The sequence below is a fragment of the Mustelus asterias genome, chromosome 3 (genome assembly GCF_964213995.1).
Source record: "Mustelus asterias chromosome 3, sMusAst1.hap1.1, whole genome shotgun sequence".
Lineage (NCBI taxonomy): Eukaryota > Metazoa > Chordata > Chondrichthyes > Carcharhiniformes > Triakidae > Mustelus > Mustelus asterias.
Genome location: NC_135803.1, coordinates 103937152 through 104009240, shown reverse-complemented (window position 1 = coordinate 104009240; position 72089 = coordinate 103937152). Strand labels below are relative to the sequence as shown.

Below are 72089 nucleotides of genomic sequence, written 5' to 3'. Positions count from 1 at the left end.
GTCTGTGGAGGAACAGCTGGACATCGCCTTGGGGAGAACGCCACCGCAAGTGCCCACTCCGGTGTCACCGCCGGTATTGAGGAGGTCGCAACGATGGTGCGGTCCCCCTGACCGTCTGAACTTATAGACTGATGACAAATTATTCTGTTTTTGTACCCCGCCGGCCTTTGTTTTCAAAGGAGGGGTGAATGTGGTGAACCATCGTTGGTTCCCACTAGATAGTACTGAGCCAGGGTCTGGCCAGTACTACAAGTATGTACATATGTTGCTGTTGGGTTAGGGATGGGTTGTTCTACTTGTTGCTGTTGGGGTTAGGGTGGGGTTGTTACACCTTTGTATTGTAGTATTGTGGTACATCCCAATCGGGCTCTGCCTCCTGGGAGAGGTATAAAGGTCCCTGCTCTGGCTGGGACCCCTCAGTCTGGGATCGTGTATATAATTGGCAGCTGCTTTGTTACAGCAAATAAAAGCCTTTATTTCCTGAGCATCAAGCCTCGTGTATGATAACACGCATCACTACTAACGCATCTGCTATTACCTCAGCCATTTCTTTCAGTACCTTGGGATGCATTCCATCCGGGCCCGGGGACTTGTCTACCTTCAGTCCTATTAGTCTACCAAGCACCACCTCCTTAGTAACAGTAATTGTATTAAGGACCTCCCCTCCCACCAACTCTCGATCTCTAATATTCGGCAAACTATTTGTGTCTTCCACCGTGAAGACCGACACAAATAACTTATTTAAAGTCTCAGCCATTTCCTCGTTTTCCACTATTAAATCCCCCCTCTCATCTTCCAAGGGTCCAACATTCACTCTAGCCACTCTATTCCTTTTTATATACTTGTAAAAACTTTTACTATCATTTTTTATATTTTGAGCTAGTTTAGTTTCATAACCTATCTTTCCTTTCTTAATCTCTTTCTTAGTCGTTCTTTGTTTTTCTTTAAAGCTTTCCCAATCCACTAATTCTCCACTATTTTTGGCCACTCTGTACGCATCTGATTTTATTTTAATACTCTCCTTTATTTCCTTCGTTATCCACGTCCGGTTATCCTTTTTCTTACAGTCCTTTTTTATCACCGGAATATATTTTTGCTGAGTTCTTAAAAAAATCTCCTTAAAAATCCTCCACTGTTCCTCAGCTGTCCTACCTACCAGTCTGCTCGCCCAGTCTACATTAGCCAATTCCACCCTCATCCTATCGTACTCCCCTCTGTTCAAGCAGAGGACACTGGTTTGGGACCCTACTTTCTCACCCTCCATCTGTATCAGAAATTCCACCATATTATGATCACTCATCCCAAGAGGATCCTTCACAAGAAGATCCTTAATCCTACCTGTCTCATTGCACAGAACCAGATCCAAGATAGCTCGCTCTCTCGTAGGTTCTGTAACATACTGTTCAATGAAACAATCCCGACAGCATTCCAAGAACTCTTCCTCAAGCCCTCCACGTCCAATTTGAGTCGACCAATCAATATGTAGGTTAAAATCCCCCATGATTATTGCCGTTCCACTTTTGCATGCATCCATTATTTGCTTGTTTATAGCCCTCCCCACCTCTAAGTTATTATTTGGGGGCCTATAGACCACGCCTACCAGTGTCTTTCTCCCCCTACTATTCCTTATCTCCACCCACAACGATTCCACGTTTTGCTCCTTAGAGCCTATGTCGTCTCTCACTACCGTCCTGATATTATCCTTTATTAACAAAGCTACCCCACCTCCTTTTTCTACCTGTCTATCCTTCCTAAATGCCTGATAACCCTGTATATTCAGTTCCCAGTCCCGGTCACCCTGCAACCACGTTTCTGTGATGGACACTAGATCATATTCATTTGTATGGATTTGTGCCATCAACTCATTTACTTTGTTTCGAATGCTTCGTGCATTCAGGCAAAGTGTCTTTATGCCAGCCTTTATCTGGACCCGGTTTGTTGAAGCACTACTAACATCTCCCAAGCCCTCTCCTCCTTTAGCTAGTTGTTTATTCACTATACTCCTGGCATTAGTGTAGACACATCTCAATCCTATGGTCTGACCTCTCCCCTTCTCTGTTCCCAGTCTACCTGCCCTCTTGCACTGCCTATAACCCTTCTCTGTTTGCGAGCTACCTTCCTCACTCTCAGTCACGTCACTTTGATCCCCTCCCCCCAACCTATCTAGTTTAAACTCTCCCCAGTAGCCTTAGCCAACCTTCCTGCCAGGATATTGGTCCCCCTGAGATTCAAGTGCCACCCGTTTTTAGTATACAGGTCACACCTGCCCCTAAAGAGGTCCCAATGGTCCAGGAATCTGAATCCCTGCCCCCTGCACCATTCCCTCAGCCACACATTCATCCTCCACCTCACTCCATTCCTTTCCTCACCTTCCCGTGGCACAGGCAGCAATCCCAAGATTACTACCTTTGCTTTCCTCCTTCTCAGCTGTCTCCCTAATTCCCTATACTCTTTTTTCATGTTCCCTTCCCCCTTCTTACCCACATCAGCGGTACCAATATGTACCGCTACCTCCGGCTCCTCTCCCTCCCACCTCAGGATTTCTGGGACTCGCCCAGCGACATCCTGGATCCCAGCCCCAGGGAGGCAGACCACCATGCGAGACTCCCGCCTGCCTCCGCAAAATTGCCTGTCCGTCCCCCTGACTGTCGAGTCCCCGATTAATACCGCCTTCCTCCTCCTTTCCTTAGCCCTCTGAGTTACAGGGCCGGACTCCACTCCGGAGACACGGCCACTGCTGCTTCCCCCAGATGGGCTGTCCCCCCCAACAGTACTCAGACAGGAGTACTTGTTATGTAGGGGCACTTCCACCGGGGTGCTCTCAATCACCCGTGTTTTACCCTTCCTGACTGTCACCCACTTGGCCTCCTCCCGTGGCCCTGGTGTGACCACCTGATGATAGCTCTTGTCTATCACCTCCTCATTCTCCCTCACCCGCCTAAGATCGTCAAGCTGCAGTTCCAGCTCCCTAACACGGGCCCTCAGGAACCGCAGCTCGACACACCCCTCACAGATGTGGATGTCCGGGAGGCCAGGTGCCTCCAGGACCTCCCACATACTGCACTGCGAGCAACACACTGGCTTAACACTCATATTTCACCCTTTCTTCCAAGGTACACAGAGAAAACTAAATTATAAATTAAAAAAAAAGAAACTCACCCCTGCTCGCCCTTTCTGCCTAAGCCCGATGAGCCAAAGCTCCTCAGTTCTCACTCAGCTCCCTCTCACCCCGCTCCCAACGCTGCCCGTTAGATAGTGGGGCCTGCCTTTTAAACCTCCCGTGCACTAAAAAAAACCTCAAAAGACCCTTCCCAGTAAACCCTGCTGCCACTCCCGGTTTCGCGCCAAAATTTAAAAATAATTAAATAAATAAATAACACCCGCGAAAAAGTACTTTAAATTAAATCTTACCCCAAAAATCCTGTCACCAGTCACACCTCTGCCTTTCTCCAAAGCAACAAAGAGGGTATTCCAGAGTATCTCCTTCAACATATCTGGGAGGTGGAATATTTGGCTGATCAGCTGTGGGTTGATACAAGCTTTGTTTTGACAACATTCAAGGAGAGGTCTAGCTTCTTGTATGCAGAATTGAAAAAAACTGGAGAGTGGCTTGCAAATCTGGTGTAGAGTGTATGTCTATGGTGGTCAGTTTAGTTCGGCACAGAAGCAACTGGTAGACCATATATATCAATGGTGGTCAGTTTAGTTTTGGCACAGAAGTGAGTGAGGTTAGAGTTTGCCATCTCGGTGGTATTTAAAACTGTCATCAGAAGGCAGTTGATCTTTGGGGTGAATATCCATTGTCAGGTAGATTGTAAACAGTATGGGGGCTATCACACAGCCTTGCTTGACATCGGTCTGGATTTTGAAGCCACCCATTTCAGATCTCCTACTCAAGACAATTGTGGTCATATCATGAAGCAAATGCAAGATTATGATGAAATTTCTTGGACCTCCAAACCTTTGGGGCACAATCCACAAAGCCTCACAACTTACTGAGTCAAATGTTTTATTCAGATTGCTGAATGCAATAAGGAGTTCCTTATTTGAGTGTTGTACTCAAATATTGCTTTCCCAGTACAGGATGTTGGACAAGCAAAATGACAAATTAGTGACAGTGGAGAGGTGTGGCGAGATAATAATGGTGTTATGAGTGTACATGTGGAATGCGATGTTGTGTTTTAGCATGATGTCACTGAGGGAGTATTATGAGATTAAAAAAAGGGAGGTTTTAAAAATATGGACACCGGAGGTAATGGTGCATGAGTCAGATGAGAAGCTACTACAAGTGATTCACTGGTTACAACTGGGTACAAAGGAACAGAGTCAAGTGAGACAACAATGGAGAGGAATTGGAGAGCATGGCGTGGTTGACCATGTCAAAAGCTGAGGACGAGATGTGATAGTTTACTATGATCACAGTTATGTAGTATTTCATGTGCCTCTTCAACAGGAGGCTGCTTCAGTTCTGTGGCTATTTCATCTGAGGTTTGGGGTCTACCTGATCAGGGTTCAGGGGTGGAAACGCATTCCTGAAAGCCTCATCATACTGCTCATCAGCAATTTCATTATCCTTCTATCTGACCTTCAGCAGCCTTTCTGCTCAGTAATGATGACTCCTGGTGCTTTATCACACACAGGGGTTCCACAATTTCATTATCCTTGTATCTTAATCTTGCCAAGTGTTGGAACCCTGGAAAACTTATAGCACAAAAAGAAGCCATTCAGCCCATCGTGCCCTCACCAGCTGAAAAATAATAAATAAGTAAACCAATCGTCTATTCTAATCCCACTTTCCAACATCTGGTTCATAACCCTACAGGTTACAGCACTTCAGATACAGATCCAGCTATCTTTTAAATGAGTTGCAAGTTTCTGCCTCCACCACCAAATCAGGCAGCGAATTCCAGACACTCACTATCCTCTGGGTGAAGAATTATTCCTGATGTCCCCTCTAGTCCTCCTACCAATCACCTTAAATCTGTGACACCTGGTAATTAAGCTCTCCACTAGAAGAAACATGTATTTCCTGCCTATTCTATTTCAGTCCCTTATAATCTTGTGCACCTCAGTTAAGTCACCTGTTCTAAGGAAAACAACTTAGCCTATCCAATTTTCAAGCACTGGCAACATTCTTATAAATCTCCTCTGCACTCTCCCCAGGGTAATTATGTCTTTCCTGTAATGTGGTGACCAGAACTGTACACAAAACTTCAACTGTGGCCTAACCAGCATTTTATACAGTTCCATAATTACATTCCTGCTTTTGTATTCAGTACCTTGCCCATATGCTTTCTTTACCATCTTGTCCACCTGTCCTATCACCTTCAGGGGCCTGTGGACATGCATTTTAAGGTCTCTCACTTCCTCAACTCCTTTCAATATCCTCTCATTTATTGTCTATGCACATGCATTGTTTGCCCTTCTCAAATGCATTATCTCATACTTCTCTAAATTGAATTCCATTTGCCACTTTTCTAATCACTCAACCACACCATTGATGTGATTATGGAGTCAACTGCAATCCTCTTCACTATCAACTACACAGCCAATTTTTGTATCATCTGCAAATTTCCCAATCATGCCTCCCACATTTAAGTCCCAATCATTAATATACACGACAAATAGCAATGGCCTCAATACTAAGCCCTGTGGAACACCACTGGAAACCATTTTCCATTCACAAAACATCTATTGACATTCGTTTCCTGTTGCAGAGCCAATTTTAGATGCAACTTCCCACATTTCTCTGCTTCCCATGAGATCTTGCTTTTATGACCTGACTGCCATGTGGGATCTTGTCAAATGTCTTATTAAAATCCATGCAGACAACATCCATTGCACTACCCTCAGTCTTTCTTGTTACTGCCTCAAAAGATTTGATTAAATTAGCAAGACACAACCTTCCCCTAACAAAGCCAAGTGGATTATTCCTGGTTAATCCATTCTTTTCAAAGTGACAGTTTATCTTGTCTTTCGGAATCAATTTTTAATAGTTTTGCCACCACCAAAGTCAGACTGACCAGTCTGTTTAGCATAGCCAAAATTATTTGGCCTATGCTAAACACCCTTTTAAATAACAGTATAAAGCTCGCAATCCTCCAATCCTCTGCTACCTCGCCTTTATCAAATGAGGATTGAAAATCGATGCTCAGAGCATCCGCTATTTCCACTCAGGCTTCCTTTAACAGCCTGGGATACAATCCATCTGACCTTGAAAATTTTCAAGGATGTCAGTCCCTCCACTATGTTTATTATATCTAATATTTCACACTTATTTTTAACTAGAATGTCTACATCCTCTCTCTCCTTAGTGAAGACAGATACAAAGTACTCATTAAGAATATTGCCCTCATCTTCTGAATCCACATATAAGTTATCATGCACATCTCTGATCGGCCTTACCTTTTCCTTTGTTAGTTTCTTGTTCTTAAAGTACTGATAAACGATTATTGAGTATTCTATGATTTTACCTGCCAATATTTTTCATATTTTTTCTTTGCTTCCTTAAATTCCTTTTTGACTTTACCTCCGAACTTTCTATGCTCCTCTACAGTATTATGTTATTTGTGACTGTCATAACCTTTCCTCTTCTGCTTTATCTTGCTTCTCCTAGGAAATTTCTTTATATTTTCTGTGGCTCTTCCACATCATAGAATCACAGAACCCCTACAGTGCAGAAGGAGGCCATTCGGACCATCAAGTCTGCACTGACAACAATTCCACCCAGGCCCTATCCCCATAGCCCCACATATTTACCCTGCTAACCCCTCATCACTAACGGTCAATTTAGCATGGCCAATCACCTAACCCGCACATCTTTGAAGCATGGGAGGGAACTGGAGCATCCAGAGGAAATCCACACAGACTTGAGGAGAGCGTGCAAACTCCACACAGACAGTGACCCGAGGCCGGAATTGAACCCGGATCCCTGGCACTGTGAGGCAGCAATGCTAACCACTGTGCCTCCCCAAAGGTAAGGTTGACAAGGCGGAACCTTCATAAATAACCTCAAAAGGTACGGGAGTTGAACCCACACTGTTGCCGTTGCTCTGCATCACTCACCAGCTGTCTAGCCAACTGAGCTAAACCAACCCCCATCTTGGATTTTACTTGGTTTTCTTGTTATTGCTTTCCTCCTATGAGCTATAGGATCTGCAGACTATTTTAAAATGTCTTAACATCCCACAGTTGAGGCACTCAGATCCACTTGCAGGGCATTCTTCCCACTTGCAAGGTTTTTTCGCCACTAAGAGACCATCTCAACATGGTGATTAGCATGTTTTCCCTAATTTTGCGAGCTTTTGTTGCACTGCATTTTATCTTTTTTTGTTTGACATATTGAATGCTTCACTCATTTTTTTTTCTAAGAGACACCACTTTCCCCATGAACAACTGCTCTGTTTAGCTTCCTAAGCTCAGTCAGTCACACTATTCATACTGCTTTTGTGAGAGTTAAATTTTCCCTTATTTAAAAAAGTCTTCAACCACTATACAGTCGCATATTAATTCACCTCTGAGGATTTCATAATCACAATTCTCCATCAGTCTTATCAGGTCATTTATAATGAGTCCGTGGATTTACCCAGTTTTTGCTTTCTCTTATTAAATTTCACTAGCTCAATGATCATGTTCCTTCAAACACTGAAGTACAAATCAAATGCCTGGAGAACGTCCTAAAATGAGCTTGACACCCTGTCTTTCAATAAAATTGTCTGCTATGGCCTCTACTGTGTTGAATAAAGTACTGACCTGATCCTTTTGTCCTTCTTATGCAAATCTGAAGATGCTCTGTATCTAGAGAATCTCTTCCCCAATTCTCCCAGTGTTGAATCCTTTGTGAACCTTCTGCAGTTCAGAGCAGTTCTGGGAGTGGCAATGTAGGCTCCTTGCTTACCCTGAGCTCAGAATCTGTTGCTACTTCAGTAGTTTGGCTTGTAGATTGTACTTACTGCATTCTGGACTCCAGGTCTGCATGTCGGCTTGCACCTGTAGTGCCCACAGTGAGTCTTCCATCCTTTTACAAATGATTTGTAGGTCTTTCAGGTCTGTAGTCTTCTCTTGGAGATTTCCTGGGTCTTTACACTCTGTCTGTTGCCACCTTGGTTTGTCTTGGGTTGGGGATCTAGATGGGGTTTCTTTAGGGTTTGTCTATTACCCTAAGAATGCTACCCAAACTTGTTTATTTACAGAATTACATTACACAAGGTTGTACTGCTTCCCACCAGATCTCAGTCTCTTAGCCACTGAATCATAGATACATCATTGGCTACATCAGTATCAGGTGCTCCTGATGTTAACCGTGTGCTCTACATTGGCAGGGACAGAATGCTAACTAGAGGGATTCAAACATGGAGGTGCTGGAAAGGTGAGCGCGCATTTTGAAGGCAACAAAATCTTCAAGGACTTTGTTCAGGAAAGAGAGATTGGAAATGGGACAATAATTTGAAAGGATAGAGGATTCAAGAGTGAGAGAGGGCAATAGTTTTAACCAACAGTGAAAACACTAGTGCAATTCAGCAGATTGTAGTTTGCAGAAATGTTGTGATGAAAAGAGGCCAAAGGCTAGACATGGGAAATTGAAAGTGCTAAAGAGCCAAGGCAAATTTTCCCAACATTTCTCTGAAGTTGGAAGTGAATTGCGGGAGAGACACAAGAGGAAGTTGAGTTGCGAGCGTACATGTTGGAAAGTGATACAAGGAAGTGATCAGAATTGGCCTTTTCTGTGATTGAGACATTGATATTGAGAGGTCACTGAAATGACAAGGTCAAGGGGGTGGCCATGAATATGGATAGGTTCAATGGCATTGTTGGGGCAAGTACGTGTAAATCTGCATCTCCAGTTCAAACGGAATGAAATTATTTCTCTTTTATTTTACTATCTTTGGTAATGAACATTGGCAGATGCTCATTGGGCACAGGACATTTATGGAAAGTTGGGGTTGCTCAAATTTCCCAGTGATTTGAAGAACTGATTGTAGCCCTTCGAGTCCTTGGAATATTGCAAACCTTTAATTTACTACATTTCATGCAAAATGGATGTTGGTAAATTAAGCAAGGAGATAAATATTTGTACATCACAAAACACAGACGATTGTTCAGAAGGGGAGGCTAACTTTTGAGTGTCTGGAAAGGGCTCAGTATCAAACAGAAGGTTTGATTCACACATCAATGTGTGAAAACACTAGCTTGTTTTGACATTTCTCACGCTTGAATATTCCTTAACTGCAGTGCACTGCCTCGTAGTGGAATTGGAAGATGATCTCTTTCAGAGAAATGTTGGGAAAATTTGCCTTGGCTCTTTAGCAGATGTAACATTAAGTCTGTCACTTAATGTTTTTGCTATATTGACTATGTTGTTATTGACTCGGGGTACCAGGAACTTGCAACTCAATCCAGGCTAGTACATGAAGAGCAGAGTTTCCAGCTGGTTAGGTAAGAACCAACGTACGTAGAAAACCGGAATATTATTGCATTTTGTCTGATGGCCATTTTGAAATGTTTGTAATGTTCTTCAGATATTTTACAAATTGTGGTGAACCATCGTTGGTTCCCACTGGATAGTGCTGAGCCAGGGGCTGGCCAGTACTACAAGGATGTACATATGTTACTGTTGGGTTGTGCTGTTGTTGCTGTTGGGGTTAGGGTGGGGTTGTTACACCTTTGTACTGTAGTGTTGTGGCACATCCCAGTCGGGCTCCGCCTCCTGGGAGAGGTATAAGAGTCCCTGCTCTGGCCGGGACCCCTTCAGTCTGGGATAGTGTATATAAGTTCTGGTAGCTTCCGTTAACAGTAAATAAAAGCCTTTCATTTACTGAGCTTCAAGCCTCGTGTCTGAATAGCGCATCACAAATGAAGTATATTTTTGCAAAAAATCAAGAACTAAGAAAGGTGCCTGCATCCCCCTTGTTACTGTGAAGGTAATGAGCTCCCAGTTTATCTTTCTTAAAAATATTATACAGCATTACTATTCAAAAACAAAAAAAGATGCACATTGTATCAGCCATTCAGGAGTGGAGTGGAGAACAGTAGAGAATCTTTTCCTCATTCATTCACAGAAAGTCACTGGCAAGGCCAGCATTTGTTGCCCATCCCTAATTGTGGTTTGCTGGTCTATTTCAGAGCCCAGTTAAGAATCAAGCGCAATGCTGAGGGCCTGGAGTCACATGTAGGCAAGACCAGGTGAAAGACAGCAGATTTCCTTCCCTAACAGACATTAGCGAACCAGATGGGTTTTTACAACAATCATAGAACCGTGGAGTCCCTACTGTGCAGAAGGAGGCCTGTCAGCCCATCGAGTCTGTACTGACCCTCACCAAGGCCCTTAGCTAGCCTTTAAACAGTGAGTGTACTGCATAGAAACAACCTTAGCAAATACAAAATATGTTCTTTCATCTGCTTCCACATCATTACCAAGTTCCAAAACACACTTCTCACTTGAAGTAGCAACTTACAAGTATTTGCTACAATCTAATCTATTTGCTGCTCTCAGTTGTTTTTTTTCCAAATTGGGAAATTAAACATACATTGTTAATCAGTTTTGCAGAAACTTCAGTTCCACCCACAATGATCATTCCAACCACCCTGCGGCACACCACCCGAACTGCTCCCCTCATCCACACTGCTCCCACCCTGGGTCTCTCCAATGCTTTATAATGCTACTTCATTTTGTTTATTTATTATCGATGATGGTTGTTTTAGTGACCATTAGCAAGATTAGCTTTATATTCCAGACTGCTGAGCCTAAATTTAAATTCTATCAGCTGCTGTGGCAGGATTTGAACCCACAGCAATAAACTGGGCCTCTGGATAGCCAGCTCAGCAGCACTACCTCTAGCTCCCTCTGCCATTATATTCCTCATGAAATTGAAACAACACATCTCTCATTCAAACATACAAAATATAACAAAAATATATTTTTAAAAATATATAAAATCTGGTAAATTCTCTTACCTTGTTGAATTATTGTGCTTTTGGCTGGAAACCAAGAATTACACTACAATTTCCGGCAGGCCACTAGTGCAGTACAGGATGGCATGGTGACACAGTGGTACTGTGGTTAGCACTGCTGTCTCATAGCACCAGGGACCTGGGTTCAATTCCAGCCTCAGGACACTGTCTGTGTAAAGATTGCACATTCTCCCTGTGTCTGTGTGACTTTCCTCCTTGTGCAGCGGTTTCTTTCCACAGTCCAAAGATGTGCAGGTTAGGTGGATTGGCTATGCTAAATTGCCCCTTAGTATTAGCAGGGTAAATACATGGGGTTACAGGCCTGGATGGGATTGTTGTTAGTGCAGGCTCAATGGGCCAAATGGCCTCATTCTACACTGTAGGGATTCTGTGATTCTATGATTACCCACCAGGGGGAGAATAGGACCTTGCAATGGGGATCCTACCATGAAGGGGTTGGAAGGGAGCAGACTTCCAGACTGCCTGTAATCATTTGTGGCCTTAAGATGCCTACATTTCACCTCCATATGGAGTGTGAGAGGTGAAGAGGGTGGCACAGTGGTCAGGGCGGCATGGTGGCACAGTGGTTAGCACCAGGGACCCGGGTTCAATTCCTGGCTTGGGTCACTGCCGGTGTGGAGTTTGCACATTCTCCCCATGTCTGCGCGTGTTTCCTCCAGGGGCACCTAATGTGCATATTAGGTGGATTGGCCATGCTAAATTGCTCCTTAGCGTCAGGGGGTCTAGCTAGGGTAAATACATGGGGTTATGGGGATAGGGCCTGCCTGGGATTGTGGTTGGTGCAGACTCCATGAGCCGAATGACGTTCTTCTGCACCGTAGGACTCTATTTTCTATGTAAGCTCCTCTTCCTCTACTTGAAGAGCTTCTCTTCAATTGCTGGCTGCACTTCAGTCCACATTCCTTGTGCAGAAGTGGGTACTTTGAAACTCCCCCTCATGGGATCTGGGCCTGGCTTAACAGGTTTAGGCAGATGCAGTTGAGGGGACTATTCTGTCTGACCGCCTGCCTCTCCTCCGCATTTATGTATGTGCTCAGGCAGCTTTGGAGAGGGAGAAGCAGTAACTGCACTTGATATCAAAGCAGCAACTGCACTTGACATCAAAGCAGCAGTATTTGACAAAGTGTAGCATCAAGGAGAAAACACTCAATTGGCTGGAGTCATCACCAGCATAAAGGAAGAAGGTTGTGATTGCTGGAGGCCAATCATCGTAGTCCCTGGACATCGTCACACAGATTCCTGAGTTAATTATGCTTAATTGAGGCCTTCCAATTTTTAGTCTCAACTACCTTCTGTGTTGTTTACTCTACCACACTTTAGGAAGGATGTAATGGCATTATAACAAATGCAGAAAATATTTATGAGAATGATTCCAGTGAAGAGGTGCTTCAGTGGACAGGTTGGAGAAGCTGGGGTTGTTCTCTTTAGTGAAGATGCAATTTGAGAGAGATATTCAAAATGGTGGCATGGTGGCACAGTGGTTAGCACTGCTGCCTCATAGTGCCAGGAACCTGGGTTGTATTCCAGTCTCTGGTCACTGTCAGTGTGGAGTTTGCACATTCTTCCTGTGTCTGCGTTTGTTTCCTCCCACACTCCAAAGATGTGCAGGTTAGGTTGTTTGGTCATGCTAAATTGACACTTAGTGTCAGGGGGACTAGCAGGGTAAATACATGGGATTATGGAGATAGGGCCTGGATGGGATTGTTGTCCGTGCAGGTTCAATAGGTTGAATAGCCTCCTTTTGTACGGTAGGGATTCTTTGACATTCTAAAGTCATGAAGGGTCTGGGGATGGTTGAGATAGAGTATCAGAAGAATCGAGAACCAAAAGTGTTTGAGTTAAGGCGAATAACAAAAGAACCAGTGGCAACATGAAGAAAAACCTTCTTATGCTGTGAATTGTTAGAATCTGGAAGTTGCTGCCGGAGAGTGTAGCAGTGACAGGTCAATAATGGCATTCTAAAAGAAATTAGACATTTATCTGAAGACAACAATGGTAGCAAAAGCCATCTACGGGAAAAGGCAGATAAATGGGATTAAATAAATTTATTTCCAAAGAGCTGGCATATACATACATGATGGTACAACACCAGGTTTTTGTTTTGTCAAATATCAATTTTAAAATGTTTTATTTTCCATCTTGGTCAATATATTTTAAAGTTAAGATCTTGGTCTCTCCTTCTTGCCTTTGTACAGGGCCAATAGAGATACGTTGGCTACTTTCACCACCTTGAAATGGACGCCAGGAATATCACCAACAGCATGACCCTTACGACCAAAACCAGCGACTAAAACTTCATCGTTTTCCTCAATGAAATTCAAGCAACCATCATTTGGAACAAAAGCTGTGATTTTCTTGCCATTCTTAATAGGCTGGACTCGAACACACTTTCTGATGGCAGAATTGGGCTGCTTAGCCCCAACACCAACTTTTTCCAAGACTACTCCTTTGGCATGGGAGGCACCACCAAATGGGTTGGCCTTTAGGGCAGTCCCCAAGTGGGCCTTCTTGTATTGCTTATCATGCCATTTCTGATCACGATGTGGAGATGCCGGCGTTGGACTGGGGTAAACACAGTAAGAAGTTTAACAACACCAGGTTAAAGTCCAACAGGTTTATTTGGTAGCAAAATTTTGCTACCAAATAAACCTGTTGGACTTTAACCTGGTGTTGTTAAACTTCTTACTATTTCTGATCACGCCAAAGGTTTCACAACTTTCTGGCTGTATGAAGACCACGGCATTTACCCATGGTCGCACACTCGGCCTCGGCAGCAAAAAGTTAGAGTTCAACAGGTTTATTTGGTAGCAAAAGCCACGTGCTTTTGACATACATGATGGGCCAAATGGGCACCCTCCATGACTGGGCTTTGGAGGGACGAGAATGTCCAGTGTCACCGCAGCAATGTTTTTATTTTTAATTTGATAAAATCCCTTTTTATTTATAACGTTCATGTTATCCCTTTGCGCCTCCTCAAGGTGCAATCCCTCGACTGCCCACATAGGAGCAGTCCAGCTGCTGTTTCGCGCTCTAAACGCTAGAGTGTGCTGCATCCGCCACTCCCCCCCAGTTCTGTGACAGTCCGCGGATGGTTCATCCAGTTTCCCGGCCTGCCCCACTGTCCATTCCTACAATATCCGGGCATCCAGCTGGGTCTCCGCTCAGTCAACGGGCTTCCAGTACTCGGTCCTCCTGATTCCCAGGATCCTCCGGGGTCCGCTTCACCAGTCTCCCAGGATCCTCCGGGCTACATTCTGCCAGTATCCCAGGATCCTCTGGGCACCATTCCTCCAGTATCCCAGGGTGTCGCCGCTCCCAGTCACCTGACGGGTTGCTCTTTCCAGTGCTGTGTGAGGAGCTGCCTCTCCCTCACCCCCCTCCCCTGGTGTCACTGGCCCAGCGCAAACCTCCGGCTTCACGGCAGCGGCCTTTTCTCACCCGGCACCGATCCTCCGCCCACACTCACTCAGGATGCTGGCGCTTTTCAACCGGCTGCTGGACTGGATCAAGTCGCTGTTCTGGAAGGAGGAGATGGAGCTGACTCTAGTCGGTCTGCAGTATTCCGGCAAGACCACCTTCGTCAACGTTATCGCGGTGAGTGAGCCTGCGGTCGACCCAGACCACCTTCCCCAGACACCCAATCCTCCCACGCCCCCCCCCCCTCCTCCCACCACCCCCCCTCCATCCTCCCACCTCCCCCCCCCCCCCCCTCCATCCTCCCACCTCCCCCCCCCCCCCCTCCATCCTCCCACCTCCCCCCCCCCCCCCCCTCCATCCTCCCACCTCCCCCCCCCCCCCCCCTCCATCCTCCCACCTCCCCCCCCCCCCCCTCCATCCTCCCACCTCCCCCCCCCCCTCCATCCTCCCACCTCCCCCCCCCCCATCCTCCCACCTCCCCCCCCCCCATCCTCCCACCTCCCCCCCCATCCTCCCACCTCCCCCCCCCTCCATCCTCCCACCTCCCACCTCCCCCCCCCCCCCCCATCCTCCCACCTCCCCCCCCCTCCATCCTCCCACCTCCCCCCCCCCTCCATCCTCCCACCTCCCCCCCCCCTCCATCCTCCCACCTCCCCCCCCCTCCATCCTCCCACCTCCCCCCCCTCCATCCTCCCACCTCCCCCCCCCTCCATCCTCCCACCTCCCCCCCCTCCATCCTCCCACCTCCCCCCCCCCCCCCTCCATCCTCCCACCTCCCCCCCCCTCCATCCTCCCACCTCCCCCCCCCCTCCATCCTCCCACCTCCCCCCCCCCCCTCCATCCTCCCACCTCCCCCCCCCCCCCAGTAGCTGGCATCACAGTACTGCCAGCCAATATGTGATAGCTTGCTGACATTTGGCTGGCATACTACTGCCATTTGGACGAGATATTACAAGGTTGTTCGCACCAGTGAAACTGTACCACACCAGGAGGGATGAATTGCAATGGAAGGTGACCACTGTATTCAAACTAGAAACATAGAAAAACTACAGCACAATACAAGCCCTTCAGTCCACAAAGTTGTGCCAAACATGTCCCTACCTTCGTGATTACTAGGCTTACCTATAACCCTCTATCTCACTAAGTTAAATAATTGGTCATCGCTTCCTTAAACAGATGAGAATGTTCTGATTTGAAACGTTGACACTATTCCCTCTCCACAGATGCTGTCAACCTGCTGAGAATTTCCAGGATTTTCTGTGTTCTCTGGTTAATTAGGGCTTGTAATCCTGAAAATTAACACAATTTGCCCAGAGCTCAGTCACCATTCTTTACTACGTGACTTAGCTGTCTTGCTGATGTCACAAAATCTGTTCACTTGAGGACAAGGCTCTTGTCATTCATGAGCTCAGTGTGGATGATTCCATCAATATTTTGGCCTCCGAGACCTGGGTAAGGGTTTGTGACACTTTACTCCCTAAATGAAGCCACCCCCTCTCTCTACCATTTGACCTGCCAAGACTGTCACAATGATGGTGTGGCTCTGAAAACATTCTGTAATATCTTCACTGCTTCCCTCCCTGTATTTCTGCACTGAACAACTTCTCATCCTTGGTGATTTAACCTCCGTCTCAACTTGTACTATCTCCTGTCATGAGTTAACTTACCACTTATCATCCTCTGATTCTTGCTTTTCCTGTGAAATTACCCTTCCCTCTACGCCCTTATGAAACAGTGGATAATTAAACCTATTCTGCCATTCGGGGAGATCATAGCTGAATTTCTGAATTAACTTCACTTCTCTGTTCTTTGCATTTCCTTTAATTCATTACTCGATCTGGCTGGATCAAATAAAGCACATGTCCTGCTCTCTCCTGCTGAAACTAACTATTCTGTAAAAGTAACCCCCGGGAGCTTTTCTGTAATGCAAACTGACTTAACCCACTCTTCTCTATCGCCTTACCTGTGATGAAGTTATGGGTGATTGAGATCTTTAGATTAGTTTCCTCCACTGTCTCAATTTTTCAGATGCATATCCACTAATTGAATTTGGTAAGACCAATGTCACTGTCTTTGGTGCCACTCTGCTGCCTTGCCATTGTTTCTGTCCCTTTCCCTGGCGACACGGTTATCAGTCCAGACTGTAATCTTGGTGTCATGTTTGACATTAAGGTAAGCGTCTGACCACATCATGTGCTATCACTGCGAGCCTATATCGTCCTCCAACATTGACTGACTCTGTCCCCTCGGCTCATAGCTACAACCCTCATTCATGTCTCTCTTATCTCTAGACTGTTCCAACACACATCTGCCCAGCCTCCCAGTGAACCATGTTATCCAAAGCTTTGCTGTATGTGATCTTGAGTTAAGTCAGCATCCCCGTGTTCATTGACTTATGGTACCTTGGCTCCCAGCTATTTTAAATTCTCATCCTTACTTTTAAATCCCTCCATGACCTTTCCCCTCCTGATCTCTAACTTCAACCTCTCAACCCTCAGGATATCTGTGCTCTGATCTTGCCTTTGTGCATTCCTGATTTTAATTGTTCCATTATTGGGGACTGTCTTTTTCTGCCTAGGCCCCAAGCTCTGGAATTTCTTCCTTGAATCTCTTCTCTCCACCATTCTTTTTTCTCCTTTTGAGATGCTTTTGGTCAACTGATCTAATATTTCCATGACAAATTTAGCTCCGTAATGCTCCTGTGAAGCAGTGGGACATTTTGTTAAAGGCACTATATAATGGGAAGTTACGGATGGAAGTCTAGAAATTGGATTTTTTTTTCCTCCTCCTGTTCTCTTTTCATTATCCACTTCCATGGACTGTTGTTGAAAAGGCTAAGTAGTAGGAGCAGGATATAGGTCATTCAGCCATTTGAACCTATTCTGCTATTCGGGGAGATCATAGCTGAAGTTCTGAATTAACTTCACTTCTCTATTCTTTGCATTTCTTTTAATACACAAAAAAAATCTCTCCATCAGACTTGACTATACTCAATGACTGAGCATCTGGAGTAGAGATTTCCAATGATTCTCAACCATCTGAGTGAAGATTTATTTTCCCTATCTCAGTTCTAAATAGCCCAAACCTTTCGTCAAATTCTGACTGATTGATTGTATAATATTCAGTCAGGAGAAACGACCTCTTAGTTTCTACCTGTCAAGTCCTCTCGGAAGTTGTTTCCAGTGAATGTTACTTGTGTAGAGATCCAATCAATTTAGCAGCACAAACTGAGAGTGAATTTACTTCTTGGGATGACAAACTTTTATAGGCTGAGGTTCGGGGGTTCTAAGTTCCTCCATGATATCTCAAAATTAGGATTGAGTGGAGTTAAATTTTGCTCCCCCCCCCCCCCCCCAAAAAAAATTTTTTTTAAAGTAATATTAAGGACCAATTCTGGCTATTTAATTTCCTTATTGAATTTAATCTTTGCTCTGCACCATCCTGCAGCAGTTTGGCTGTCGGATGCAGACGAGGCATATGCTGTTATACAGTGTGATGGGAATTAAATGCAATTTAATGCTGCAAATCCAGCCTATTTACAGCAGATGAATGCTATTTTTCAACAGTGTAATATAAAGGTATGCAAAGGTATTCTGTTTACCTGGATGTTGCTTTCTGTTTTGGCTTTCCAAATATTTTAACTAAACCTGCATTTCAGCTGGTGATTAACGACTTTGAGCATTATTGATTTCGGCAGAATATCCAGCATTGTGCAGTTTTAATGTGGAGATTGTAGCTGGGTGTGGTCTTCCTCTTGGTCATGTAATGAATGTCTAATTTCTGGTGGTGTAGATTGAGTGCAGAATTATTGCAATGGGGGTAATTTGGCTTGAATTTGTGCTTCAGGTTAGTGTTTGGCATTTTCTTATAGATGTATCTTTAACTTTGTCACTTGGGGATTCTAGCACAGTTTAGCTGTTTTAGTTAATGTGAGCAGTATTTCAGAGATCTTTGATTTTCTCTCCACAAGCTTGTATTAAATTGGTATTGTGCAATAAATCTCTATTGAAATGAGGTTCTTCAACATCACTGCCGCTACCTAGACTTATGATCTTGCATATTTGAGCTGCAAGTAAGACTCCAGAATCAAAAGATGGGAAATGGTGCTATATTTATTTAGTGTGAACTGTGTTCAGTCTGTATTTTGGAGCAAACATCTAAATTTGCTGGCTGCAGGTACTGAGATCCAGTGGCAAATAACCAGGCAGCAATGTCCTGTATAAATTTTAGGTTATTCAACTGGTCAAATTAGGCAGCTTGGGTTTATCCACATAACAAAAGAGGTTATACATTGAGATAATGTGATTTGTTTTGAATGTATCATCGAGTGTCAGTCATTAACAGATAGCACTGAGATTTTTTAATAGAAGCTAGAGCAATATGAATGTAGCCGAATTGAGATCAGTTGTTGTACTTAAACTGGAGCTGCAAAATTTGGTAGTAAGATACTTTGTGTAAAGGAAATTTGAACCCTGAGCCGCATTAATTGCATTGAATTTGTATTGTCTGAACTTGACCTGGCTGCCTGCTGCTGCCGCAAAATGACTTGCTTAACAGGACCTGGTGCAATCCCAGACTCTGAGCCTCCTGATGGATGCTGTGTAATTTATCTGATGTTGAATCCCTCATCCAGGCTGCTGTTACTTTAGGTTCAGCGATTCCAGTACTCTTCCAGTCAGTCTCCATCTTCACCCTTCAGGAATCTGACCTCATGCAGAACTCTGCTTTATGTCCCAACTTTCACCGAGTGCAGTTCACCCATCACTCCTGTGCTTACTGAATATGTTGGTGTCTGCTCTGGCAGTGCCTTGATTTTATAATTCCCATCCTTGTTTTCAAATCCCTCCATCCCCATCCCCCACTGTGGCCTCATCCTTCCCTATCTCAGTACCCACTAGATCATCCCTGAGGTCTCTGTAACTGTACTGCTGATCTCTTGGGTGTCCCCAGTTTTAATTGCTCCACCATTGGCTGGATCCCTCCCATCCTTTTGATGGTAAATATAATCTAATCTGACAAGTGTGTATTTTGGTTTTGTTTTCTTATTCGTAAACTTGACTTGTTTTCCCTTGAACATTGAAAATTGAGAGGTGATCAGGTTGACGTTTTTAAAATGTTCAAAGGATTCGATAGGTTAGGTACAGAGAAACAATTTCTTCTGATAAGTTGAGGGGGGTGATCAAGTGGAGATGGTGTCAAAGGTGGGGCCAGGCCATTTGAGAGTTCAATTGGCAAGCACTTTTTCACCTAAAGGGTAGTGGAAATCAGAGCACCTCAAGGCTGACGGCGCAGCACAGTTGGTGTTTTTAAGATTCAAAGCAGTATATATTTGTTAGGATATGATATTGAGAGATATGGAACTAAGGGTGTAAATAATGTTGAGGCTCAACATAAGATCCACTTGAATGGCTGCATGGCCTACTCCCCTGGCTGATGAAGTGATATTGATTCCAGTCACAGTTTGTGCTATAAAGTATTTTGGTTTTTTGCTGATGCTTCATAAATTTGTCAGAATATCTTTTCTTTCGGTGTGCTGTCTTTTGCAGTCATTGGTGAAGCCTGGGCACCGAGATTGGAACCCAGAATTAGAAGTAGAAAGACAAAACCTGTGATTTCAGAATGGTGTGTGAAGAAATAAACCTTGCGAGTAAATGCAGGTAGCTGCTTATGGTTCAGTGGTTAATGTGCCATAAAGGTTGGATTTACTCCGTACATTTTGCTGATTTGAATAATCTTGGCTGAGGGTTTCGAAAATGCCAAGATTCCTGTTGATTTGGTGTCTAGCTGCTCTGGTTGGAAGATGTTCAATTTTCTAAATTTTCAGTTTTCTAGGTTGACTTGGGGATCATCATTTTAATGAGGGATTGGAAACTTCTAACTCCTATAGAACTGTACCCCAGTGTGAGTTACCATTTTGGGATCAGGGAAGGAAGAAATATCTTTGAGGGTTTTTTGCAAGTTGTGGCAGAAGTCAACTCCATATCTGAGGTGGAGAGTAAGCGGAGTGCTCGCTGAGCCTCTGCTTAATACACAATACAGGTCTTGGTTCACTTTTCCTTTCCATGACTGCTTTATTGCTTGCTTTACAGTTTGGCTAAAATCAGAATCTGAAGTGCAGCTGGATGTGTACATGTAATGAACATAGAACAGAACAGCACAGAACAGGCCCTTCGGCCCACGATGTTGTGCCGAGCTTTATCTGAAACCAAGATCAAGCTATCCCACTCCCTATCACCCTGGTGTGCTCCATGTGCCTATCCAATAACCGCTTAAATGTTCCTAAAGTGTCTGACTCCACTATCACTGCAGGCAGTCCATTCCACACCCCAACCACTCTCTGCGTAAAGAACCTACCTCTGATATCCTTCCTATATCTCCCACCACAAGTTATGCCCCCTTGTAATAGCTCCATCCACCCGAGGAAATAGTCTTTGAACGTTCACTCTATCTATCCCCTTCATCATTTTATAAACCTCTATTAAGTCTCCCCTCAGCCTCCTCCGCTCCAGAGAGAACAGCCCTAGCTCCCTCAACCTTTCCTCATAAGACCTCCCCTCCAAACCAGGCAGCATCCTGGTAAATCTCCTCTGCACTCCTTCCAGCGCTTCCACATCCTTCTTGTAGTGAGGTGACCAGAACTGCACACAATATTCCAAATGTGGTCTCACCAAGGTCCTGTACAGTTGCAGCATAACCCCACGGCTCTTAAACTCCAACCCCCTGTTAATAAAAGCTAGCACACTATAGGCCTTCTTCACAGCTCTATCCACTTGAGTGGCAACCTTTAGAGATCTGTGGATATGGACCCCAAGATCTCTCTGTTCCTCCACAGTCTTCAGAACCCTACCTTTGACCCTGTAATCCACATTTAAATTAGTCCTACCAAAATGAATCACCTCACATTTATCAGGGTTAAACTCCATTTGCCATTTTTCAGCCCAGCTTTGCATCCTACCTATGTCTCTTTGCAGCCTACAACAGCCCTCCACCTCATCCACTACTCCACCAATCTTGGTGTCCTCAGCAAATTTACTGATCCACCCTTCAGCCCCCTCCTCTAAGTCGTTAATAAAAATCACAAAGAGCAGAGGACCAAGCACTGACCCCTGTGGCACTCTGCTAGCAACCTGCCTCCAATCCGAAAATTTTTCCATCCACCACCACCCTCTGTCTTCGATCAGACAGCCAGTTACCTATCCAATCGGCCAACTTTCCCTCTATCCCACACCTCCTCACTTTCATCATAAGCCGACCATGGGGAACCTTATCAAACGCCTTACTAAAATCCATGTATATGACATCAACTGCCCTACCTTCATCAACACACTTAGTTACCTCCTCAAAAAATTCTATCAAATTTGTGAGGCACGACTTGCCCTTCACGAATCCGTGCTGACTATCCCGGATTAATCCGCATCTTTCTAAATGGTCGTAAATCCCATCCCTAAGGACCTTTTCCATCAATTTACCAATTTACGAAGTAAGACTAACCAGTCTATAATTACCAGGGTCATTTCTATTCCCTTTCTTAAACAGAGGAACAACATTCGCCATTCTCCAGTCCTCTGGCACTATCCCCGTGGACAGAGAGGACCCAAAGATCAAAGCCAAAGGCTCTGCAATCTCATCCCTTGCCTCCCAAAGAATCCTAGGATATATTTCATCAGGCCCAGGGGACTTATCGACCTTCAGTTTATTCAAAACTGCTAGGACATCCTCCCTCTGTTGCCTCCCTCTAATGCCTGTTGGATTCAACAATTTGCGTTTATATAGTGCTCTTGACATTTTGGTTTCAACGTGCATGCTGTACAATTAGGTTTGCAATTCTGATTGTCAACTTAGAGTGCATGTTTGTGTATGTTAGGCTGTTTGGGGCGCCATTAAAACTTGACATGTCCTGGTGCTCACTTTTGAAGATTCTGGTGCGTTTGGAGATGCAGGTGAATATAGTTATTGTATCTTTTCGATTGGTGATTGGAAGGTGACCTCTTGCAGTTTGTTTCCTTGGTAGATGGCAGTTTATAGGACACGTATGCTTGCAGATTTACTGCTGCTGTTATATACTGCATCTGGAACCACGAGTTGAGAAATGGCTTGCCTAACACAGATAACCATTATTATGAAATGTTACTTCAGCAATATTATTGTGGCCTGATTAAATTATCAAGTGAATTGAAGGATACGAGTTAATACTCTGCAAAATTTTCAGTATCTGACGCAGGCCAGGACTGCGTTGAGATGATCACCGTTTCCATGTTCCCTAGTGACCTTTTTATTTGACTCATCGGTCTAGACGCTGGTCATGTTCTAAAATATTGTCAGAGTAAATGGCAGTTTGGTGATTTACGTACCATTTTGAATAAAAATGCAGGTGCTGTTTCTCTTGCAGTTTTTTTTTGCAGCATTTCTTTTTCTTCCCACTTCATGGGTTGGTCATTGCAAATCTGAAGTAAAATTTGAAAGAACCGGATTTGTGTAGGATTTGTATTTTAAAACTACTGTGTGAAATCAAAAAGAGGTCAGTGTAGGCAAACAAGGATCTTTAACTCTGAGCAGAACTATCAGGTTGTAAAAGTCAATCTGCACTGTTAAGCCACAAAGGGGAAGCTGTGTTTTGGACAAGTTGGAAATGCCAGTTTGAAGCTGTCTATAAACTGCAACAGGTGGTGTTGATTGAGCCAGGAATGTCAACTGAGAGAGGACAACATGTTCCTCTTCCAAACAAAACAGAGTCTCCTACTTTATGAAATGAGGCAAATGACACCTTCATTCAACATCTCTGAAGGCAGACCACTAAATGAGCATATTTCTTTTCTGAGGAATTCTAATGGAGGCTTTTTAAAAATTGTACCTTGTGCAGGAAGCTCTTGTAGGTTAATTATGGCATTTACTAATTGCTGAATAAACCCCCATTTGCTCGGAGTTCAGATGTTGAATAAAGGTGTCATTTGCTGTTCAGAAAATAGTGATTTGTTTAGTTTGGAAGTGGAACATTGTGCTGTCAACCAAGCCAGGACACTGTGATCAGCACTGCTGCCTCACAGCTCCAGGGACTTGGGTTTGATTCCTGGCTTGGGTCAATATCTGCGTGTTCTCCCCCTGTCTGCGTGGGTTTCCTCCGGGTACTCTGGTGGTTTCCTCCCACAGTCCGAAAGATGTGCTGGTTTAGGTACATTGGCCATGCTAAATTCTTCCAGGCACCGCAGTGTGGTGACTAGGGGCTTTTCAGTAACTTCATTGCTGTGTTAATATAACCACTTGTGCCACTAATTAATAAACTTTAAATTCTTGGCTCAATCAGCATCATTTGCTGTAATTTATGGACTGCTTCAAACTGGCATTTCCAACTTGTCCAAAATACAGCTTCCCCTATTTCTGTACTGCATTAAGCCCCTTCCTGCCCCTCAATCCTGCACATCAAATTTATCAACCATTTTTTTGAAGTTTTTACTTCGGGGTAACGATGCATTCTGCTTTCCCAACGACACTGGATGTTCTTGCAATGGTTCAAGAAGACAGCTCATCACCACCTTCTTGAGGACAGTTAGGGATGGGCAATAAATGTTGGCCCAGCCAGTGATGCTAACGTTCCATAAATTAATTTTAAAATTCCTGCAACTCCATGTCCCTCCACTGTTTGCCAAGATTTAAGTTCCTTTGTCCCGCTCCCTGCCTAAACCGCTCTACCACTTGACCTGAGTTTGAAAACCTTCTGAAAACTGAACTGTTCACTCAAGCTTTCAGCCATTTCCTTTAAACTTTATCCTGGCTCTGTTGAATGCCTTGTAATGTTACTCCATGACCACTGTACAATGGTTTATTTCACCAATAAATATGCTATATAATTGCTATTTGTTTGCAAGTTGCTGGCCTTTCAACAAAGGAAGCCTTGAAGCAAAGAGGCTGGCATCAATGATCAGGTCAAAATGTTTTACCACAATAGGGCTGTTACTGATGGTAAAGTTTGGGACTGGGTTCTGCAGTATTGCTGATGTGGCATTCTAGATAATAGTCGATATGATCAATTTTAAAAAATAATCCCTACAGTCAGAAGGAGGCCATTCAGCTCATCAAATCTGCATTGACTCTGACAGAGCATTTTAGCCAGGCCCCCTCCCCTGCCTTATCCCTGTAATCCCACACGTTTACCATGGCTAATTCATTTAACCTACACATCTTTGGGCACTAGGGGGAAATTTATCATGGTCAATCCAATTTACTCAACCTATCTACGAATAGCATGCAAGAGTAACTCTAAAAGGAAGGAAAGCTTTTGCACAAAGCCTTTGAAGCAGTACTTGAAAGTTTCTTGGTGCAAATGAGCTTGAGAAAAGTTAGATTATATACAGTGCTTTGAGGTTCGGGCCATCATCCACGAGATAAGTGACTTGTATTCATAGAATTATACAAACTTGTGGTATGGAAGGAGGTTATTCAGCCTTTTATGGCTCTCCTGGCTCAGAATGGTTGTGCTTAGCCCCATACCTCTGTCAGTCCTGCAAATTCCTTATCTTCAAGCATATGTCCCACTTTCTTTTGAGAAGTATATATGAAATCAACTTCCCCCAATGTTCTGAATCCTGGCAACTGAATGGAAAGAAATTTTCATCTCCCTGTTAGATTTTTTGCCAGAGTTTAAATCCATGACTGTTGGTTGTCGACCCACTTGCCAAGGTGTAGTTTTCCTCTACACACTATCAAAACCTCTGCATCTTGACAACGTCTAATTGACCGTTCAACCTTCTCTGTTCCAAGTAGAATGGTCCTACCATTTTCAACCTTTCCCCATAACTGAAGCCGCTCATCTTGTTAATCTCTTGTATTGTTTCTAAGGCCTTTACATCTCCCTTTCTTTGCTTATGGGGTGTGTTGCTGACTAGGCCAGCATTTAATTCCCAACCCTAATTGCTGGTGGTGTTGAGCCATCTTCTTGAACTGCTGCAGTGCGTGTGCTGTCAGAACATCCTCAGTGCTGTTTGGGAGGAATTTCCAGATTATGACCCATTGACAGTGAAGGAACAGCAGTTTAGTGTAACTTTGATTTCTGTTCGGGCTGTTCCCCCTCCTTTTTGGGGAGCTGCCCCTTTTACTTTGTCCTGATTTAATCTGAGTTTGTTTACTTGTTTTGGTTTGACCTAAAAAGAGAGCAGGGAACTTGCAGGTGATGGTGTCCCCATGTATCTGCTGTCCTTGTCCTAGTGGCACCTGTGTGGTGTGAACGTTAATTGCCATTTATCAGCTCAACTCACGATGTCCAGATTCTGCTGAATATGAGCATGGTCTGCTTCAGTATCTGAGGAGTCACGAATGGTGCGAAACACTGTGCATTCATCAAAAATGTCCCAATTCTGATCTTGTGATTGAGGGAAAGCCATTGTTGAAGGAGTTGAAGGTGGTTGGGCCCAGGACCCTACCTGGAGAAACTGCTGCAGTGATGTCTGGGACTGTAATGATTGACCTCTAACCATCTTCGTTTGTGTTAGGTATGACTCTAACCAACAGGAGAGTTTTCCCCTTATTCCCATTGACTCCAGTTTTGCTAGGGCTCCTTGATGCCATACAGTCAAATGCTCCCTTGATGTCAAGAGCATTCACCCTCGCCTCACCTCTGGCATTCAACCCTTTTGTCCACATTTGAACCATGGCTATAATAAACTCAAGCTGACTAGCCCTGGTGGAATCCAAACTGAGCATCAGAGAGTGGTTAATTGCTGAGTGTGTGTCGCTTGGTAGCACTTGTCAATGATCTTTTCCATCACTTAGTTGATGATCAACAGTAGACTGATGGGATGATAATTGGCCAAGTTTTATGAGCAGGACATACCTGGTTGGTTTTCCACATTGCTGGGTAGATGCCAGTGTTGTACTGTGTTGGAACAGCTTTCCTAGAATGAGTGCCCAGAATCATCCACAATACACCAGCTGAGGTGTAACCAATGATTTATAATGTTTTGGCAATGATCTTTGATTTAAATTCTGTTCTTATATCATATTTGAATTTTTCCATTTGGATTCCATCCGCCATGCCTCTGCCCATTCTGGTATCATCGATATTGACTTTGCCAAGTTTTGTGACATCTGCCAACTTTATAATGCTGCCCCTCACTCCTGAGGCTAGGCCATTTCAGAACACTTAAAGGATATACCCAAAACTGTAAACCCCTTTGCTGTTTGGAGAAAGATTGGACCACCGCCCTTTGCTTGCTGTCACTGAGCTAGTTTCACATCCATACAGCTATTTTCCTTAATTCTGTGAGTTTCCATCTCCTCAAACTTCCCACAGTTTCTCATGCCTTCTGACAGCCCATTTAGACAACATTTGCATTAAGACAATCAACATTCTTACTGCATCCATTAATAGAATCTAGTTAGTACGATAGGGTTTATCTTTAACAAATCAATAGTGATGCTTCTTGTAAAACCTTCACTTAGAACAACATTATCAATTCTATCCCTGATGATTTCCAGTAGCTTTAGCACTTCTAACTTGTGGTCATCTGCCATTTTTTTTTTTGCTGCTTCTCTCGCATCACCCCACTTTATCTGCCATTAGTTATTATGATTTTGACTTCCCCACCCACATTTTGGTATAGTTGTAAAGAGTTCAGCCATTTGCTTCGATTGAATAGAAATGGAATCAACCCAACTTTATGAAGTGAAATATGGTTTGTAAAGCTTGCAGTAAGTAATCCAGCAAGGTCCTTGAACGTCAAGATCTGCACTCTTTATTCGAACACAGTGATGACTCGATTTGATCAGTGGTTTGTATTTCATCAATTTTAGAGATACCTATTAATGCTTGTACCGAGTATATTACTATCCAGGGCAAAGTTAGGCTGCTTGATTTATTAACATCAAAAAAATTGGACTGTCATTTTAATAAAGCTTCCATCTTGGCTCATAGTTGGTATTTCTAAAGTTTATGTGCACTCTACCTTGTGCTTTTCTGCATTTCCTTGACTTGCAGTGGATTTTTATCTCGCTTGTCAAATTTTTCTGATTATAATTTCCTACATCTCCATTTAGAATGGAAAATGCCTACATAAATTTCACTGCACAATCTGGGAGAGGCTGGCATGGCTCTATATGATCCAAGTACATGGCTCTATATGATCCGAGTACATGGCTCTATATGATCCGAGTACATGGCTCTATATGATCCGAGTACATGGCTCTATATGATCCGAGTACATGGCTCTATATGATCCGAGTACATGGCTCTATATGATCCGAGTACATGGCTCTATATGATCCGAGTACATGGCTCTATATGATCCGAGTACGTGGCTCTATATGATCCGAGTACATGGCTCTATATGATCCGAGTACATGGCTCTATATGATCCGAGTACATGGCTCTATATGATCCGAGTACATGGCTCTATATGATCCGAGTACATGGCTCTATATGATCCGAGTACATGGCTCTATATGATCCGAGTACATGGCTCTATATGATCCGAAAAGGTTACAAGATGTTTGATTACGGTGTTCAAAATCTTGAAAGATTTAAATGGACCGAGTGAGAAACCGTTTTCAGTGACAGAATTATGGTTACTAAAGGATGTGGATTTCAGGTATTTGCGAAGAACCAGGGGCGTCATGTCTGACAGGATTCAATAATTGTTAAAGAAAACTGGATTACTACGAATTGGAAGAATGTGAACAGATCAGATGTTTGCATAATGAGGTGGTTGGTGTCTTGCTGTATCATGTGATTCCAACCTCTTTGGTTGAGAGTTTCACCTTCATAATGTAGAGAAAAGATCAGATAATAGTTTGGATGTTGCTGATTCCTCAGTTTAATCTGTCTCTTTACACAGTTTTGTTGAAAGCCAGCTTGATGTCACACCAGTTTTGTAAAGCTATGATAAACAAGGAAGTGTTACTTCCTCTTTTATCTTTTAATGTACAGTATTTTGTAACTTGCAGTTTTCTGATTGCTGTTTGGTCTTTGGTTGAAGTATCTAAGTTGACTTAAGCCAGTAAATTACTTGTTTCAGTATTGGACGTTTGTGAGCCATGTTTAAAGGGCACCTGCGTTACTTTCAGTTGAAAGTTTGCAGTGAGATGTGCTGCTCTCGTGTGGAGCAAGGGTTCGGCTTCCTTGAAATATTCTGTATTGTGTGTACTGCGTAGTTTGTTTGAAAATGAGACACCCTCGCTTAGTATTTTCTGAGGAGCTTCCCACAATATGTGAAGGTGCTTGCTATAATTATATGCTACTGAGTGGAATGCAGTCCTAATATTTCTTTTAGATCATGGCCATTCAAGTTTAGTTTTGCACAGCCACATCATCATTATAACCTTTATCATTGCTGTCATGGTGTCCACTTATTGCAATGAAGTTGATGCAATGCGAGTTTGTGGCTTATCAGAAGTGAAGGAAAATCATTACAATACTGTGCATATTGTTGGGTTTCACACTATGGAAGAATGTTTATGCTGTAGAGAGTAAACAACTATTTCTTGGATGTTACAATGAATTATAAATGTAAAAGACCAGAAAAACTGGGGGTTTTCTTTAAAACGGTGCAAATAACAGGATGATAAGGTTGATTGAAAATATGAAGCAATACAGTGAGATAGATGAACTGTAGGTATACTGCTTCTGGTCACTGACTACTTCAGAATGAGGGCTGTATTTGAGAGATTCAGTGCAAAAGAACAGCAGCCGAAGGTGACTTCAGCGTTATGAAGCTGTGGGATTCACTCCCAGGATTAGGGGTTGAGGGAGAAATGTCATCAACATCCAGTTTTAGTTTTGACTTGTGGATCGAGATGTAAGAATAGGGTGGGTAGACATGCTGAGGGAGACTTAGCCACGTGCAGAGTAGATGCTGACATGGACTGATTGGACCTAGTGGCAACTTTATGTAATTGAGCTTTGGATGTCCATGATTTTTGTGCTCGAGCTAACTTACACTTCTAAACCTATGATCTTCACCATCTACAGGAACAAGGGTAACAAGCACACGAGAACAACGCCACCCTCAATTTCACCTTTAAATCTCACCATCCTGACTTGGAAATATACTGTCGTTCCGTCATTATCACTAAATCAAAACAACAGCATTGTGGGTTCAAGAAGGTGACTCACCACCTTTTCAAGGGTAGTTGATGGGAAATAAATGCTAGCCCTAAGAGTGCGCGCACCTCATGAATGAAGAAAAAAAAAATCTTTTCAGTCCTGGGTTAGGTGATTTTAATTGAGTTTGTGAATAGTTACAAGTGGCATCATTCTGGAATTTGTCCTTAAACAGCATGTCAGTTTTGAGGTGTCAACAGGCCAAAGGAACCTGCTTCAGAAAGTCTGTTTTACAAATAGGAATTTGAGAATTCGGCTCAAATAGAAACATTGCTGCATTTAATAACCTACATTCTTGTTAGGCAACAGCTTAAAAACCAAGATAAGTGGTTCACTGTTGATTGGGTGCTGCTTTTGTATGTTTCAAAATTCCTGTGCACGTGGATGAAAGTATCAATTTTTAAGTGTGTTAGGGCTTTTAACAATTTTGTTGGAGGGATAAAGATACAGCTTTGTAATCTACTGTGCCTTGGACATTAAATTGAGTTAGTTTCATTTTTTAGCCAGATTGTTGGCTTGTATGCATTTTTACTGTGGTGTTGATGTGTGAAAAGTATTATTTCACCATCTAGCGTCCCAAGGACTACCTACCCTTTAAGAACAATATCTTCATGTAGCTACACACAATATCTCACACTACCCACAGAAAGAAAGGCTTGCGTTTATGTAGTGCCTTACACAATCTAGGAATATTTTGAAGTGCTTTATAGCCAATTAATACTTTTGAAATGTGACCGCTGTTGATGTAAGAAGCATGGCAGCCAAGTGGTGCAGGGCAAGATTCCATGAAACTGTAAAATAGCGACTGGATAGTCTTTTTGAACATTGGCTGCAGGTTAAATATTGACTGGGACACCAGGAGTAAATTCCCCAACACTTCAAAATAGTGCCCTGAGATATTTTGTGTCCAACTCAGAGCAGACAGGGTTTTGCGTTATATTTTATCCTTCAGTAATGCACTGGAGATTTAGTCCACGTGTATGGAGAGCATAGTGACTAGCCAGTGGTGAGAAGAATGATCTGCTTTTTATCTTTCCGACTGTCATTCCTCCCCCACTTGTGTGTATGGTAGTTTTTTTAGTTTATTAGTGTCAAGTACATTAACTTTAACAATGCAATGAAGTTACTGTGAAATTCCACTGGTTGCCACACTCCTGTGCCTGTTCGGATACCCTGAGAGAGAATTTAGTGTGGCCAATGCATCTAACCAACATAAAACTGGAGCACTCAGAGGAGACCCACGCAGACACGGTGAGAACGTGCAGACTCCGCACAGACAGTGACCCAAGCTGGGAATTGAACCTGGGTCCCTGGTGCTGAGGCAGCAGTGCTAACCACCATGCTGCCTGTGTCACCTCTGTCCACTTAGTTTCTGGTGTCTGGTTGCAGATGTTCAGCTGAAGGTTGTTTTTTGTATTGAAGCTATATAACCAGAGCCTTAATAAAATTACAAAGTACAATCAGAGTTAATGAAATTTGCAGAGGGCAAAGGATTTTTATTTTGAGTTGGTTTGATTTGCAGCCTCCATCTGGATTGTAGATTTCATCATGGAATGATGTGGCACAGGAGGCCATTTTACTCATTGTGCTTGTACTGGCTCTTTGAAAAAAACTACCTAATTAGTCCTACACCTCTGCTCTTTCTGCAGAGTGTGGCAAATTTTGGCTTTTAAGTACATTCAGATTGTCTTGATCCGCTTATTTTTCCTAATTTTTTCCTTTTGGTTATTATCTCTATTCTGTTCACTGGAACATTGCTTATTTACTGCATCAAAAATATTAGTAATTTTTTCACACATTTTCTAGAACTCCCCATAACTTTGGCTGCTTTAATAGCAAACCCAGTTTCTTTACTTTTCTGTAACTGAAGCTTTTCATCCTTTGTACTATTCCAGTTAAGCTCTTCTGCAACCTCTACATTTACGTGTATTTTCCAATCCAGTGCTCTTAAATGGCCGCACCATTCCAACTGGTGCATCCAGTGTTTTGTAGACATTTAACATAACTCTCCTGCTTTTGGGGATCAAGGGACATTTTTTATAAATTCACAGGCAATGCAATTTTACTGAGGTAAAAATTGGTTCAAGTAAATTAATGTGGACTGAGAAATGCTGCTCTGGAGCTGAAATGTGTTGCATGTTGACCAACTGTATAAATGTAGAATAACTGCTGAAGAGGTGGTTATTCTTTGGGATGAGTTTTTATTAAATGATTAAGCTGTTTATTCAGCTTGTCAGTGATGGGAATATTCATTTCTAATTCCCAACACTTTCTAACACCAACCATTGGGAAGATTTATTTAACTTGATTCCGATGAAGGCTACATCCTGAAAATTAACTGACCAACTGCACACTTTGAGTATATTCCTTTAGACGCTCCTCTGCAAACAAGGTTATAAATGTTATTTGTTGATTATGCTCCAGAATAATCTTTACCAATGACGCTGTTCTCCGCTGTAAAGTAAGGGTGATAGCTGCTATAATGATGCACTGATACCTCCAGATTAGTCTGAGTAACCGGTATTGCAAAGTCACAAGATGCACTACTCACTTCCAGTTAAACCATAGTCAGCTGACAGTCTTGTGCTTATGATTTTATGCTAAGTGTTCTACAAACGATCCACCTCTTAACCATGCATGACCAATACACTGTTTTAAAAGAATTGCATAGTTTAAAAAAAATGTTTCAATCTTCAGAATGTGGTGTTAGATACTTCACTTTCTAAAGCATTGCTACCTTCAGTGATTTTCATTTCACCAAAGCTGTTTGTACTAAAATTTTCAGTGTAAATCTGTTTTGGCTTGCCCTTTCCTTTCTAATCTGAAATTTTGGTTCAATATTTTAATCGTTTACAGTACTGATACACAAACCAGAACTTGTTGCATTGCAACAGGCTGTGAGAACTGAAGCCATTCAGCTTAACCATTTCCTCTAATGCAGCAGCAACATTGTACAGTGCCTGCAAATTAGAGCTTCATGTAGTGTTTTGCAAAGGCAGCTAATAAAGCTGTCACACTGCCCCAAAGCAAGGCCAAATTAATGGGTTTGAAGGTTAGGTGGTATAATTGCAATAGTGTGCTGCAATTTCAGTCATTTTGTTTTGATTTTAACAAGATCAGCTTATGTTCTGTACTCGGTGTAAATCCAACAGAAGCGTTTCAAACAATGATCACTGAAATGAGCATGGAGCTGGGTAGTGATACTTTAAGGCCCTGCAGGTTGAAAGGAGTTGGTGATTTGGTGGAGAGAGTGGAAGATTTGATTTGAAGAATGGCTGATTACTGCAATCTTGGCATCTGGGAGGATAAAGTCTGACGAAAAAGAGTCCTTATGTTGAGCAATATGCCAAGGGCAAGTGGTTATTTGGTGAGGAGCTGAAGTTGATAGGCCAAAGGGGAAGATGTAAGATAAACTAAACAGTACCATGATATTAGGGTTGGGAAGTGGAAAGACTTGGGGTTAATCTCTTGAGGCAAGTGATGCCTACTGAGTGGAAGGACTTGATCTTTTGAGATAGGCCATTGTAAGTTCCTCACACTTGAAATGGGGAAGGGAATTAGGGTGTTGATTGTTATGGAGTTGGCTGGAGTTATCCTTACAACCTGGAGTGGTAGAGAGAGGAGCATGGCATTTAGTCAGAAGTTGTGACTGAAGACATTGGTTGTGAGCCAGATGCACCCAAATCCACAGCTGTCAGATTTAATGGTTTGGCGATGAGGACTGTTGGGTACTCTGAAGGAGTAAATTAGTCTGCTTTAGAGGTAAAAATGTCAGGTTGGGGATATTTCTTCAAAGTGCTCCAGCCGCACCCAGGCCTATTTAAAATGTTAATTGGAGTAGCAAATTTTATTTGTTTAAATGACAATTTACTTGGATTTGAAGAACTGGTGAAATAATTTGAGACTTTGTGAGATATTTGTCAGTCATGTTGGTAAAGTTCAAGTTACAACATCATGCAACAATCTGATGTTGAAATGTAAAGCTAACATTAGATAAAAGTTCTTGTAATAATTCCAATTCATTTGCAAGTGTGCACTTTTCAAGAAGGTATCTTTGCATGGTCATGAAAGAACACTGGAGATCTGAGTTGGTGATGGTGACCAGAACAGACCTTCCAGGACCTTGGCCGTAACAGCTGCTAATGGGCAAAAAACAAGTGAATGTGAGGGGTGGAATGAGATATTCATGCTAGCTGAGATCAAGAACCAATGCTTGGCGAGTTGAACATGTTCAATCATTCTCAAGTCTTGCTTGTTGGAACAAGAAAGGTGTTTAATTGTGTCCAGATAAGGCTGTGCATTTTTGATTTATATAAATGTTTGGCTTTTTTGGCATCGAAGAGCCCTGGTTTCCTCCCACAGTCCAAAGGTGTGCGTGTTAAGTGGATTGGCCATGCTAAATTGCCCTTTAGTGCCCCAAAATATGTGGATTGGGGGATTAGCAGGGTAAATATGTGGAGTTAAGGGGATAGGATCTAGGTAAGATGCTTTGTTGGAGAGTTGGTGCAGGCTCAATGGGCTGAATGGCCTTCTGCATTGTAGGGATTCTATGATTCACTTTATTTTATTTGGGAGAGAGGGAAGGGGAAATGCAGCTGTAAAACATGTAGACTTCATGAAAACTCCCAGTGCCAGTTAATCTGATGTGTGCTCTACTTTTCTGTATGTGATGAACCAATTTGTACAAGTTGCCAGAAGTTGGGGCCTGTTGCAAACTGATGGAACAGTAGATGTTTCCCACCTTATGACATTTGATGAATTAATTATGTCATGGCATGTTAGCCAGTTTCTGTCTTTAAACTATGTACCAATGTAATGGTGCATGTTTTCAGTGAATAGAAATGGAAGTGAAACCATGAATGTGAAAATACCTGTTATTACCAGTTAATTTTACACTGTCAATAGTAGGATAAAATACTACTTTGTAACTTTAACTTTCTAATTTGCATGCAGTATCTGTTACAATAAACAGTCAGGTTTTTGTTTTCTATAATGACAAGTTAGATCTTGAGCATTTTGATCATGCACTGAAAAGTAACGGTTTTTCACAATTGTCTATTAAGCTTATTTATTGATATTCCATTGCTTGGAATAGACTTGGGATTGCTACTTCTGTACTGCAGCTGGGTGTTGTTTGTTAATGTATGGTAGGCACATTTCTGTCACCTTGGAATGGCAAAACTGGCAATAAATACAAGCCTTTATTAATACGTGCAAAGACATTTAACTGTTCAGGAGTGGTAACTTGTAGAACACGTCAAGTTGGAGTAGGCAATTCGGCCCCTTGAGTCTGCCTTGCTCTTCAGTAAGATAATGCCTGATCTGATTGTCGCCTTAAAGCCACTTTCCTCATAACCTTCAACTCCCTTGTCAATCAAAAATCAATCCGACTCAGCCTTGAATATCTTCAATGATCCAGCTTCCACTACTTGCTGGGGAAGAGAATTCCAAACAATAATGACCTTCAGGGCAGAAATTTCTTCTCATCTCCATGTTTAATGGAAGACTCCTTTTTAAAATGTGCCCCTTAGTTCTAGTTTCCCCCACAGGGTGATACTCTCTCAGCAGCCACTCTGTTAAGCCCTCTTAAGAGGCTTATGTTTCAACAAGATCACCTTTGGTTCTTCTAAATGCCAGTGAATATAGGGCGTACCTGCTCCACCTTTCCCAATGTATAATGGTTGTAGCTTCCGAACTCCAGAATGTCGTAATGATGGAGTGGGGTGGGGGGAAGGTGCACATTATTATCCCATCAATGCACTGGGAAATTCCCAAGTAAGATTTGCACGGCAGTTGTCCAGGAAGTGCAAACTTCTAATGGGCAATTGTCCTGCTGCACTGGGAACCATCCAACAATGTGGTTTAAATTGCAAACTTTGTATGCCTCCAACTGTGTTGCATCAATAGTTATCCAGAAAATTTTAGAATTAAATCCATTTCTTCTGGGTAACTAGTTATGAACCCAGGGGCTCCCCACTTTAATGGGGACTCTTTCTTTTCTTCACCCCCTCCCCCACAACCTGACTGTGTTTTCTACATATTGCATAGGACTCTGAGCATCATACCCAACTGGCCTGGCCCACTGGAGTGTTTTTTGGAGGGGTTGGGGAAGAATAAATTACATTTCAGATAGAAAAGATGGTGAAAATCACATGATTTATGAACAAAGAAAATTACAGCACAGGAACAGGCCCTTTGGCCCTCCAAACCTGCACCGACCATGCTGCCCAACTTAAACCCCCTACCTTTCCGGAGACCATAATCCCTCTATTCCCATCCTATTCATGTACTTGTCAAGATGCCCCTTAAAAATCACTACCGTATCCGCTTCCACTACCCCTCCCCTGGCAACGAATTCCAGGCACCCACTACTGTGTAAAAAAAAAATCTGCCTCGTACATCTCCTTTAAACCTTTCCCCTCGCATCTAAAACCTATGATTTTTTAAAAATTGCATCTCATCACCAAAATGACCTATACCATCTGTAGAATTGCAAAAATGTCCTTGATGTTAGACTCTAATTAGTGCAGTTTCTAAGTTGCAGATATTTTGCTTCATGACCTGAGCTACAGATACAGCAGTTTGGTTTTTGAGTGTGGTCTTCAGAACGGAAGTTAAGCTGGATATCAAAAGTGTGCTTTTTAAGCCTACCCAGTGTTTGTCTGTAAATACCCTGATATGGGGATGTCACTTGCTGAGGTGAGCTGCTACCACATATCAATTAATATTCTAACCACATGTGCTTTGAGGTATTCTTATAGAAAAGACACTGTTTAATATTTTGATCTTTGAACTTGAACCGCAATTTTCCTTCAATTCTCACCTCTTCCAAAGGCAGTTTTTTGATTCATTGGGGGCAGGAAGAGTCACGAGATGGGGGGAGGGAGGAATGAAGTGGGGGAGAAGGGGGAGGTAGGAGAGGGGGAAGGAAGGAGGGAATAGGTGTTTGGTGGGGGGGGTGGGGGAGAAGGAAGGAGGAGTGGGTGGAGGAGGAGGAGGGAGTGGGTGGTGCAAAGTGACTGCTGCATGTATAACATTCAGTACCTCTGATTGTAGAAGACTTTTGAAAAATCCTGTGGACATGACCATTCTTTCTAGAATGTTAAGGTGGGAGACATTGAAGTCATGAAATGTCTGTAATTGAACTTTTTTCTTTAACTTCTAGTGTGGTCAGTTCAGTGAAGATATGATTCCAACTGTTGGCTTCAATATGAGAAAAGTCACCAAAGGCAATGTAACAATAAAGGTATGTAATAAAATTTATCATCCAATAATGTACAATATATGCTCTTCTTTGATCTGACTTATTAGCATTTTATACTCAAGACATTCAGTTGAGTGTTCAGCACTGTTCTGGCTATACGACTCCATTAGTTCTCAAGGAATTCATTGTTATAAGTGCTTTGACACAATGCAACATACTCTCCTTTTGAATGAGCACCAACATTGTAAAGTAGCCTTTGTGGTATTTTGTCAAATTTCCTTAAAACTCATGTAGAAAGCATCAATTGTTTTCCTTCAACTCTTTGTTACTTCATCAAAAAATTCAGTTTGATTAGTCAAAGATGATGTGCCTATACAAATTCATGCTGGTTCTCATGCCGAACCAATTCACAGATGGTCTCCTGAGATGGTGGTCTGTTCCCTTTTTGTTCATGTTTCATCTGTCGCCTTGTGCCTCCATGCTCCAAGGAAGGGTGAACACAAGCAGAGGCTTAAAACAAGCCAGTGTGGCAGCATGCTTTTGCCTACTGATAGACCTTACTAAATTTCAAACTTGCTCTATAATTATAAAAGATTGAACACTGCTGTGATGGTGTATTAAGTCACGATTGTGCATGGGAACTTTCAAGTATGTTATATATAATTGTCATTTTATGTTTCTTAAAGATCTGGGACATTGGTGGACAGCCAAGGTTTCGAAGTATGTGGGAACGTTATTGCAGAGGGGTCAACGCTGTTGTGTAAGTATGTCTAGCAGTTTGTGACTAATGCAACTGCACTTTGCAGTAATAAATTTTGAGTTGTGATGAAGCAATCTTCCAATCGGAACGATCAGGTGCAAGGAATTTAACGTACTGACTTTTTTTAATGGAGGCTGTTTCCTCACGTACCTTACCACGCTTTCTTTCCCCATCTCAAGAAAATAGGCTCAGTTGCACAGTTTCTATGAATTTCTGATGTCCATAGTTAAATGTGATCTCTCTCTCAATTATGATACAATTTCAGAAGGAGCTCTGACATTTCCTTCTGTGTACCACAGAGAACTTGGTATTCTCATTGCACTCAAGCTAATTTCATCACTAACAATAAATCTTTGACATGAAACATTGGACAGAATTGTGCAATGAGAAAGGATTAATTGGCAATCTAGTGAGAACCTTTTGGGGACAAGTGACCATAATATGGTAGAATTCTTTGTCCAGGTGGATAGTGATGTGGTTGATTTGGCGACTAGGGTTCTGAATTTTAATAAAGGTGACCATGATGGACTGGGAAACATTACTGAAAGAAAGGACAGTGGACAGGCAATGGCAGGCATTTAAATGACGAATAGGTGAACTCCAGAAGTTGTTCCTGTTTGGCACAAGTGGTAAGGGAATTGTAGCCAAACCATGGCTTACAAGGGAAATTAGAGTTTCAGATTCAACGAAGAAGCATACAAATTGGAAAGCAAAAGCAATAGGCCTGAGTATTGGGAACAGTTTAAAATTCAGCAAAGGAGGACCAAGGGAAAAATAGCGAATGGAAGTAAGCTAGCAGGGAACATAAAAACTGACTAAAAGTTTCTATAGGTATGTAAAGAGAAAACGATTGGCAAAAATGAATGTAGGCCCCTTGCAGTCAGAAACCGGAGAATTCATAACAGGGAATAAAGAAATGGCCACGGAATTAAATTTGTACTTCAGTCTTCACAAAGGAAGACATGAATAATGTACCAGAAGTTTCAAGAGGAACAAATTTTAGTGAGGAGCAGAAGGAAATCAGCATTAGTAGAGAAATGGCTTAAGGGGAATTGATGGGATTGAAGGTGGGGACATCTCCAGGTCCTGATCTTCTTCCCAGAGTACTTAGGAAGTGGCCTGGAAATAGTAAATCCATTGGTGGTTATTTTCCAAAATTCTTTGGACTCTGGACTGGTTCCTACAGATTGGAGGGTAGCTAATGTAAGCCTGCTGTTCAAAAAGGGAGGTAGAGAGAAAACGGGGAACTATAGACCAGTGAGCCTAACGTTGGTAATGGGGAAGCTGCTAGAGCCCATTACTAAGGATTTCATAACTCAGCATTTAGAAGGCAGTGGTATAATCAGACAAAGTCGGCATGGATTTACAGAAAGGGAAACCATGCTTGACGAATCTATTGGAATTCTGAGGATGTAACTAGTAGAGTTGATCGAGGAGAACTAGTGGATGTGCTTTATTTATACATTCAGAAGGCTTTCGACATTGGAATTGCGGGTAATGTCTCGAGTTGGATAGAAAGCTGGTTAGCAGATAGGAAGCAAAGAGTTGGCATAAATGGGTCTTTTTCTGATTAACAGTCAGTGACTAGTGCGGTTCTGCAGGGATCTGTGCTAGGACCCCAACTATTCGAATGTATCATCTTCAAGTTTGCAGGTGATACAAAGTTGGGTGGGAGATGGATGCAGAGATGCATCAGCATGATGTGGACAGGCTGTGTGTGAGCATATGCATGCCAGTTTCCTTATGTGAGGTTATATATACACTTTGGTAGCAATAATAGGAAGACATTATTATTTTAGTTGTAAGCTGAGGAAGGTGGATGCTCAGCAAGACCTTGGTGTCCTTGTGCAGCATTGCTGAAAGTAAGTGAGCAGGTACAGCAGGCAATAAATATGGCAAATGGTATGTTGGCCTTCATAGTGAGAGGATTTGAGTATAGGGATAGGGATATTTTGCTGCAATTGTATAGGGCATTGGTGAGGCCACACCTGAAGTATTGTCTGCAGTTTTGGTGTCCTTATTGGAAGAAGAATGCCCTTGCTATAGAGGGAGTATAGTGAAGGTTTACCAGGCTGATTTTTGGGATGGCAGGTCTGTCATGGGAGTAGAGACTAAGTCAGTTAGGATTATGTTCACTGAAGTTTAAAAATTCTGACATGGTAGAATCTTCCCAATGGTGGGGAATCCAAAACTAGAGGTCATTGTTTGAGGATAAGGGGTAAACCTTTTAGAACTGAGGTGAGGAGAAATTTCTCCATGCAGAGGGTGGTGAATGTGTGGAGTTCACTACCACAGCATGTAGTTGAGGCCAAAACGTTGTCTGATTTCAAGAAGAAATTAGATATAGCTCTTGAGGCTAAAGGGATCAAGGAATATGGGTGGAAGGGGGGGGAATCAGGATATTGAATTCCATGATCAGCCATGATCAAAATGAATGGCGCAGCAGGCTCAAAGGGCCAAATGGCCTACTCCGCCTCAAGTTTCTATGTTTCTAGTTCTCCGAAGACCTTGCTGACCTGTTTGATGGTGGGACAATATAGCAGGAGGGCCAAAAATTGGTTTCATGCTAATGAGATCTTCACTGGTGCCCACCAGGGTGGGTAGGAAAACTTGCCAGAGGCCAGCATGAACACTATTTGCATCTGTTAATGGCCCAACTTCCAAACCAGATTCTCCATGATGCTGGCAGGAAAACATACTGGTGTCAAACAGGTTCAGAGAAATATGACACGCGGATGTCAAGATTCCCCTTAACAATGCCATCCTTTCGAGAGCGGGATGGAGATGACTCATCCTGGATGAACCCTGGAATACCACAGCAGTGGGTCAGGGAAGCATCTACAGGTGGACCTTCCAGATCAGGTGTCACAATATTCCTGGAGATCTACCTTCATTCTTAGTTGCTCCATCTTTCAGTCTGAGTGCTCCCTGAGAACTGTCTTTATTTTCGGGAGGTCCACCTTTCTTCAGTAGTGGGTCAGTTATGTTGGTGCTCTTACAATATGGCATCCGAACACGACGGTGGAATACATACCATCAGGCCTGCCCCACCACTGAATGCGGTGGGAAATACCTGGGTGAAATTAACATCTCAACAACTGATTTCCAGACTGGGCAAAACCCAGAACACGTTACCCATAATTTTATTAAGCTGGCAGTACCTTGTTCAAGATTGATACTTTATAATTTAATTATTTCTTATGACTTGTATGCTGCTTTACAGGACTAATATTTGGTCCTGAATTCTTCAGTCAATAGAGCTTGAAAAATAGATTATGCTGTGGTGGACTGTTTACTTTAAAAAAAAAATTATCATAGAAATCATAGAAACCCTACAGTGCAGAAGGAGGCCATTTGGCCCATCGAGTCTGCACCGACCACAATCCCACCCAGGCCCTACCCCCACATATTTACCCGCTAATCCCTCTAACCTACACATCTCAGGACTCTAAGGGGCAATTTTTAACCTGGCCAATCAACCTAACCCGCACATCTTTGGACTGTGGAAGGAAACCGGAGCACCTGGAGAAAGCCCACGCAGACACGAGGAGAATGTGCAAACTCCACACAGACAGTGACCCGAGCCGGGAATCGAACCCAGGACCCTGGAGCTGTGAAGCAGCAGTGCTAACCACTGTTACCGTGCCGCCCCCCATTATTCATGCATTATTCATGGCATGTAGTGTTGCTGACTGGGCCAGCATTTATTGCCCAACTTGAGTGGCGTGTTGGCCATTTGAGGACATTCAAGAGCCAACCACATTGCTGTGGGTCTGGAGCTGCATGTAGGCCAGACCAGGTAAGGATGGCAGATTTCCTTCCCTAAAGGACATTAGTGAACCAGATGGGTTTTTACAATGATTGACAATGCTTTCATGGTTATCATTATACTCTAATTCTGGATATTTTTACTGGATTCAAATTTCACCATGGAGGGATTTAAACCTGGTACTCAGAGCCTGGGGAGGGACTTACAGCGTTTTGACCCACTTGTAGTAAAGGAACGGTGATATATTTCCAAGTCAAGATGGTGAGAGATTTTGGAGGAGAGCTTCCAGGTGGTGGTGTTCCCAAGCATCTGCTGCCCTTGTCCTTCTAGATGGTTGTGGGTTTGGAAGGTGCCATGTAAGGAGCCTTGTTGAGCTCCTGTACTGCATCTTATAGACTGTACATACACACTGCTGCTAATGTTTCAGCGGTGGAGAGATTGGTTGTGGAAGATGTGCTAATCGAGCAAGCTGCTTTGTCCTAGATGGAAACTACTTTGGTATAAGGCGTGAGTTGGCTATGATAGATTGATGAACATTACTTAGTGGTGGATAGGCAATGGCAAGCATTCAAAGCATATGAGTGAACTGCCACAATTGTCTGTTGCAAAAACAGAACATGAAAGGTTGTCAAACCATGGCTTGCTAGGGAAATTGTAGATAGTATTAGATCCAAAGAAGAGGCATACAAATTGGCCAGCAAAAACAGTAGACCTGGGAATTGGGAGCGGTTTAGAATTCAGCAAAGGAGGACAAAGGGATTGATTAAGAAGAGGAAAGTAGAGTATGAGAATAAGCTTGTGGGGAACAATAAAAACTGACTGTAAAAGCTTCTATAGGTAAATGAAGAGAAAAAGATTGACAACTGTGGGTCCCTTGCAGTCAGAACAGAGGAATTTATAATAAACAAGGAAATAGCTGACCATATGTATTTTGGTTCTGACTTCATACAGGAGGACACAAATGTACCAGAAATGTTAGGGAACACAGGGTTTAGGGAGAAGGAGGAACTGAAAGAAATCAATATTAGGGAAATGGTGTTGGGGAAATTGATTGGATTGAAGGCCGATAAGTCCCCAGGACCTAATCTACATCTGAGTACTTAAGAAAGTGGCCTGAGAACTAGTAGATGAATTAGCGATCACTTTCTGTGGTTCTATGGACTCGGAACAGTTGCTGTGGAGAGTAGCTAATGTAACCTCGCTATTTAAAAAGGGTGGTGGAGAGAATGGAATTGTAGACCATTTACTCTGACATTGGCAGTGGGGAAAACATTAGAGTTTAAAAAAAGATTTAATGGAGCATTTGGAAAACAGTGGCAAGATAGGACAGATATACGAAAAAGTCATGCTTGACAAATCTACTGGAATTCTCCGATGTAACTCGTAGAGTTGAAGCAGAGTAGCCAGTGGATGTGGTTTATTTGGAATTTCAGAAGTCTTTTGACAATGTCCTGCTTAAGAGATTAATGTGTAAAATTAAAGTGCATGGGATTGGGGGTGGTGCCTTGTGATGGATAGAAAGCTGGCAGACAGGGAGCAGAAGGAATAAACGGGTCTTTTTCCAAGTGGCAGGCATTGACTAGTGGAGTACTGCAGTGATCAGTCATGAGACCCCAGCTATTTACTATATATATTAATGTTTTAAAGAAAATAAATGTAATATCTCCAAATTTGCAGATGAGACAAAGCTAGATGAGAGCTGTGAGGATGATGCAGTGATGTTTCAGTGTGATTTGGACAAGTTGAGTGAACGGGCAGATGCACAGCAGATGCAGTGTAATGTGGATAAATATGAGGCCACGCCTCACATTTATCCACTTTGGCAGTTAAAACAGGAAGGCAGATTATCTGAACAGCTGTAGGTTGGAAGAGGGCAATGTGCAACGAGACCTTGGTGTCCTTGTACACCAGTCGCTGAAAGTAAGCATGCAATTTAAGCGGTTATTGGATAGGCACATGGAGCACACCAGGATGATAGGGAGTGGGATAGCTTGATCTTGGTTTCAGATAAAGCTCAGCACAACATCGTGGGCCGAAGGGCCTGTTCTGTTCTGTGCTGTACTGTTCTATGTTCTAAGTGCAGCAAGGTGGTGAAGAAGACCAATGAGAATCTCATAGACACCTATAAAATTTTAATAGGACTAGACATAAGAACATAAGAAATAGGAGCAGGAGTAGGCCATCTAGCCCCTCGAGCCTGCCCCGCCATTCAATAAGATCATGGCTGATCTGACGTGGATCAGTACCACTTACCCGCCTGATCCCCATAACCCTTAATTCCCTTACCGATCAGGAATCCATCCATCCGCGCTTTAAACATATTCAGCGAGGTAGCCTCCACCACCTCAGTGGGCAGAGAATTCCAGAGATTCACCACCCTCTGGGAGAAGAAGTTCCTCCTCAACTCTGTCTTAAACCGACCCCCCTTTATTTTGAGGCTGTGTCCTCTAGTTTTAACTTCCTTACTAAGTGGAAAGAATCTCTCCGCCTCCACCCTATCCAGCCCCCGCATTATCTTATAAGTCTCCATAAGATCCCCCCTCATCCTTCTAAACTCCAACGAGTACAAACCCAATCTCCTCAGCCTCTCCTCATAATCCAAACCCCTCATCTCCGGTATCAACCTGGTGAACCTTCTCTGCACTCCCTCCAATGCCAATATATCCTTCCTCATATAAGGGGACCAATACTGCACACAGTATTCCAGCTGCGGCCTCACCAATGCCCTGTACAGGTGCATCAAGACATCCCTGCTTTTATATTCTATCCCCTTCGCAATATAGGCCAACATCCCATTTGCCTTCTTGATCACCTGTTGTACCTGCAGACTGGGCTTTTGCGTCTCATGCACAAGGACCCCCAGGTCCCTTTGCACGGTAGCATGTTTTAATTTGTTTCCATTGAGATAGTAATCCCATTTGTTATTATTTCCTCCAAAGTGTATAACCTCGCATTTCTCAACGTTATACTCCATTTGCCATATCCTCGCCCACTCACTCAGCCTGTCCAAATCTCTCTGCAGATCTTCTCCGTCCTCCACACGATTCACTTTTCCACTTATCTTTGTGTCGTCTGCAAACTTCGTTACCCTACACTCCGTCCCCTCCTCCAGATCATCTATATAAATGGTAAATAGTTGCGGCCCGAGTACCGATCCCTGTGGCACGCCACTAGTTACCTTCCTCCAACCGGAAAAACACCCATTTATTCCGACTCTTTGCTTCCTGTCGGATAGCCAGTCCCCAATCCACTTTAACACACTACCCCCAACTCCGTGTGCCCTAATCTTCTTCAGCAGCCTTTTATGGGGCACCTTATCAAACGCCTTTTGGAAATCCAAAAACACCGCATCCACCGGTTCTCCTCCATCAACCGTCCTAGTCACATCTTCATAAAAATCCAACATGTTCGTCAAGCACGACTTTCCCCTCATGAATCCATGCTGCGTCTGATTGATCGAACCATTTCTATCCAGATGCCCTGCTATCTCCTCTTTAATAATGGATTCCAGCATTTTCCCTACTACAGACGTTAAGCTGACCGGCCTATAGTTACCCGCCTTTTGTCTCCTTCCTTTTTTAAACAGCGGCGTAACATTAGCCGTTTTCCAATCAACCGGCATGGTTCATGCAGGAAGGTTATTCCTGATGGTAGGGAACACAGAACCAGGCTTCACAGTCTAAGGATATGGGGTAAACCATTTAGGACTGAGATGAGAAATTTCTTCACTTGGACTCTTTCAGTTTCTGAGGAGTCATGCCTGGTGCTGAACATTGTGCAGTCATCAACAAACATTCTATTTCATCTGAAAATAGTTGGACCAAGGACACCCCTCATGACTCCCCTAATGACTTGTGTTAGCACAAGATCTTCGCATTCTGGCTACATCAGGATTTCATATTTGTCTTTAATTGGAGAAACATATTGGAGCAATATGCTCAACTAACACCACTTGTGAAGTTATCATCTTGCATTTTGAAAATGAAATAATAGGATGTTCTCAAAAGGGGTAGAATGTGACTCATGGAAAACCATTGTACAAACTTGCAGTTACCCAAACCTTCTCCTGCTTTACCCAAACTCAACACCAAAATGTTTGAATACCATCTGGTATTTATCTTTACTGCAGAGTTCTTTGTAAATCAATTATAACAAATCAATTTTAAATAGATAGGATAGATGAAATTCTTGATGAGATGGCGTGGTTATTTTTTTCACCAGTTTATATCCTATTGTCTCCTTACTCTTCTGAAAGCAATGGGATGTTATCGAATGAGCTGTTAAGTGCCAATGGCCTACCATTATCTCAGCCAAATGGTTGATCCACTGGTGAACTTGGACAATGACTAACTGAAATTGGCTCACTGCAAAGTTCTAGGATTGAGCCAGAGGCTTTTCTGACAAAGGTTCATTGCCAACAATGACTGCTGGTTTACATTGTACCATGGATTCCATAACTTGTCAAACACTTATATTCCTTTTGATTTCTTTCCTTGAAGAGCTTTGTTGTCAATATCGACTTGCATTTATATAGCGCTAACTTAGTAAAATGTCCCAAGGCATATCACGGGCACTTTCAAATGTGGAACAAAAGAACACATGCCATTGTTCCTAATTTGTGCTCCGGCTTTGTGTGAAAACCGAGAAACTTGAAATGCTTCTCCAAGTTATAAAATATAATTGGTTCTGCATTTATGTCCCGGCATACTGCTGATGCAAATATAGACTTCAATAGCATGATAAAGTTAAGTAGTGCTACTTGTTCTAAGTGGTCAGAGCTATTGGAAAAGTAGTTTTCAAGGGATAATTGCAGATATTCAGAGTTTGATTGGATAATCCACCAGATTTATATAGTCCAGCCATAGTGGATTTTCTTTTGCTGTCCTAAACCAGGTCTAAATTATATGCACTAATCTTAGTAGAAAGCAATTTACACTTGCACAATGTGGATAAGTGAACTTTGTGTATATTTATATCATAAACATCTAGCACCATTTAGTAATCAAGGACCTGAAGTACTTGGTCAGAAGTCACTTTCACTTTACCTTTTGTCTCAATGTTTTACTAACCAACATGTGTGCAGTAAAGCAAAACACTGCGAATGCATGCTAGTGTAAAGTAAAACCAGAAAATGCTGTCTATGCTCAGCAGGTCAGGCAACATCTGTTAAGTTATTTTGGGTCTCTAGCCTTTCATCAAAATTGACAGCAGTTGAGGTGTACCAGGTTTCAAACAAGTACAGAGGCAGGGAAGACCTGTGAATGGGTGAATTCTAAATCTTTGATCCAACTTCCACCTAGTAAAGGATGAACAACACCTCTGAAAACTCATGTCACCCCTTCGACCATGATCCCACCATTGAACATCATGCAGTTATTTTCAAGACTGTTGCTTACATCCTTTTCTGGAGATCTTTCCTCCAAGGCTGTTACAATGGTTATCTTGTTGTATTTAAAACTATCATTCCCCTTAAGTAGCCAGACAAAGTAACTGTGGTTTCAAGATAAACTTTGGCTATAGGACCCTGAATAAATCCATTCTGATCATTGAGTGAAAAATTCAGAAATACATAGACAATTAAAGTCTCAGCTTTGATTATAAGTAATTAGCATATACCAATAGACATAAAGGAGATACCTCTATCCAATCATCATTAAGGTTACATCATGCATACATAAGGATATAATGTCCATATATAACTTGTGCGTGTTATGTTGTCAAGAAATGATAGCTATATCTCTGACCAATGGTATTTCAACCTCCTTTTCCGTTGTTCCTTGTTCTAATGGGCAGACATGATCAGCAGCTGCACATCATTCGATTAGATCCTCAACCCTTATCTGGGCTTACTTTAACCTGTCATTTGCACATAACTTTCCCTGTGTGACTGAGGTTCAACTTGCAGCTTATGTGATTTTTAAACTTGTGTGATGATTATCCCTTTCAAAGGCTTCAAATCTCTTAAACCCCACACCGCCCAATTCTACCTTCTTCCCAAGATCCACAAATAGGACTTCCTTGGTCGATCTTTCAGCTTGTCTTGCTCCACAGAGCTTGCTACCTCTACCTTTTTTCCTCCTTTTGTCCCATCTCTTCTGTGACTCTAGCACCCTTTGCTTCAGTGCCAGGCCTTGGGTCACTGTCTGTGCACGTTCTCCTCATGTTAGCATGGGTTTCCTCTGGGTGCTCTGATTTCTTCCCACAGTCCAAAGATGTGCGGGTTAGGTTGATTCTCTATGCAAAATTGCCCCTTAGTTTCAAGGGGACTTGCAGGGCAAATACATGGGTTTAAGGGGATAGGATGGGATTGCTGAAGGTGCAGGCTTGCAGGCTTGATGGGCTGAATGGTCTCCTTCTGCACAGTAAGGATTCTGATGATTTCCAGTTTCTTGGCCCTATGTCTCCATTTCACTTGATGTCTAATCACTTGAAACATGAAATCCCCCAAAGGATGGTTTGAGGGCTGTCTGCATTTTCCTTAACCAGAAGCCCAATTAGTTGCCATTTATTGCCATCCCCCACCTGATTGAACTTTTTCTCTCATTGGACTACTCCTTTGACTCCACTCACTTCCTATGGAAACCGATATGGGTCCTGGTTATGTCTACCTTCTCTTGGTAGGTATTGCATTCTTTGCTCAAGTCCTACTTGTTCCCCTGCCTCAACACTTTCCATTGACAACTGAATCAGTGTTGCTTCCTTGCCCTTTGAACTGTACAATTTCTTCAACTTTTCTTCCAATTTTCGTCTTTCCTTGTGTGGCACAGTGGTTAGCACTGCTGCCTCATAGTGCCAGGGATCCAGGTTCAATTCTTGGCTTGGGTCGTTGTCTATGCAAGGTCTGCACGTTCTCCCCATGTCTGCGTGGATTTCTTCCGGGTGCTCCGGTTTCAGCCCAGTCTGAAAGACATGCTGTTTAGGTGCATTGGCCACATTAAATTCTCCCTCACTTTGCCCGAACAGGCACTGGAGTGTGGCAACTACGAGATTTTTCACAGTAAGTTCATTGCAGTATTAATATAAGCCTACTTCTGACACTAATAAATAAACTTTAAACTTGCATGTAGTCCCATTTCTGACTCTTGCTTTCCTTTTCTTGACCTCTCATCTTATGAGGATAAGCTCTTTCCCAATATTCATTAAACCTACTGATTTCCCCCAGTATTTGCATATGTTCTCAGTGCCAATATCTGCCTTTTTCCTCAACTGATGATTCTCTCATCCACCCCGGCAAGTTGTTAGGGCCCTTAACAATGATTGTTTCCTGCACTGCCTCACCCTTCCAAACTTCCCAGAACCATGATGGTTTGTTGTCCTCGTCATCCACCCCAACCAAACACCACATTCAGTGGGTCATCTGCCAATCTCAATGTGATGTCATCACCAAACCAATTCTCTGTTTTTCACATTCTGTACCACTCGCCCTCCACTACCAAATACCTTGGTCCACTCCTTGATCACCCTCAACACTCCATTCTTCTCTTGTGTGCCTTCCTGTGCAGATGCAACATATGTCTTTTGCCTTTTTGTCCCACCATCGAAAAGTCTAAAATATGCCTCCCAAGTGAAAGTGATTTGCCTGTACTTTCACTGTAGTATATTGTATACACTGCTCATGATGCCGCCTCCTTCAGACTGAGAAGATCAGTACAGATTGAGTGACTACTTTGTGGGCATCTCCATTGAGTCTGCAAGCCTGCCTGAGCTGCAGTTGCCTGTCATTTTCTTCTTAACCCTACTGCCATTTTGATGCCTCTGTCCTCCTGCAGTTTCCCATGAGAGCCCCCACCCCAGAACAGAACCCACCTTTTGATTTAGTTACTTAACGTTCAGCAATTTCAGATTTTCTTCTGGCCCATTTGTTTCAGGCAGCAGCTTTCTGATTTACAGCTCCCCTGGCTTGTTTCCCTTGACCTTGCACCATCATCCACTTTTCTTTTCACTTCCTCTTGGCTTCCGCCCGATTACAGATTTTGCTTTTTCGTGTTCCTTCCCCTCTCCCTGACTCTGTCCTTAAAACTGACTGCATTTCTAACCTTTTTCCAGTTCTGATGAAAGGCCATTGCACATGACTATTATTATTTTAAATTCCTGTTCAGAAGTGCATTCAGCCATGGAGTCACCATTTGGCAGCACAGAGGCCCTTTGGCCCATTGTGTCTGTGCTTGTCATCAAGCACCTATCTTTTCTAATCCCAGTTTCCAGCACTTGGTCCGTAGCCTTGTATGCTATAGCATTAGGCTTGTATGCTATGGCATTTAAGCATTTTGATGAGCACTTAATTGATGAAGGAGCGAGACTCCGAAAGCTTGTGCTGCCAAATAAACCTGTTGGACTTTAACCTGGTGTTGTGAGACTTACTGTGCTTACCCCAGTCCAACGCCTGCATTTCCACATCATGGCTACCATCAGCACTTGAATGATGCCAGGGCTCCTGTCTCTACCACCTTTCATACAGAGATCCCGATCCCACCACGCAATGGGCGAAAATGATATTCTCCAAATTCCCTTTAAATGTATGCCCCTGGTTATTGACCACCCTACTAAGGGGAACAGCTTCCTATCTACCCTATATAGAACATAGAAAAAATACACCACAAACAGGCCCTTCGGCCCACAAGTTGCACTGGGTCATGTCCCTACCTACCTAGGCTTATATATAGGTTTACCTATAACCCTCAATCCTATTAAGTCCCATGTACTCATCCAGAAGTCTCTTAAAAGACCCTATCAAGTTTACCTCCACCACCACTGAGGGCAGCCGATTCCACTCGCCCATCACCCTGAGTGAAAAACTTACCCCAGACATCTCCTCTGTACCTACTCCCCAGCACCTTAAACCTGTGTCCTCTTGTAGCAGCCATTTCAGCCCTGGGAAAAAGCCTCCTAGAATCCACCCGATCTATACTTCTCAACATCTTGTGCACCTCTATCAGGTCACCTCTCATCCTTCGTCTCTCCAAGGAGAAAAGACCAAGCTCTCTCAGCCTATCCTCATAAGGCATGCCAACCAATCCAGGCAACATCCTTGTAAGTCTTTGCACCCTTTCAATCATTTCCACATCCCTCCTGTAATGAGGCGACCAGAACTGAGCACAGTACTCCAAGTGGGGTCTCACGAGGGTCTTGTAAAGCTGCATCATTATCTCCCGACTCCTAAACTCAATCCCTCAATTGATGGTCAGCACACCATATGCCGCCTTAACCACCACCTCTACCTGCGAGGCCGATTTAGGACCCCAAGGTCCTTCTGATCCTCTGCACTGCTAAGAGTCTTACCCTTGATATTATGCTTCTTCATCCCATTTGACCTGCCAAAATGGACCACTACACATTTATCCGGGTTGAAGTCCACCTGCCACTTCTCCGCCCAGTCTTGCATCCTATCTATGTCACGCTGCAGCTTCTGACATCCCTCCAACCTATCCACAACACCACCAACCTTCGTGTCGTCGGCAAACTTACCAACCCATCCCTCCACTTCCTCATCCAGGTCATTTATGAAAATGACAAACAGCTAGGGTCCCAGAACAGATCCCTGGGGCACTCCACTGGTGACCGGCCTCCATTCAGAAAAACTCCCGTCTACAACCACTCTCTGCCTTCTGCAGGCAAGCCAGTTCTGAATCCACAAGGCAACAACCCCTTGGATCCCATGCCCTCTCTCTTTCTCAAAGTCTTGCATGGGGGACCTTATCGAAGGCCTTGCTGAAGTCCATGTAAACCACATCTACCGCTTTTCCTTCGTCAATGTGTTTAGTCACATTTTCAAAGAACTCCACCAGGCTCGTACGGCACGATTTGCCTTTGACAAAGCCGTGCTGACTACTTTTGAGCATACTAAACTTCTCTAAATGTTCATAAATCCTGTCCCTCAGGATCTTCTCCAACTTACCAACCACTGAGGTTAGACTCACCGGTCGGTAATTTCCTGGGCTATCCCTATTCCCTTTCTTGAATATAGGAACCACATCTGCAATCCTCTGGAACCTCTCCCGCCTCCATCGATGACGCAAAGATCATCGCCAGAGGCTCTGCAATCTCTTCCCTCGCCTCCCACAGTAACCTGGGGTACATCCCATCTGGTCCCAGCGACTTATCTATCTAGATGCTATTCAAAATTTCCAACACATCCTCTTAATGTCCACATACTCTATCTTTTCACTCCGCCTCAATCCTGTAGTACAACCACCCAGGTCTTTTTCCACCGTGAATACGGAGGTAAAATATTCATTAAGCACCTCTGCTGCTACTTCCGGTTCTGTACAGACTTTCTCACCTTCACCTTTTATGGGTTCTAATCCTTCACATCTTATCCTTTTACTCTTCACATATTTATAGAACGCCTTGGGATTCTCCTTAATCTTGCGTGCCAAGGCCTTCTCGTGACCCCTTCTGGCTCTCCTAATTTCTTAAGTCCCTTCCTACAAGCCGTATACTCATCTAGATCCCTATCGTCGCCTAGCTCTCTGAACCTTTTGTAAGCTTTTCTTTTCTTTCTCACTACGTTTAGCGCAGCTTTCGTGCACCACGGTTTCCTACCAACACCTCCCTATCTCATCGGAACGTTGTCATGCAGAACTCCAGACAAACATTCCTTGAAAATCTGCCACCTTACTTCAGTACTTTTCCTCGAGAATGCCTCCTTCCAATTTACGCCTCTAATCTCCTGCCTGATGGCTTCATATTTCCCCTTACTCCAGATAAACACTTTCCTAGCTTGCCTGATCCTATCTCTTTCCAATGCTAGCATAGATAGTTATGATCACTATCCCCAAGATGCTCCCCCACTGAGAGATCCGACACCTGTCCAGGCTCATTAGCCAGTACCAGATAAAGTACAGCCTCTCCTCTTGTAGGCTTATCCACATGCTGTGTCAGGAAACCCTCCTAAACACACCTAACAAACTCCTCCCCATCCAAACACCTTACCCTAGGGATATTCCAATCGATGTTTGGGAAATTGAAGTCTCCCATCACGACAACCCTCGTATGTCCTTCATAACTTTTTACATCTCGATCAGTACAAACCCCCCCCACCGGGCCAAGAAAAATAACCCCAGCCTAGCCAGCCTCTCTCTGTAGCTGAAATACTCCAGTCTAGGCAACATCCTGACTAATCTGCTCTGCTCCCTTTCTAATGCAATCACATCCTGCCTGTAGTGTGGCGATCAGAACTGCACAATTATCCAAATGAAACTAGTGACTGATGCAGTGGACAAAACTGCAGCCACTGAACCACAGATTTAAAACTACATGTGGTTTGCATATTGCCCTGCCTCTTGAGGTGATTTCCATGGCCGTGTTTTCTATTGTTTTCGTTGTCAGCATCGCAACCTAACATCTGTATTCTGCCAATATTTGTGTGTGGTTAACAACGTGATCTTTTTTATCATCTTGGTTGAGGGATTGATATTGGCCAGTTGGATCCTTAAGCAAGATTTTAGAACTTTTCCCCAAAAAACTGTAATATGAATACATCAAGGTTGCCATAGATGATCTCCTAGTGTCAGGTTGCAGTTACAGAAATGGAAAATGGATTGCACCATTGAGTCATATAGGACTTGACCAAATTTGAGATTACTTTTGTGTCGCATTAATACTGATATTACACTCTTTTCCTTTTTAAAGATACATGGTGGATGCTGCAGACCGTGACAAAATAGAGGCTTCTAGAAACGAACTTCACAATCTGTTAGATAAACCACAGCTGCAAGGAATCCCTGTGCGTAATTATACTATATTAAAGTATAAATTGCAATCTGATTTCTGTATTTTGCACTTTTTAACCTTAAACTTTGTGTACGAGACCTTGCATTTAATATAAATCTGTAGCTTAGTAAGAAAATATATATTACATTTTAGTATCTGTTTGGAGTGAAGCATAATTTGACCTTTCAAAACTCTGCTTATAACAACCTAAATATGAGGTATTTAATTGCCTTCGCTTTATCTGAATGCAGGTTGAGATCCCTTTAAAGCTGTCCTCCTTGACACTTCATCTGAGAATTTTTCCATTTAGCTGAATATAGGCCAGAGTTTCGTCCTTTGGTTGAAAATTCTGAAGTCAGCTCCTTAACCTAGTTTTGTTGAATTGCTTCTGTTTTATAAGATACTTGTCTACTGTATGTCACTTCAGATCTTGTGCAAAGAAGATTTGACTGTCATCAAATTTTGTTGTATAGTCATTCTAACTTATGTGGGTGAAGTGGGGAGCAGTCACAGGTTCAGTATTATATTGGCTTTAAAGTGTTGGGTTGTTGGGAGTAGGTGCAGTAAGAAGTTTAACAACACCAGGTTAAAGTCCAACAGGTTTATTTGGTAGCAAAAGCCACACAAGCTTTCGAAGCTCTAAGCCCCTTCTTCAGGTGACAGTGGTTAGCACTGTTGCCTCAGAATCCTAGGAACCTGGGTTTTATTCTGGCCTTGGGTGACAGTCTATGTGGAGTTTACACGTTCTCCTCGTGGGTTTCTTCCGGGTGCTTCGGTTTTCTTCCACAATACAAAGATGTGCAGGGTGGGTGGATTGGCCATGCTAAGTTGTGTGGGGTTATGGGGATAGAGCTGGAGGGGTGGGTCTGAGTAAGGTGCTCTTTCGGAGAGTCAGTGCAGACTATTTTGCCCAAAGTCATTCTAATTTTTGTGATGGCTTCAGAAGCAAATGTTACTGCTAGGCAGTTTGATTTGGTCAATAAGTGGCTGGGATTCTCTGATCACATTTGCCCTGCCACCACTCAGTGTGGAGAATTTGGCACTCTGCCAAAATTCCATTCACCAACGGGACTGGAGAATCTCAGCTACGGGCAAGGTTGGAAAGTTCCAGCCTGTGTCTTAGTGTCCGGACTTAGTGATTTACAATTTTTTTGCAGTATTTTTGCTTTTAAGTAGATAATTGTGGCACCCAAGTTGCTCAAGTAGAATTGCGAGAAATCGAGCACTGTTTTGGTGTTTGATAGGTAACCATTGGCTAAGACCCTAGGAAACTCCCCATCTCATTGAATGCTGCTCTAGGATCTTTTATATTAATCTGAGATGTCAAACTTAAGAATCATAACTAGGAGTAGGCAACTTAGCATTTTGAGCCTGCTCCGCCATTCAATATGTTTGTGGCTGATCTCATCTCAACCTCGACTCTGCCCTATCTATTCACAATAGCCCTTAAAACCCTTACTAATTAAAAATCTGTCCACCTCTTCCTTAAATTTACTCAAGTCCCAGCATCCATCACAATCTGGGGTAGTGAATTCCACAGACTCATGACCCTTTGAGAGACATAATTTCTCCTCCTGTTTTAAATCTGCCATTCACCCCTTATCCTAAAACTGACTTCTTGTTCTAGGTTGCCCTACAAAGAGGAAACATCCTCTCCACATCTATTTTGTCAATCCTCCTTATCTTGTATACCTCAATTAGGTGTCCTCTCATTCTTAACTCCAGGGAGTAAAGGCCTAAACTATCCAATCTCTCTTTATAAGGCAAACTCTCATCTCGGAAATCAATCCAGTGAACCTCCTCTGAACCACCTTGAATGCAACTACATCCCTCCTTAACGGAACCAAAACTATACACAACGTTCTAACTGCAGTTTCACTAATGCTTGTACCTTAGCAGCAACACGTCACTACTTTTATGCTCTCTTCCTTTAGCTATAAATGCCAAGATTCCATTTGTCTTCCTTATTACCTGCTGTACCTACACACTGGCTTTCTGAGATTCATGCACCCAGATCGCTCTGCACTCTGAAGTTTTTCTCCATTTAGATCATTTGCCTTTGTATTTTTCCTACCAAAATGAATAACCTCACACTTATCCACGGTATCCACTTCATCTGCCAAATTTTGTCCCATTCATTTAACCAATCCATGTCCATTTGGTAAATTTCTTATTTCATTTTACTATCCCACCTATTTTAATACCATCTGCAAATTTGGCTATGGTACCTACTATCCCTGTATCCAAGTCATTAATATAGATTGTAAATAGTTGGGGCCCAAAGACTGAACCCTGTGACACCCCATGAGTTACATCTTGTCAACTCGAAAAAGACCCATTTATCCTGGTTCTGCTTTCTGTTGATAGCCAATCCTCTATCCAACCTAATAAATTACCACACATCCCATGTGAACTAACCTTGTGTATTAACCTTTTGTGTGGCACACTATCAAATGCCTTCTGGAAGCCCAGACATACTACATCTACAGGATCCCCATCATACACCATGTTTGTTACATCTTTGAAGAACTCGAGCGAATCAGTCAAAACATGATTTACCCTTCACAAAACCATGCTGACTCTGGATTGCATTTTAACTTTCTAAATGTCTTGTTATTCCTTTTATAATGAATTCTACCAGTTTCTCAATGACGTGTTAAACTGTTTGTCCTATAATTTCCTACATTTTGCCTCCCTTTTTTTGAACATGGGTGTTATATTAGCATTTTTCCAATCCTCCAGAACTATTTCCGCATCCAAGGCCTTTGGAATATTGTAACCAATGGCTCCACTATCTCCAATGCCACTTCCTTTTAAGACCCTAGGATGTAAGCCATCAGGCCCTGGGGCCTTGTCTGCATTTAATCCCAATAATTTGTTCAGTACTTTTTCCCTAGTGATAGTTCCTCCCTTTCTATACCCTCTGCATTTTCTGTTATTATTGGGATGGTGCTCAAGTCCTCAGCTGTGAAAACTGAGGCAAAACATTGGTTTAGTGTCTCAGCCAATTCTCATTCCCCACTATTAACTCCCCAGCTTCATCTTCCAAGGGACCAGCATTCACTTTAGCTATTCTTTTTAGATAGAGAAGCTTCACCTGTCTGTTTTTTATATTTTGCGTTTGTTTTCTTTTGTCTTTGCTCTTTGTATTACTTTTTAGTGACCATTTGTTGATCTTTAAAAGCTTCCCAATCTTCCAGTGTACCACTGGCCTCTGCAATACAGTATGCCTTGGTTTTGTCTTTATCCTATCTTCCTTGCTTAGCCATGGAAGCCTTCTCCCTCTTGCCAGCTTTTCTTTTAGTTGGGTGGACTTGAATATCATCTCAAATGTCTGCCACTGTTCATCAACTATCCTCCCTTTTAGTTTTCCTGGCCAGTCCACTAGGGCCAAATCTGTCCTCATGCCTATGTAATTTTCTTTATTTTTAAGTCCAGAATCCTAGTGTGGGACTCCAGTTTCTCACCCTCAAACTGAATTTGAAATTCTAGCATGCTATGATCACACTTCCCTGTAGGATCCTTAACTGAGAGATCATTTATTAGTCCTACTCATTGCATAATGCCAAATCTGAAATAGCTTGCTCCCTGGTTGGTTCCAAATATTGTTCCAAAGAACAATCTCTAATACATTCAGTGAACTCTCTTGAGGCTGCCCTTGCCAATTTGGTTATTTCAGTCAATATGCATGTTAAAATCACCATGATTCTTGTTGCACCTTTCTTACAAACCCTCAGTATTTCTTGGTTTATACGGTGACCCACTGGAACTACTGTTGTGGACCTATAAGATTACTTCCACCAGGTACTTTTTTCCCTTGTTATTTCTTATTTCTACCAGTTTTTTTCCCCTCTGGTGATGATTCTGTAGTACCACATTGGACTGTCAATTTAATTTATATCCTTGCATAATTTAAGCAAAAGGCATTTTCAACAAGAGTTAAACTTGTCAGGTGGGGTCTCAGTGTAAGATTTCATCTGAAAGATGGCACCTGTAACAGTGCAGTGCTCCCTCAGTATTGCACTGAAGTGCCAACCTGGATTTATATGCCTTATTCCCTGGAGTGGGACTTGGAACTTTCTGACTTAGTTAAGAATATCTCCACTAAGCCATTCTTGTAGCAAGCATGTTTAATTGTAATCCATCAAGTGCTTGCATGCGGGCTTGGTACTTGATAGCTGCCAGCATCTTCAGAATCATAACCTGAGAGTCATCTCGATGAGGAGCAAATCTAAAACTAATTGCAATGTTTAGGATTGATGGTTGTCAAAGTCATGGTGCTGCAGTTGTTTGTAAACTGGTATTAGTACACAAGTAATTTCACTAGTGCTTTGTAAAACTTTGTTTGTGTTACCCTGGACTGCGGTTTGGTCAGAAATATGGAAGATGTTGAAATTTGAATGAGCTGCTCAAACTTCACAATTTTAAATGGTTGCAATACACTATGGTACAGCAGAGGGTGTAGTAGCTCAGGTTTTTAGTAAGAGCACAGTTTCGCGGCTGTTTTGGCTCTGCAGATAAGAATCTTGATTTTACTGCTTTACATCTGCTGTGCACAGTTCCATTTCAATTCTGTTAAACACCAGTGATTTGATCTATGCCTGTAGTAATTTTAGTTTGGATCTTCAATTGTAGTCTCAATGCAGGCTCTAGAGTTTCCCAGTTAATGTGAGACAGAATGAGCAACAGACTTCAGCTTCACAGCTGTTACTTGAAATGCTTCAGGTGGAGAATGTTCAGCTTCCCAAAGATTATTGTTTAGGGTTCCAGTAAGGTACAATTTGCATTTATGAAGTACTTTTTAACATTTTTAATGTCAAAACAGAAAGTGTCAGTGGAGCAAATTCCTACGCAGCCATATGTAGACATTTGGTACTTCAGGATTACTTCAGGATTTCTCAATTTCATAGCAGTGTAAGTCACTATTATGTGAGCAAACACAGAAAAAAAGCTCCTCATAAGTGGATAATTGACCTATTAGTCTGTATTGTCAGCTATTAGTGGCAATGTTTAAAAGAAAAGGCACCAAAGGAGTCACATTTTGAAAACTACCTCTGCCAGCATTATCTGCCCCACCACTGGTAGATGTCATCAGTGCCTCATTATTGGGTGTAACTTTAGTCTAGTTTCTTCCTGCAAGACAAAACTTATGGATTCTCCAGTAAAAGCTGCCTTATGAATACGAACTCTTTCCTTTGTACCAAATGATAGCACCTAGCTAGATAAAGCATTGATGATATTTCAAGTTTTAATGGAACTCAAACTCAAACTAACTAGCAAAACCATAGGTGATGTAAAACTAAATTAAAGGCATTGTAGCCACAGTCAACTGAAATGAGGGCAAGGTCAAGAGCTGGACCGAAATCCATTTATAAGGACAGATAGATAGCACTCCATCGTCAGATCTGCTGAGAGCAATAAATTGTGATAAAATAATACAGAACTTTTACTGAAACTAAAGAAAAAGGAATTTTAATGAGATAAAATGTAGAAAATATAAAAGATGAAGTCATTCACCCATAAAAATTTGTAGAAGTTGTAATGTTAAAAACATGGCAAATATGGAAATTTGTTAGGTGAAGCTTTTAAACTGAACAATCCTTAAAGATTTCATTGAATTGTTTTGTTCACATAATTTTCCTCTTGAACTGATAAAGCTGAAACATTTTACATTTTGGGTGTCAGTAAAGGCTTTGATTTTAGAGTTATTGTTGTCTTCAATCTAATTGTAACATCTATGTTCTAGTCTTTACAAAATATGTGATTAGATTTGAAAAGTAATTAGCTATCTGTTCGAGTGCCTGGCTCAAGATGAGCAGTAAAACCATATTTGAGGACCTTGTCCTTGAAGATGGAGAATCTTGTCAGAAGATCCTTATTTTTAAAGTCTGGGCCTCAGCCCAAAATACAGGAAATTGTCTTGTTAACAGTATTGCAGCACTTGCTTTGATTACAGGTCTGCCGAAAGATTAAAAAGTATCTGATGGAATATGCAATACACCCAAGTAAAAGAGTGCAAATAAAAATGGGCTGTTTAAAGCAATTTAAACATGTAGTCAGTGGTTTGAGATAGTGTTGTAACAAAAATACAAAGTGCCAATGCCCTGATAATTCAGTGTAGCTCACTTATTAAATTCATAATTGTGCCAGTTTAGAAAAATTTCACTTTTTGGCTGCCAGATAATCTGGGAGCAGATGACATATCTGCAAGCCCACTCAGGAGGGTATTTGGTAATACCTCAATTATGCTGAGTTTATGAAGGTTTTAAATGATTATTCTTTTGATCGAAATTTTTGCTGCAGTGTTAAAAAGAAGCCAAGATAATCTGGTCTGAAGTTGGTTTTAATGATTCAATCTTTGTAAGAATGGTTATAAGAATATTCTTGCCTTGCAATATAACATTCCATTGGCAATATTCGGAGGGAGGTTACAAATATTTGGCTGCTTTTCTAATAGTGTTATCAAGATTGATCAGTGTGCTATGAAATGAATCCATAAGAACTAATTGATAAAGCAAGGAATAAAATAGGTTTTTTAAAATATTGAAATGTTGTGACAGTTTGAGAGAACTTGACGTTAAATTATCAATCCAGGCATCTTCCTCCTATACCCAGCCTAGGTCATTTTCCAAGGTATTTTTCAAACGCACAATGTAAAATGTATTTTAGATCGATCCCTTTGACCTTCCATGCTCTAATGAAATTGGAATGTTTTGTTCTTAAATGACAGTTAAAATCCAGTGGTATATTAACTTTGAGACCAATCTTACTGCAAAATTTCTTGAATCAGCAGGTTTTGCATCATACTAGTACATGAATTGCTTAAAACCATATTGTTGACGAAAGCTAAAAATGTGTAGAATTTTCTGGAATCACTATTTACTCAAACCTACATGATTTTCCTCCAATGCAGACAATGTATCCATTGCAATGTTAAGATGTGTTTGGGACATAGGATCCCCTTATTTAACATTTTATTGGAATCACATTTATTTGTTTTCCTTCAAGCAAAGGCCTCATCATTAATTCCTGCTCATTGTTTATGGCCAAATGCTTTGGCTAAATGTCTGAATACCACTGGAGGATCTCATGTCTTTTGTCATATTTAAATTTTTTTAGGATTACAATGTTCTCATTGCATCCGGAAGAACCAGTTGTAAATGCCTATTCCACAGCGTTGGACAATCTATTTGCTATGAGTTTCATAGATAATCTAAGGATTGTAGAACTAATTGTTGGTTAGCAATTGTCAATGTTTGAGAGCCCTTTGATCGCCTATGTTTTGGTATAAATATAGTCCTACAGGTTTTAATTCCAGAATTATTCCTATAGCTAAATCATGAACACACTGGGTAATACATTGGGATTTTTAGCATTCAGGCATTTCAAATCTTTAACTGTTGTTTTGTCTGGTCCAGAAACCCTATCTCTGTTAATCAATGAAACTCCATCTCCTTTTCCCCAATAGTATTAAATAATTCCAACTTATCAGCAGCCCTGATACATTTACAAAGTTTATCTATGCCAACTTGATTATTGCCCTTGGATAATCTGCATGCAAAATATTCTTCCAGCTGAAATAATTACAGGACATGAGACTTGGCTTGGTCTGTCAAGACCTTTCCTTACTTGGTTTGATATGAACTTTGGGCTCCTGTAAATTTGTTTCTTAGCCCTTTGCTTTCTGGCTCCAGTATTTTTGAATGGTGGGTTTTTATTAATGTAGTAATCCTGATTGATTTCAGCTAATTGCTTTTTTTTTTAGCTCTATCTACTTTAGTTCTGCCTTAATTTCCTTATCTATTATCAAGCTTACCATATGGCCAATTTGCTCACTTTTTGTGCCTCATCATTTTTTATCACTTTGAAAGTCAAATCTACCAATGTAAGGTGTCCATTTTATCATTTATTTTGTAATAACTCTGTCCTGCCTACTTTGTCACTATTTCTATTTAATTCTATATCACTATTTATTTCAAACTTATTGCTATCTCTTCTGATGAGGACTGAGAGCTTTACAAATTTTCTTCTCTGGAACCTTATGACTTTTTCCAAGTTTGGCCATCTCAGCAGTCTAGTACTTGGTTATTAGATCTTGTTGTCAGTGTTCTAGTTATCATGACATTGATCTTGTGACCATGGTATTCTTCCTCTAGATGAAGGTAGGGCAATATCTCTTTGAACCAACTAGAAGATTTGCTAGTAACTGGAAGAGATCACCCTTGCGTAGCTATGCATTTTTACATTTAAATCAGAATGCAGATGGGCCTCATGTTGACTTGGGCCTCTTTTTGGGTCTTGTCCTTTTGCATAGACTACATTGAAAAACAAATGTAGTCCAAGTAACTCTTCTTGTGAATCACCCTCTCATTTTACATAGTGATGTTTGATAGGGTGATACTCCCCACTCTTCTAACATTTGTTACAGATGAAAATTTTACATTTTGCGCATACGCCCAAGATGCTTCTTAAAGCTGGTTATGTAATTTAAAACTACCACACATTAAACACTAATTTATCATTAAAAATGTTCTTTTGATTCTGACTGTTTATAGTTAAATGGCTTAAACCATAATGGCTAAATGGCTTCCTGATTAATGCATCACTGACTAAAATTTGATTAAACACTTGTTATAAAATTTTATTTTTTATAAAATCATCTAAAAATTCAGTAATGAAATGCTGTCCTGCCTCAAAAGGTGTCCTCTAATGTAACATTTCTATTGTCTTAGTTGACTGCAATGTTCAGATTCACCATTGATTCCTCTCCTGGAAATCCCATTTATCAAAATGGGATCTGTAAAATATCTAAGTCTTTCTCTGGTTTGTGTTGACCGGGCCTTGCTTGACGCCACAGTGTTTGCAACCTTTGAGCAATTTCAACATTTAGCTTATTAGTACTCAGTCTTAACAATATGCGGATGTTTTTGTGATTATCATCCCAAGATACCAAACAGGACTGCCCATCATATTCCTTTTTTCCACTCAGAAAACATCCCTATATTGGTAAGACTGAGTACTAATAAAGCTAAATGTCATAACTATTGTGTTGAAAGTAGAATAACTAATTTTCTGTTTGATGACATCCCAAAGCATGCCACATTCCCAAAGAATGTGATTCTGGTTGTAGCTTTGGTTAGCAGGTTTATTTGGTTAATTTATCTAATCATCTTACTGACCGAAGCAAGCAGTTCAGTTTGGGAACAGATGAACTGGTTGTAGCTTTGGTCTTGTTCAGACTGCAACCCAGTGGGGAGAGCCAATGGAAATTAATGTTAGATTGGCCTGTCGTTAAGCAGGGAGAAGGTTAACTTCATTCGCTGACCAAAATGCAGGTGAATGCTTAAGCTCAATCTCGACTTTTAAAGAGAAAGGTGCCTTGAAGATTTGCCTAGTTTGAAGCTACAGGAAGAAATAAACGGTGGTCCTCACAGAGCCATGTGGCAGAAAGTAGCTAGCTTGAAAGATGTATGTACACTATGGGAGCAAATTGAGAAAATGAGTGTCCAAAGCCAAGGTGAAAGTTGTGTCCGCAGTCTTGAGGTCTGAAAAGAGAAATTGGAGAGTTGATTAGTTGAGAGCAAATGGAAGGACCCCTATGAAATTTGTATCTCCAGGAATAGCTGGAATACAAGGAGAATTCGAGTAAATTCTGGAGGACTGTAACAAGCCTTTGGGCTGGTCTGAAGAAAAGGTGAGTGAGCTTCCAATATTTTGAAGATAAGGGAACTAAAGTTGAACTGTTTATAGTGCACCACAGTGTTATGTATAATGAAGTAAGCAATATTAACTTTTTTTAAAGTTTGCTTTTGTTTAAAAACATGAAATCCTGTGGCATAATTCTGTCAAATTACTGAGCGTTCAGATTTCTCGTGTATCCTAATCTGATTGTGACAACTGTAAATTTATTTGCTGGATTCCAGTCTCAATATTTTGCAACTTCAATCCCTATGTTGCTCAAGGGTTTGAGGATATTTGGATCCACAGCATTCTGCCCCATAATGAACAGATTTATCTATATCCTTTGCAAGCTTATGCTAGTTTAATTTGAACCCAAGGCTTCTTGTAAGAACTGACATGCTTGATAAGTTAACAAGGCCACAAAAGTGGACGTGTCACTTTTGAGTTGCACATTCTACTGATTTGTGGGATTGGCAATGCCAACTTTTAACTGTGTTCAAGGTCAGGAAGGAAAGTGTTTTCTGGAATGCTAACTTCCAAATATTTTGTCTTGTGCATTTTGGTGAAGTCCAAAGGTCCTACCAATGCATCTTGCTAATGGCCTATTTTGAAACCCCTTTACTCGCTGGCTGAAAGCATGCATGGATTTGAGCATTTCCCTGGCAGTGTACTATGGTTGTAGCTTTGTGTTGATTGGAATGTTTTGTCTCAATATCCTTGGCAGGCTGCCCATCAGGAACTCATTGTGTTGTTGGCTGACTGGTGATGTTTATAATTGCTGTGGCCTGGGGATTTGGTTGAAATCAGTTAATAACTTGGTGTCAGTCCAGTTTCTAATGCATGTAATTCAATTATGGTTCACTGCAAAGCTGCAATAATTCAGCACCTTCCTCATAGGTCATATGGGGTGAGTTGGCGTCAAATGGAAGTGTCACATGGGTATCTTGGGGATGGTAGAAGGCAGTGACAGTGGTGTTAAGTTATGGACACTAGGTAACTGGGCAGCCACTTTGGGATGCCACGCTTTTACATCCATTGTCACTCCAGATCGAAAGAGATCCTCTAAAATATACTGATGAAATGCTGATGCAAGTATGCTATCTAATAATGATCATGTGTGACTGCTGTTAACTGGGGGAGATCCCCAAGCTAACAGCTGCTCTTCACACAAATGTAAGCGGCAATATTAACACTTGATGCACAAAGTTTGAATTTTGTCTTTGTTAATATAAAATTTATTTTGCACATTTATAAAGTAAGATGTTCTTCCTCATCTTGCATGTGCTTTTGAGATTTGCAGTTTTCTAAGGGGATGGAAGGAAGATAACTAGCCTACTGTCACTTCGAGTAATGTATCCTTGTGCAGGAGATTGAGAAGTGGTTTTTCACTCGCATGTTCGAAAGACCTCACTTTACTATGAACAAGTTGGTTCTCAAAGGGCTTGTGCTTCAGTGGAATAACCCTTTGAGAGCTGAACATGTATCCTCTGCCGCAATATTAGTTGTAACAGTAGATTTTATCTTTTCAGGTTCTAGTTCTTGGAAATAAGAGAGATCTTCCAAATGCTCTGGATGAAAAACAGCTCATTGAAAAAATGTAAGCCATTGTTGTAGATAAATAAACTACACACTTTTTCCTCCTTTAGTTTTTGCCTACATGGTAATAATGGTATTAAGAAATTAAAGTTGATGTATTGAACTTTATCAATATCTGCTTCTTTGAATATACTTCAATTTTTGTTTTTAAGATAAAATGCTTCTAAGGATATAGAAACCCCTTGTGTTTCAACTTAAATTTTTATCATGCCTTTAAAAGCTGGGGGGGTGGGGAACAAAATGCTTCAAATTAATGTTGTGAAATGTACAAAATGCTATTTTTAAGGGCAGTTTGCCTTGATACACAATCCTTTTAATTTTTGTTACATAGCTGCACGAGTGGTAACTTGTGTAGCCTGTGCTGGAGCTTTTAGTTGGTCATGCAGCTTAGAAGGAACATTGCTTCCAAATGTTGCTTGCTTCTAAACTGTATACAGGGATGGCAGGGTGGCAGAGTGGTTAGCATTGCTGCCTCACAGCGCCAGGGACCTGGGTTCAATTCCAGCCTTGGGTGACTGCCTGTGTAGAGTTTACACATTCTCCCCATGTCTGCATGGGTTTTCTCCGGGTATTCCGATTTCCTCCCACAGTCAAAGATTGTGCAGCTTAGGTGGATTAGCATTGCTAAAATTGCCCCATAGTGCCCCACGATATGTAGGTTAGGGGGGTAAATGTGTTGGGTTACGGAGATAGGGTGGGATGCTGAGAGTTAGTGCAGACTTGATGGGCCAGCTCAATTGAGGAAAAATTACAGGAGTATGCTCTAATACCTAACTTCTGACCAATTGATCTGGAATTAACCTTGTAGAGAAGCTCATCTCTTGTGGATCTGGGAATTGTGGGGTGATCCTGCAAAGAGGAACCTTTTTGTTTTATTTTAAATATGCTAGTTGACTTCCTGAATTGTAATCGGTCATCTTAGAATCCCTACAGTGCAGAAGGCGGCCTTTCAGCCCATCGAGCCTGCACTGATGACAATCCCACCCAATCCATATCCCCATAATGCCACGTATTTACCCTGCTAGTCCCCCTGACGGGGGCAATTTATCATGGTCAATCAACCTAACTCGCACATCTTTGGAATATGGGAGGAAACCCACACAGACATGAAGTGCAAACTGTTCACACCCAAGGCTAGAATTGAACCCAGGTCCTGGTGCTGTGAGGCAACAGTGCTATACACTGCCACTTTCCCATCCTTGGTCTTGATACGTTACAACTTTTTGACTGAAGTACATTAACTCAGATCATGGTCACCTTGCACATTACATTTTGCTTTGGTTATTGGGGAACTATGGTAAGTGTGTTTTCTCCTAAATATCAGTTCATCAGTAGTAATTGGGCTCTTGCTCCCTGAATTGTGATACTGGTTTTGTAGCCAATTAAAGGGTATTTGGACCTCATGGAAATAAGGCACAGATTGGTCTTAATCCTGCTTTTCTGGAAGTGGCACCATTGACACTTGGCCAGTACAATGTTATAGTCCCACATTTTTTGCGTAGCTTTTCAATCAAAACATTTACGTTGACAACTTGATGCTAAATTCTCCCCTATTATCTTCTATTTTCGCTACAGAGCTCTCATAACTGCAGTTAACCTTAAATGTATTGCTAATTGGATACGATATGTTAAATCAGCTTGATAAATGCTTAAGTAACTTATCTAATTTGTATATATCTTTAAAAAATCGTGTAGATGCTGTACAAAAATAAGATTTACAATTGATTTATCTGGTGGCTGATCAGTTATTCTCGTGACTCCTTTTGGTAAACACTTGTCTTTTTATGTAGGCCATTCTAATGCCTTTGCTGGTCCAGTGAATGCTCAGAATAGATTTAATGGACCTCTAATTCCCTTGAAGATTGGGCAGTTGATTGATATCACAGGAACAACACCACCAATTCCTCAGCTAAACAATATCATGGAATGCTAATGAGCAGTCAAAATACATTGGAATTCTATCTGGCTACTGTCATGCATAACAGCCTGGCCTTACTGGCTAACAAAGTATACACAATTAGCTGTTGGAAGATTGTGTATTTCACTTTGAAGATGATTTCCTTGCACAGGGCATTACTGTTCAAACTTTGTGACATTGCACTGCATTGGTTATTTGGGAGAAATGGTAAAGTGGATTTTTTTACAGTATGAATGCAGGCAACTAGAATATTATGGTTGTTGGTGTGTCCCAGCCTTATAATTTGTACATATTTGATATGAGCCGAATATTTGAATATTTTCCTTAGAATGAAGTTGCTTTTATATTTTTAATTGCTTTTTCTATTTTAGGAATTTGGCTGCTATTCAGGATAGAGAAATCTGCTGCTATTCAATTTCGTGCAAAGAAAAGGATAACATAGGTAGGAAAAGATTATACAAATTTCCTTTATCAATTAAGTTTAGTGTTTTGGAATGTCACTCAATTTAAGAAAGGAAGGGGGAGAAACAATGAAACTGCAAAGCTATCGGTTTCTGTTCTGGGCCTCTTACAAGAATCTAATGGGTACAAAACAACTGATATTTGAACTAGTATGAGCTGGCCAAAGTTAGTATGGAATAGTGAAGAGTTGGTCTTGTCTATCTGAAACTGAGTGGCATGACTAATACAGAACTTGAATATTGCTGAAAGGAGAAATTTAGCAAAGCTTTTTGTCTTCACTCTTCAGGACAAAGGCAAGAAAGCCAAATTTCAAACTATCGCAATTTATACTGCAGGGAAAAAGTGCCGATTGGCTGGCATATCGACTCTTGGCTAAGGTGTGGCCATGCAGATAGAAATAGGGAGCTTATAGGCTTCCCAAGCTCCTGGGAATTCAAAAAATGTTGCAATGCTTGAACACGTTCCTTTTGTTTGCAAGAATGCCTCCCTGCATACAAATGTATGTCGCTTCTAGCAAGTGTAAATGAGCCACATTTCAATTGATTTCTCAAATTGCTTATTACTGTAGCTATTAGTGTACTCTTATTGTTCAGCAGGTGCTGCCCAATCTCAGAATCAAATCTAACAGTGGGTGTTTTCAGCAATATTCGGGTTCTGTGCTACCAAACAGCGAATTAATCTGACTTTTTAGTTTTTGTTGGGTTGTTCTGATGGCTCCCTCACTTCAGAAAATGGGACTCTTCGCAACCTTCTCCATCCGATCAACAAACTTTGAGACTGCTTTTGTATTGATCTTTACCGTGGTCAAGGAAAGCTCTGTATCATACCAGGTGGAGTTGGTGGATGACTGTTACGAATAATTTAGGTAACCTGAGTTGGCTTGAGTCCATGAATAAGGTCAGTGCTTCTGTGGTTTCAAGATAAAATTCAATAGTCCCTCTCCAAATGTCTTGGCCCAGATTTTGCAGTCAGCAGTGAGTGAATGGTACACACCATTAATTGCACTTACAGACTTTGTAAACTTAAGGTATTTAATGTCAAGAAAACTTGGAATCCTTTACAGGCACCTCAGTTGGTGAGGCAAGCAATGGGCGTTTCCTTAACCAAATGAGATGAAGAATCCTGAGTCTGAACCAGGAAATGTCAACTAAAATATTTAAATCAATTGTAGATCACTTGGAGAAAGTGAAATAGAGAAGGAAGAGAAAATTGAATTATAGGTGATATTTTAATTTTAAAATTTGCAACAGTGTGAAGAAATGAGACGCCGCACTTTTATAAGTTAATTTTCAGTGCAAAAGATTGTCAGGCAATAATTATCTCTCCATTGCACTTCAATGGACAAAGCCTGAGTACTTTTTCCAGCATGTTTCTTAGGCATCTCACTGGTAAGTACAATTATGCAATTTAATGTACTTGAATGCAGGATCTCGTGGATGTGATACCGTTACAGCACAGCTTGTAGTACAATTGGTTCTATTTCATGGTTATACTTCGGTGTAATGCTTACGTGTCTCCTCCAGAAGGTGTAAAGGAGGCCGAAGTCCAGTGTGCTTACTGTCTCAGCTTTAGTGATACCTTGAAGATAATGACATGATTCATCAATAATATGGTGAAGAGGGAAAATAAGTTGTGTGGATACTTGGGCCATTAACAGGCGGTGGAGAGTTGTGTAAGCTGACAGTTAACTCCAGATCAATTATTGGAGGAATTGTGTAATTCTTTGAAAACTTCATCAAGCTTGCAGATAATGCTCACCTAAGTAGTTATGGTCTTGTTAAACAAAGCATGCTGTATTGTAATAAATTCAATTTGTACCTGCTAAATTCTGGGATTAAATGTAATTTTACAATTCTGGTTTTAAATCTACTTTGATAAATTGTACAGATGATTCAGCTTGATCAACCTGATGTCTTTCACTTCAGTGACTGTTCAAAGATATTTTTGAGACAAGTTATTAAAAATGTTGCTATTTCCCTAAGACAGCCTTGAAAGGTAGAAATCTGAAATAAAAAATACGATGAGAAATATAAGGTTAGTGTCTGAAGAAACAAGTTCATGTTTTGAGAAGGATCTCATAGCATATGAACCAGGTAGGAAAGCCATTTTACAGGGTGATCTTAAAAAAGGAGAATTGGTACAGGTCCAGGATTTCAGTTTCATGAACAACAGAGACCTTGAATTTTGTTTGTATTGTAGACTGTGGTAAATTATCATCACAGTTGATGAATTCTATTCTGAATCGGACTACACGTGCAGGGTATTGCTTTGCATATTTCAACCAGGGGAAAAATACCGTTCGCACTTAAAATAAATTTTCAGTTGCAGTGTAAATACCATATTTACAAATGAGTATCAAACTCGGACTGTTAACCAGGTGCAGTGTTACAAACCTGATCAGCCCAATCTGAACTTCACCTGCAAAAGCTTTGAAGTTAGCTTTAAGCTTACATTTCAATTAAATGAATTGTGGAATCCTGTGCATGCGAGAGTATTTCAACAATGTTACGTTCCTGTAATGAGTCTTGTTTAATATAAATAACTGTCAGCACTGAATTTGGAACAAAAGAAAATGCTGTAAATCTGAAATAAAAACAAAATGCTAAAAAACAGATCTGGCAGCATCTGTGGAGAGGAATGTTTTGAGTCCAATATGAAGTTCTGAAGAACAGTCATATTGGACACCATGTTAACTCTGTTTCTCGCTCCACAGATGCTGCCAGACTTACTGATTTTCTTTTCCCAGCATTTTCTATATTTTAAATTTTGAGCTGTTTAATATACTCTATTTGAAATCAAATAGACGTGAGGTTTTTGCACATTCCCTTTCTGTTGTACAGGTGAGAAAAGTTGTTGGAGTCTTTGTTATCAAAATAAAATGTTTTTGAACTCTCCTTGATATAGACTGTCTATTTTAATTGGGTTAGTGAAAGAAGCTGGACATTTTTACAGATCATTAACTTGCATTTTTCTTTTTAGATATCACCCTGCAGTGGCTTATTCAGCACTCAAAATCCAGAAGAAGCTGAAATTCAACGGTGAAAACCCATGTGTGATTGGCCACAGTCCTTTCTCCACTCAGTTTACTTCATTCTTCAACCTGCAGAAATACACTATTCTGAATATATTGAAATACTTTGAGTCCCTCATGACATACCGCTGAAAAGTATGTTCTCATTGTGAGAGACTGACCTTGCTTTACAAATGCCATTATATAAAAATCATGATTGAGACAAATGTTGAAGTCAGTGATAGAAAAGCACAAGGAAGAGCCAATGAAAATAATCATGCTTATTTCTTAGCCTCATGTGTTTGGAATCTGCAGTATCAAGTAATGTTTTATAGCTTTTATCAATCTCTCACCATTAATGTCCTTACAAATGGGGTTATGGAGCATGTTGCATTGCACCCCATTCTTGTGTTGGTGCTGTAGATATTTCAATGTCACTAGAATTTTTTAAATGTTCACTGTTGGTACAGTATTTAATTTAGTCATAAGCTTTTGCATACAAATAGAATATGTCCGTTGTAGTTGGGGGACCATCACTGAAGTTTATTTAACATGCTATAACTGAAATTTATGCATTGGATGTGCTTGGTTGAATACACTGCTTCAACATTAGAGTCTTGACACTATTGGGCAACATGTGACCTTTCTGTAACTGTGCATGCAAAACTTCCAATTACAAGATTTGTAAATAATATATGTGGAATTGGTTTACTTTTTCTATTTAGTTGACTTGTGAATAATTGTGCTCTCTCCCACTTCTGTTGAAATAAATGGAGTTGATGAGGGCATATCATTGTCATATTTGTTATCATTCAGATTTCAGCTGTTCAGTTTTCTGTTCGTGGGCAATCTAACAGTTAGCAAGTACATCTGATGTTTCAGAAGTTGCCTGATGTGTAATTTGACTTAATTTTGAGTTAGGCCCTCTTAGTTCTAAATCTAGAGAATTTTGAAGATTAGAACCAATGCATCCACTATCTCTGCAATGACTTTTAAGAGTCTCGTCGGACGCAGGCCGTAAGGACCAGGGTCTGGTCAGCCTTTAGTCCCATAGGTTTTCCTGCTACTTAATTGTTTAAGCTCCTCCCTCCCTTTTGCTTTTTGACTACTTTTAGGATGCTCTTATCTTCTGTGAAAACTGATATTACCCAGTTTCATCGTAAAAGGTACCATCAGAATATTGCAGTACAAAGGATCTTTATGTTCCTGCAATCAGTTACCCTGCAGGCACCTACAAAGGAACATTGAATATTGGTCTTTGTTACAAAGGGGATCAATTATAAAGGAAGTCTTGCTACAACTGTACAGGGTATAGTTGAGGCAGCTCAGAGAAGGTTCAATTCCTGTGAAGGCAGTGTCTTGGGGGTAAAGGTTGAGCAGAGTAGGCCTATATTCATTGGAGTTTTGAAGAACGAGAAGCAATCTTACTGAAACATGTAAGATTTTGAGGGGCTTGACATGGTTGAGAAGGAGCTTTCCCACTTGGAGGAATCTAGAACTCGGGAGTGTGCAGTATTAAAAAGGCACATCTCCCATTTTAAGGAGGAATTTCTTCTGAGGCTTGTTAGTCTTTGGAATTCTCTCTGCCACCAAGCAGTGGAGGCTCGGTTATTGAATGTATTTAATGATGTAGGAACTCAACACAAGTAGCTGCTCAGTCATTTGTGTAAGATTGACTCATCTCCCATGGATCAGCACCATTGATCAGTGTTATTCGTCATAACCAATTGATTGAAAATGGCCATGAGCTTGCTTACTGAATTGAACTAATTTAAATTGTTTAAATAATTTAGATCAATCAGTGGTTTTGGGTGAATACTGGTCACATGCCTTGGATTCCTAGGGCAATTGACTGAATTTGAACTTGCTTAACCTGAATTCTAAAGTAATTATCGCATCAATATGAAAACTAAAGGGGGAGGCTTGAATTAACTGGTGACGAGATGGAAGTCTGAAACAATGAATTAACATGACCATAAGATCATAAATAGGAGCAGGAGTAGGCCATCTAGCCCCTCGAGCCTGCCCTGCCATTCAATAAGATCATGGCTGATCTGAAGTGTATCAGTTCCACTTACCCACCTGATCCCTATAACCCCCAATTCCCTTACCGATCAAGAATCCATCTATCCGTGATTTAAACATATTCAACGAGGTAGCCTCCACCACTTCAGTGGGCAGAGAATTCCAGAGATTCACCACCCTCTGAGAGAAGAAGTTCCTCCTCAACTCTGTCCTAAACTGACCCCCCCTTTATTTTGAGGCTGTGCCCTCTAGTTCTAGTTTCCTTTCTAAGTGGAAAGAATCGCCATCTCTACCCTTTCCAGCCCCTTCATTATCTTATAGGTCTCTATAAGATCCCCCCTCAGCCTTCTAAATTCCAACGAATACAAACCCAATCTGCTCAGTCTCTCCTCCTAATCAACACCCCTTATCTCTGGTATCAACCTGGTGAACCTTCTCTGCACTCCCTCCAAGGCCAATATATCCTTCTGCAAATA

The 72089-nt window shown here is 41.7% G+C and overlaps 1 protein-coding gene across 1 annotated transcript; it reads left to right on the top strand.

Annotated features, from left to right (window-relative positions):
- The first annotated feature begins 14111 nt into the window (after nucleotides 1–14111).
- On the top strand, nucleotides 14112–70375 carry arl8ba (ADP-ribosylation factor-like 8Ba). Its single transcript, XM_078209409.1, has 7 exons — nucleotides 14112–14565; nucleotides 36642–36722; nucleotides 37367–37440; nucleotides 52841–52934; nucleotides 64132–64199; nucleotides 66488–66558; nucleotides 69558–70375. The coding sequence occupies exons 1-7, from the start codon at nucleotides 14443–14445 to the stop codon at nucleotides 69605–69607; spliced, it is 561 nt and encodes a 186-aa protein (XP_078065535.1). The 5' UTR covers nucleotides 14112–14442; the 3' UTR covers nucleotides 69608–70375.
- Nucleotides 70376–72089: the final 1714 nt, after the last annotated feature.

Bases quoted from the DNA above. Each gene is read 5' to 3' on its own strand.
- arl8ba (XM_078209409.1), top strand. From the start codon at position 14,443: ATGCTGGCGCTTTTCAACCGGCTGCTGGACTGGATCAAGTCGCTGTTC. The intron at 37,441-52,840 runs GTAAGTATGTCT...TCCTTTTTAAAG, and splicing joins AGAGGGGTCAACGCTGTTGT to ATACATGGTGGATGCTGCAG. The intron at 64,200-66,487 runs GTAAGCCATTGT...TTTCTATTTTAG, and splicing joins AAACAGCTCATTGAAAAAAT to GAATTTGGCTGCTATTCAGG.